We start from the raw sequence: 72,089 nt of genomic DNA on the forward strand, positions 1-72,089 counted from the left end.
GGACAGAGCCCTGAACCCTGGGTCCTGCCGGGTCCTGCCATGTCAAGAGGCATGGAACGGAAGATCCACCCGTTCCTAAAATCCCTGCTGGGGCTGCTGCGGGGTAAAGTGAAAATCCCTGGGGCACTGAGGATGGCAATCAGTCCACTGACGATGACGCTTGTGAGGCACGAAGCCCAGGGACACTTTAACCATCATTATGAGGAGATTACAGCTGCCCAAATAGAATATCCAGGAACCTTAGGTAACTTCTCACTCTTTGGAGTAAATAAGAATCACCTGGTGTGCTTGGTAGGCATTCAGGTTTCTCAACCCTGCTCCAGGGGAGGTCGGGCTGGGAGACATGCCAGGTGATTCTGATTCTATGGCTACAGTCCATAGGAGCCATAGACGTTCGGGAGTTTGATGTGTGTGCAAAAGTGAGGATGCAATTTCACTGTGACGAATAAGGGTAAAGGACAGAAAAGAAATGTGATTTTTTTTTTTCTTCTTTGGTATAACTTTCCATAAACTCACAGGTTGGAAATCTTTTGTCACATGAGTATGTCCCATTCACACTAGGAAGTAGAATCTCACTGAAAGGCTGTACAATTGCATTAACATCAGGTGCCCAAGTCCCAGACACTGGCACAGAGATGTCACCCAGGCACCACAAATGGCCAAGTTCTGAGGAAGGAAGGGCAGACTTAGGTCTAACCAAGTCTGAAAATGAACCTGAGATTCTGCACTTCTCTCTGACCCTTGGAAAGAGAGCCGAGTGTAACAGAAGAGACGCCTCCCTCATAACGGCCAGCAAAGCTGTCTGGCCTTGGGATCACATGTGGCCTTCTGGGGACCTCGGGCTCCTCGTCTGTCCAAGGAGGGGGTCGAGTGCAGCCTCTGGAAGTTCAGCTCTCTCACCCTCTTGACATTACACAGCCACGGAGGGCTCTTTCCTTCTTTCTTTTTCAGCACTTGCCTGAGCCGGGCTAAGATATGGTCAGCCTATCCCTGCAAAAATTTTGGACTTTAGCTATTTGAGAAACTGTACAGAAAAAAAGGGTTGAATACATGAAAGTAGTTAACAGTCACACACTGTACGTGTCCAGAGGTGATGCAGTTGACGTGCGATGGGATGAAGAAGCCCCCGCCTCCCCAAAATTGAGATCTACTTTAAACCTCTAGACTTTTATTTACCCGTTTATAGGACTACATATAGAGGCTGGAGACACAGGTGAGATGAAACCACAAATATGCAATAAACCCAAACAAGAAAGTGAGAACTTCTACAGGACAAATAACCCAGTTTCTTCAATAAGTAAAATGTCATGGGTGTGTGTGTGTGTGTGTGTGTATGTGTGTGTGTGTGTGTGTCTGGGGTAGAAGGTTAAGATTAAAATCGGGTTAAGAAACCTATCAACTAAACCAAGTAAGTGGATCTTGTTTGGATCCTGACTGCAACTTACCAGTTGTCAGAAGACGTTTCTGAGACAACCAGGGAATGCAGACAGACATGGAGGTCAGTTATGAGAAATCGTTTTCCGTTTAGTTAGGTGTGATCAGGAAAAGCCCTTATCTGTTAGAGATACTTAGAAGTGTCTGAGGAATGAAATTAAATTATGTCTAAGATTTGCTTTAAAATACTCAGGAAAGGGGTGGGGAATCACAGAGACTGGCAAAGTGTTGCTGAGAGCACATGGGGACTCATAATATTAATCTATTACAGTGTATGTCTAAAATTACATTTATAAAAAGTTAAAACAAAATCAGAAAGCAGGGACACAAAAAAGACCAAAGCCCAAGACTGCAAAACACCAAATCTATATTTACATCCACATATAACAACATAACTTTAAGCTGAAATATATCATAAATAAAACAAGTAATGTCTACGGTTTGACAACTTAAGTATCAACAATTAAAATAAATCAAACTGGAATGAAATAAATACATAAACAAAAATCCAACAGATTGTACCTCTATTATATGTACTGTTGTCTCAAAGAAAAAAAAAAAAAACACAAAACCAGTAGTATCCCAATAGTTAATACTGATGGACAAAAAAAAAAAAAAAAAAAAAAACAAAAAACATATTTTGGAGTACAAGGGCTGTGGAAAGAAAAAAAACTGATATTTTTATGCACTCAGAAATGTGGTTAAAAAGGAGAAATCTGAAAGCCCCCAAAAATTTCAGCATAACACGAACTGACTTGTTTTCAAATAGATTTGGTGATTTTTTTTTTTTAATACAGATTTAAATTTCAGCCCTCTATTATCATGTATCCCCTTTTAGGATTTATATTTATCATCACAGCAAGCTTTCTGTAACACTCATTGGATTAGGTAAGGATCAGGTCAATCATCTTGCAAATGTGTTAATCTTCAAAAGTAGGCTATAAAAGTGCAAAACTATGAAAACAAAAATCTAGATTATGTACATATGGCTCAGCTTGTGAACAGGAAGAAAGGTAAATAGTGTACACTTTCCTGATACAAAGCACTTCATCACGATGCCAGCAGACTGATCTCAAACCAGGTCTCCCTTTCACCTGGGAGTTAAGACTTCTATCGAGTAGGTGTCATGTTGCATAATGAAAACAAACAAAAAAACATCAGGATTCTTTGAGGACATTACCCTTGCTCTAATGGAGAAGGGCAGGGCAAGAAAAATTAACAGTGCAAATTTATTTTTGAAACAGTTTTGTTAATGAAGTATTTTGTGGTCGCTAAACCCAGGTACTGCAGAATACACTCAGCCATGGACAGCGGATTAAGAAAACAGAAGTTTAAAACATCTAGTAAGCCAGCTGGTGGCTAGTCTCTCATTAAAACCCAAATTGCATGTACACTGAGAAAAACGCTGCTGCTTCAAAACAACCAAAAATGGGAAGACAATTGAGGTCTCAAAACAGATTACCTCTCCCCTGAGTACCAGAAAACTCAGCCAGCACGCACTCCTGCAAAATCCACGTGTCTGTAATTAACCTGAGTGTGTCCACAGTTAACCCAAATGCCAGACACACCAAGACTTCCAAATGCAAACCTAAAATTACTCCAAAACTTTCATTTCTTTTAAAATTGTTTCCAATATATATATAATTCACATGTACAATTTAGTGTTTATATTTTTATATATGAATTTAGGCAAATGCCAGAAAAACCCAGGAATTGTCCAACAAAAATGATTAATTTGATAGAAAACAAATTTAAGTAACTCCACATACGATTTGGTATGCTTATTGAATGTGTGGCTGGCCTACAGAGGAAATGTTTCCCTGTAGATACACACACTTAAATATCCCGCAAACCATGCCATTCCCTCAGAAAAGGACTGTGGATCTGGGTCTTTCTCAGATGACATACCGAAATTTGCAGTAAAAGGGCACCAAATTCAGAATGGCTGATCTCCGTACATGCAGCACATATTCATAGGGGGTCAATGCTTCTGTTAACAATTCTGTTAAGACAACAGACTGCGGAGGATTTAACATAATACAGATCATTGAGAAATTCTTTTTTAAAAAACATACATTTTAAATGAAAGAGGACAAGTAGCAGAAACATGCTCCAAGTGATGAGCAACATTAGAGAAAAGAATACACACAGTTTTAAACAAGCAGGTTTACAACATATATTTACAGTTTTACCTGAGGTGCAAGCGTTATATACTTTCTCCCCATCCCGCCCCCCAGCCCAAATGATTTCTTTTCAGCAGCGCTCAAGTATGCAAAAAAACTCCACTTCTTATTTGGTCAATTCTAAAAAAAATATTATTCAGGGCAAAATAGAGATGTCCGGTCTCCATTTGTGTACAACCCAACTGTTCCAACTATAGTTTTTATTGCTATTTGGTACAAAAGTTAACAGAACAACTTTACAAAACCGTAGTGTTCTTTATATATGTACAGTACAATCACAGCTTATTTCAGTAGCTTTCACCATCTGCTTTTTCAAAAGATGAACTAATTCAATTTCATGGAGAGTACACATTTATATCCATCAAGACCTAAGGGGGGGGAGGGGGAAAGGTTTAAAAATGATTAGGATAAAACTAAATACAGTATACAAAAATCTTAAGAAAGAAAAAAAAAGTATAATAAATAAACAGAGCTAAAGGGATCTAGAAATGCAATGGGTTCCATTTAAGCTTAAATTTTGTGACCAAAGTCTCAGGAGTCTAAATAAATAAAAGCTGCACTATTTAGGGGGTGCTAATATATACTTAACAGTGATTTAATGAAGATGATTTAACCAAGAACCAGAATTCATATCTGACAGTTGCCAAAGGCAACTGCCACCTATAAGAAACTCTGGAAGTTTATACCCTATGAAAGGGAAATTCATGGCACAGAGTGTAACAATATTTGTTCAGCCAACACCTATCGACTTGTACGGCTGAAATTCCCAGCGATGGGCCAGCCACTGAATGAAGGAGACCCCTCCTCAGCTTAGCTCGGAGTGGAAGCCCGACGCACAGGTAAGATGGGCACAAATGGGTAAGAACCACAGCTCAGACGGAACACAAACAGGGAAGCCCCAGTTCCCGGCAAACATTCTGCAGAGATGATATGTGAGCTGGCCCTGAAGTCTCAGAACGAGGTTGTTTGGCAAAGAGGGTGCAGGAAGGATGTTCCCGGGGAGAGAGAAATGCAAGCAGAGTAGCCCAGAGGCTGCAGGAAGAGGCCGGAGCTGGATAAACAGGACGGTTCCCATCTGCTGTTACATGCGGTGCAAATAATCTATTGCTTACAACCTATAAATTTTCTGTTTTCAGGTTTTAAGGCAGAGTGGATTTAATCTCATTCCTGTGATGACACCAGTCTCACACCACTGGCATCACCTGAGCGGGAGAGAAGGATGTAGAGCTGCAGAGGCTGACGGGCCCCATGTGTCCCAGTGAAAACAGAAGAAGAAATTCTGCCCTAGTCCATGAGCCTTTATCTCTGTACCTAGATCTAGCAGGCACTCAGTCAAGAGTCTGCTCCATGGGGATATGGTGGTAGTTTGACAGGACAAGAGTTATCTGGGAGGGAACTAGATCGGTCCATGAGCCCCAATCTTGCCATTCAATTTATTTTTAAAAGCGTCCTAGTGTGACTCTCACACAGACATCATGCCCTCTGCCCAAACTTGGAAGTAACTAAACTAACACGTGTACAACTCCAAGAACACTGAGGCTTTGGGGTAGCTACCGTTAGATACATTTGCCATGTGAACCAAAAAGTCGAAATAAACCTACTTGCTCTGTCCCACTCCCCTCCCCCAACAGATAAGGATTTATAAAGGCTTTGAACAAGCTCTTAAACAGGAGGGTTGGGGCACAGGCCTTGGACTGTGCAGACCTACGACCAAAAGTAGGCAGAGTAAGGCGCTGGGCAAGTTACATAATCCAAGTCTCAGTCTCCATATCTGTAAAGTGGGCACAGGACCTCCTAACCCAGGGATCGGCAAACTTGTTCTGTAAAGGGCCAGACAGTTAATATTCTCGGCTTTGCAGGCCATGAAGTCCCTATCACAATTACCCACCTCTGCTGCTGTGGCACCAAGCAGTCACAGACAATACGTAAAGGAATGGATGTGGCTGTGTGCCAATAAAACTTTATTGACAAAAACAGGTGGCAGGCAGTTGGCTAACCCCTAACCTGATGCTGTAAGAAGGATTAAATGAGCTGATGGCGACAAAACACTTCACTCAACGCCTGGCATGAAACAAATGCTTAGTAACTTCCAGTTGCTATTGTTGTTTTTACCATTATCATCGCTGCTGATATGCAGAGACCGGGAGGACTCTGTTTTAAGACACTTCAAAAGTCAAATTCAAAGCAATTTTACTTTTTATTATTATACTGGATAAGCTAGATGGTTTATTTTCAATTAAGTAAAATCAATGCATTATATGTGCTCACCTTTCATCCCCAAAATAGGGAATCAAGTTTTTTTGTCATTTGGTCGATAATGTGCGTTCCCAATAAAATTCTCATAGTTCCTCTTCTGTAGCATGCTGCTAGATAAGTGTTGATAGGACACAGGCCTTTTTCCTGATTGAAAAAAAAAAGCATAAAAGGGCATTTAGAATTAAGTTCAACAGTTAGGTAAAATGTGTGGGATGTTAGAAGTCAATTTTCAAAATTCCTAACTGATAATGTGACCAGAACACATAAGATGCATACATGTTATAAAGTTACTTACAAGGTGAAATGTTTTTAAATGCCATGAGGATATTTCTTAGCACAGAATTTTAAGTCACTAAAGCTAAAATTATCTAAGTGCTAGGTGGTCATCAGTAAAAATTAAAAAGCTAAAAGGAAACAGCAGCATAAGGATTTTAAAGCTTTGTGTATCATGAACCAAAACTGTGTGGAGGAGGAGGGAAAAGAAGACTGATTTACTTGCAACACAGAGCCTTTTCTCTTCAAGTAAAGACACAGTTATGACTCATGTCCATTTTAAGTGCCGAGGAGGGGGAAAAAAAGGGACGCTTCTAATCAAAAGGCTGCAAAAATTATCTCTTCATCAGAATTTTTATAAAAGTCACTGGACTGTATGAAAGCAATTGTTTAATTTGCTGTCCCTACCAGATCAACTGGCATCAAGCCATCCTTGATAGAGCATTGTCACCACACAGAATCTTTAATTTGAAATAAATACAAACTGAGAGGTTCAAAATGGATTTGTCCCTTTGGGACGGACAAACCTGCAGAGTTTATATCCGTCAAAAGAAGGCATGGTGGTTTCATCATGTTTTCCAAGGGGGACAGGTCCCCACGACACTCTGATCTACTTTTTTGCAGGCACAGGTATGTGTCAGACACCTCTATGAAACTGTCATGAGTTAGCAAGGGCGTTAAAGACACCAAAGTATCTATGAGCGTAATGGACAATACGGGGAAAAACTGTGCTTTCTACTATTCACTTAACTATTTAACAAAGGCTAAAGAAGGCAGTACAGTTCTGTAAGTCTGAACATCAAGCTGTTCAAAAGATTGTTTAACCAGCAGTTCTTAGCCTTCTGCTCTGGTGGATCAAGGGTCCTCATGGGTATTTACTGAGCACCCCTGGCACCACCCTGTGCTGGGCACCTGACAGGGCTGCATATCAAAGTTATATAAAACGCATTTTCTGCCCTGAGTGAGTTCACAGTCTAGTAGGGGTGGTGAGACATGGACAGAAGTACCCCACCTCCGGGCTCCCACCTCCCAGGCTGGGCTGGAGCGCTGGACGCAACACACACGCACAAAGGAGAAAACTGAACAGTGACGAAGTCAGGTGAGCGGGCGTAAATGACACCTGACATCAGACTCCTGGGTCCTCAAGCGCTTTTCACCATCCTCCCAACCAGGGAGAAAATTAAAAGAGCGAAATGAAACACTGGGGAATAAGCTTTCATCCTGTAGGGCTGAGTTTGGGGGCCCCGAACCACTGCCCGCTCTCGGAACGTCTCGCCCTCCCGGAAGCCCCCATCTCCAGGACACCCACCTTCCAGCGCCGACCCGGCCGCAGGGCCCGCGGGGCCGCAGGGGAACAGGGCTCCAGCCGCAGCGAAGGGCTTCTGCGCGGGCAGCACGGCCGCGTCCGCCTCGCCGGTGGCCAAGAAGCGGGGCCGCGCAGGCAGCGAAGTGGGCGGAGGGCACGCGCACTCGGGGGGCAGCAGCGACGTGAGGCCGTGCACCACATGGAACTTGGGGAGGTCGAAGGGCCGCCGGTAGTGGGGGCCGGGTTGGTCCCCATCGCGGGCCGGCGCCCCGACCCTTGGCCGCTTGGGGAGCGGCTCGTCCGGCTCGGCGCCGCGGCCGCAGAAGTAGTCCCGGGCCGGTGGCGCCCAGAGGCCGTCATTCCTGGGGGTGTGGTCACTGCAGCCATTGAGGGCGCCGCCTGGGGCGGGCTGCGCCGGGGCCCCGGCAGGAGGCTGAGGCTTGGGCTTGGGCTCCAGCCGCTTGGCTTTATCCGCGGCCGGGGTCGCGCTGGCTTTGGCGAACATCTCGGAAGGCGGCTGCCGGGCCGCGGCCCCCGGCCCCCCGAGGCTCTGCGGCGGCCGGTGGGACTTCAGGTTGCTGGGGGCTAAAGTGCTGGAGTCGATCCCTGAAGTCAGAGGGGCTTTGCCGGGCCCCGGGGGGTTGGGCTTCGCTTTCTCGGACGGCAGGGATCTGGGCTGCGCTGGGAAGGCGGGCCTGGGCTTGGGCTTGTAGGGATTCGACAGGGGAGGCACATCCTTCCCCAGTAAAGCTGGGGGGCATCCGGTCCGTCGACTTCGAAGGAGAGACTTGTTCCGACAGTTTCTGTGGCTGTCTGGGTTGTACTTATGCTCCAGTCTCTGGTGCATCGTTAGAACCTCTGGATAAAATGTCTTGAAGGTGCAGAACGGGCAGGTGGTACTCGTGGTCACACTTTTACCCAAAGAAGCTGCCGGGCAGCAGTGGGAAGCCCCGAGGGATAAGTTTAAGGGCTTCTCCTGACAGTTGGCATCGACCTCCGCTTTCTTCTCTCTGTGGCCGACCTGGACGTGATGGGCCGCCCGGCCGTCTGGGTGAGGGGCCACGTCCACTTCTGTTCTGCAGGTGAGGTTGTGTGCCTGAGGTTCAACTGACGACCTCTTTTTTAACACGTCCAAATAAGCAGGGGCAGGACTTTTGCTGTGTTTATCGGCACTGTCGTCAGCTGCGTTTTTACTGAAATCCTGAGTATCTTTGTGTTCTGCTAAGAGGACAGCACTGCCCAGAATGTTCTGAAAGGCAGGGGCCATCCCCTTCAGTTGCTTTGCAGGTGAGCTGCCTTTAACATCTTTGGCACCATCAAAACATCTTTTCTGATTTTTGGTTTGCGCACTGTCAGCGGTTAGAAGTGCATCTTCCGTCTCCTGGTTTTTCCCCTCGTTCCTGACTTCAGCAGCAGCATCGGTCTGCTTGTCCTTGTGATGTCTCTCCAGGTGATACCGCAGAGAGGTCTTCTGGGCTGCAGCATAGTCACAAAATTCACATTTGTATGGTTTTTCACCTAAAACAAGAAATGTCACTCTATTACAGAAGTTTATGAAAGGCATCGAAACAAATAAGACAGAGAAAATGGGGTCCTTTCCTTTTCCCTTCTTGTCTATTAATCTTCACATCCAGGATCTGTCATGAGTTGTCTGCTTCATCGCCCTTTCTACCCCAAATATTTGAAGACGTGAACACGTCTTTAATTTAAAAAATTAAAAAGCACACTTTAAAATTATCTCAGAATATCTGAACAACACAACAACAACAACAAAAATCAGACACAGAACTACATCATAATCCTCTCAACTAATACATGCTGTAAACAAATCTAAGAAGTTCCTTACCTGTATGTGTTCTGAGATGAATATTGAGGTAATAATTTGAACGGAAAAACTTTCCACAATAACTACATTCTCTTGAGGATGTAAGATGCTTTATTTTTCCTCCATCATCATTTTTATCTTAAAACAGAAACAAAAATAATTCATGTTAGAAGATGGCTCAAGTATGTGAACAGGGCGAGCTGACTTAAAGATTCTTGATAGAAACATTTTTGGAAAGCATAAAATAATTTTTATATTAGGTATTGGCTAAAAACGTGCCAAATGTTGCTTTGAGGTTGCCTGCAGTATTAAAGCAAGTGTGCATCAGTTTTTTTCTGAGCACAGCAGAGTTCACCGTTAAAGATTCAGTTCTTCATCTACCTCGATCACAGGAGCATTTAATAGACTGAAACCAACGGGCAGCTGTCCGCTCTCCCAACAAGTGTGAGACACGCAGAACCTGGCAAACTCAAGCTGGACCTGCACACAGGCTGGAATATCCAGATTCTTCAGAATAAGTAATTTAGAAAACCGAGCCAATACAAATCACCGACTTTCCCAACCACCAGAGGAAAAGCTTTTTATCTTAAGCTTAAGCAAGTTACCACTAGAGGGCAGTGAGCACATCTTTACAGAAAATAAAAAAGCTTGGCCCTGGGCAAACACCTAGGAAAGTTTGTCAAAATTTAGCAACGTTTTTGGAAAGCAGGTTGTATTACCCACAAGCACTCACACGGGCTAAATGTACCTGACAACTCAAAATCTGTCCCCAAATGACCCGGGGTTGAACTTTAAACTTCACTGTCTGCGGCCTGATCAGAACAGGGGAGTAAATGAAGGTCCTGGGGGGGCCACTAATGAGAGGAGGACACAGCAGCCCTCCCAGACAGCCGTGCTGCAGTTAAAGTACCGGCTTGCCATATATGGGCGTAAGTTCTAGATGAACCTCCTCTTATATTATTAAATTATGTCATATTACATGAATCACAATATGACTACAACATAAGTCGGGTCATCTCTTTAAATTTAGCATAACTTGTCCTTTTGCCTTGAAAAACTGTAATTCCCTACTAAATGGCCTCTTCCTGGCTCCTTCCACATTCCGCAGTCTAGATTATAGATTTCACTGATTTTAAAAAGCAACTTATAAGTAAACCACGGTGAGCCTCCAGGTACAATAAAGACGGGACTATACAGGGAATTCCCCGGCGGTCCAGTAGTTAGGACTCCACATTTTCACTGCCGAGGGCCCAGGTTCAATCCCTAGTCGGGGAACGAGGCACGGCCAAAAAAAAAAAAAGACAGGACTATAAAATCTCTGTCACCCCTAAACTTCCCTGAAGACAATGTAGCCACCTCTAAACCTCCAGACACTCTAAGACAGCAGAGACAACCCTTGATCTAAAAAGGTGTCATGAAGACTTTTAAAAATAATTTACATGAACAACTATTATTAAAGCTATTTATAGCTTAAAGTTGAAAACAATAAAGATAAATTATTTACTCTGCTTTTTGATCTTAAAAGTAAATCTAAAGAAAGCCAGGCTGATAGTACATAATAAAATAAATCTAGACTGGAAGACATCATAATATTAATTCATGAAAGTCCATTCCCTAACGTAGAATGCCCAGCTCTCTTTCTGACAATCACACCCAACTCTGTAGCTGGGCTTGCACCTCACTGCAATTTCCTACTTCCAGCTATGTGTCAGGATTTACGGTATGTTGCATCATATCCCAAACGTTATGAAACGCCTTTATTCTAACACAAAGGGCATGAAACGTCCACATCTACCTGGTTCCTGCTCCTTCAGCACCACCTGTGATTTTGCTTGTGCTGCCCTTTAAAGGACTTTTTATAAATAGGCAGTTGAAATCATCCTTGGGAGGTGGAAGACAAGGGTCAATGAACCAATTTTGTAAACAGGGAAATCAGGGCAAAGAAAGGTTAAGCAACACGAAATGGGTCACAGAACAAGGCAGTGGTAGAACCAGACTCAACGCAAGTCTTGGCGCTCCCAACTATCATGGGCTATTCTATCTGCCTGCCGACTGGGCCCAAGTTTTCCACCCAGTTCTGCCCACACCACCTACTGGCAGAATGTGACCGGCTAGCTCATTTCTTTCAGGGCACCGGGGCATCTATCTCACAGGCCTAATTACCTCCCCATTACTGCAGGCCCACGAACAGCACTGCCACTAAGAGGAATCACTTAGAAAACTGGAGGGTTGGTTTAAAGTCATGTTTATGATGTCATTAAGACACCATAATGTGTTTTCTAGATTTCTGAAAAATGAAGATTGTAAGCATGCTAAGTGCTAGGTTTCCTGTCTCCCAGGAAACTCTAAACATGCTAAATATTTGATATGAAAACTGCTGCTCTCACACCCATCCTGTGATCAGAAAAAGAACTGGGCACCAGCTTCAGAGAAGATGTATTATCTGGTCACATTCACCCTGGATCTCACACACGGGGTTCTTAGAGACATCAACACACAGTCAAGTTACAATGCAAGAGGCCAGCATGTTTAAACCCAAGACCAGTCTGTAAACGATACCGTTTCTCTAAGACTAATTCATGATCTCATCATTCCTGTGTTGATTATGCAGGGGTTTATTCAGTGTTCTCCAGCAGCAGAATCCTCTGTTCAAACAAAATGTTATTAAATGGGTAGAGAAGCTGTGGTTTACGTGAAGACGGGCACGATCTGAACCACAGGTGGAATCCTCTGCCCTAGATGACGCCCACTGGGACTCAAGAGATAGGTCAACAGGACCTCAGCGATGGCTTCCGTTTCCCATAAATGCCATCAGTACATTAGAATTTTGACTGAGCAAGTGAGATCTTTACATCATCTTTGGTGTGTTCACATTCTCTTTACTTTACAAATTGTTTCAGTGAATGAGCTATGAATGAATACTTGCCCCCAGACACAAAGGATAGGGGACCAGGCAGCACCAAATGGCCTAATACTCTTTCTCTGATTGACAACCATTCCCAGTACTGATCTGTGTCCACAGATATCCGTTTGGAATAAACGTGTGAAAGCTGGCCCTTGACAGAAAGGGAAGTGCACTGCATATAAGGATAACTTGTTTTTATAGATTAAGATCAGAAATGCTGGGAAACTGTAAGGGAAGGCCAGCATCTCTCAACTCTGACACTACTGGTACGGGGGTGGGGGTGGGGGGGCCTGCCCTGTGCCTGGGAGGATGTGTAGTGCACCCCAGGCCTCCACTTACTGGGTGCCAGCGGCACACACACCAACACAGTGGTGACGACCAAAACTGTCTCCAGACAGTGCCAGATGTCCACTGCGGGCAAAATTGCCCCAGCGAAGCAGTGCCGATGCACAAGGTAAAATCATGTGTGTCCTGGGACTTCCCTGGTGGCGCAGTGGTTAAGAATCTGCCTGCCAATGCAGGGGACACGGGTTCGAGCCCCAGTTCAGGAAGATCCCACATGCCGTGGAGCAGCTAAGCCCGCGAACCACAACTACTGAGGCTGCGCTCTAGAGCCCGCCAGCCACAACTACTGAGCCCGCGTGCCTAGAGCCCATGCTCCGCAACAAGAGAAGCCACCGTGATGAGAAGCCCGCACACTGCAACCAAGAGTAGCCTCCGCTCGCCCAACTAGAGAAAGCCCGTGCGCAGCAACAAAGACCCAACGAAGATCCAACGCAGCCAAAAATTAATTAAAAAGATTGGTTTAAAAAAAATAAAATGTGTCTCTTGTTAGCGAAGTATGAAATCACATCACTCTTAGAACAGGAAGAAACCTCGATAAGCCTTATAACTCCACCCTACTGTTACAGAAATGAGAAAGTGAAGGCCCCGAGAGGCTAAGAGACTTACAACAGGGGGATGACACCAGAAACTGCCGGCACTCAAACCCACCTCCCCACCCTGATAACCGGCTAGTGTCCTCTGGCACCGAGCAGAGGAGGGACAGTGCACCACCCAGCAGCTTACCCAGGTGGAGCCCTTCTGGAAGCCCATCCTCGGACCCGTCTTCAGAGCCACCTTCTCGATCGATGGCTCCGTTCTCCTCCAGGGTCGGGGGCAGGTCCGGAGAACAGGTGCTCGGCTGCCTGCCGTCCACTGACATGGGTGGCGACTCGGCATCGGCCCTACGGTCCTTCTTGTGCACCCGGGAGTGCAGGACCAGCTGGTGGTAGGTTCTGAAGGCTTTGCCACACTCGGAGCAATGCGTCGGCTTCTCTTTGTTACTGGCTAACTTGGGGTCTGCGTCCACGGAAGGCACTTCACCGGCGGGGTGTCTGGGCTTCTCCTTATCTTGTGAGAGACCTGGACAACCGCTTTTACTTGTCTTGGACTTTCCGGAACCTTCGGGATGGCTCTTATTCGCGTTCCAAATTTCCCCCAGCTCTTCTTTGTCTGAACAGGACTCATCGTTGTCGGTGCTCCCCTCCTGGCCCGGCTGCTCCTTCACCTCTCGGCACACAGCGACCTTCCCTTTGGTGGCCAGCTGCCAGGCTTGGTAGGTGGTGAACGGGTCCAGCTGAGGTATCCATTTGGCCGGCTTCTTCACGACCTCAGGGTGAGACCTGGGTCTTAGGTTTAAGAACTGCAGCAACTCTTCCCCCGGAGACGGCATTCCCTCCTGCTGCGTGTCTGTCTGTGAGCTGCGGGTACCGGAAGCAGTGTCTTTGGTGTGCATCTTCCTGTGATCAATGAGACTTTCTTTATTTGGAAACAGAAAGCCACAAACCATGCAGATCTTGTAAGGAGATGAGACGCTCTCAGCTGCGTGCTCCTGCACCACCTCGTTGATGGTCACCGGGCTCTCCAGGCCTGGCTGTGGTCTGCTCTTGGCCCCCGATTTGCCAGTGTGCGTTCGCATGTGATTCTTCAGAAACCAGGGCTCCTTGAATCTTCTGCCACACACATTACACCCGTAAGTGAAAGAGTCCTTGTGTTTCTTCATGTGGATCTCAACGTCGAAGGCGGCTCGAAACGTCTGCCCACACACTTCACAGCAAAGTTCTTCGTTTTCCTTGCAATTCTTATCCTTTGGAGGTTCTGTTCTCACCTGAACTTTATCAAGAGGACTCAGATACTCTGCTTCAACACGCAGAACGGCGGGCTCACAGAGGATAGGCCGATGTTGCATTAAGACGTGTTTATTGAGGTCTTCCGAATGTGTGAAGGTCTGACTGCAAAACATGCAGTCCAAGGGCATATACCCTTCTATTTGGATTATGTTTTTCTCCTGCGTGGCTCTGAAAGGAACAGCGGCGGTCCCTTTTATTGTCATGGCATCATCAATCTCCATTTGGGTGCCAAGAGAATTGCCAATAACTTCTGGTCCATCCATATACATCAAGAGGGATTGAGTTGGCATGTTTCCTGTCTCTTGAGGATTGTATATAAAATTAGAATCTGGGTGAGGAATCTCTGGAGTTGGAATAAGGCCACTTGTAAAGACTTGTCACTCACACGCCCAGCAGCCCGAGGCTTCAAAACTAGAGCAAGTATGTTATGAAAATTCAAAAGAAAGTGTATATTCCTCTGACTTCTTATCTTCAGAAGTCTCAGGAAGCTTAGTGATAAAAACAATCACTGGATCTTTCCACAAACCAGGCAGACAGACTCCCCAGTGCTTGGATTCAGAGATGAGTCAGCACAAAGCATTAGTTCTCTTTGTCTTCATCAAGTGAGTGATTCAGTTGAGCAAGAAGTCAATTCCAGCAACCTGGAGACAAGGGATTTCCAAAACCTAGAGGAAAAAAAAATAGAAACGGCTATAGCTCCAGTCAGAGAAAAAGAGAAGGCTGGCCGATGACTCACAGTGGTCCTTCCCACGAAGCACAGAATGTACCTAATTCAGCTGCTTCACTTTTAACTAATACAGCGCATCCTGTTAAAGTGCTCGTTAATTAAATCATTAGCATTTTATCCAGTCAGTACCCTTATCAAACTGCCAGAAATTCATGCAGTTAAACTGAAAACCTGGTGCTTTAATGATTTACATCTAAAATGTAAAGTTTCAGGACAGAAATTGTCAACTTCAGCTGAGTATGTTTTAACTGCCATTAAAATGCACATGTGTATCCTTACAAACAACCTGTATAAGTATAGAGACTATAAGAATTGTAAAAAAATAACAATAAAAGCACTTTAGGTAAAATTTCAAAAGCCAGAGTTTCAAACTGTCTTACAGACAAATCATACAAGAAACACAAATGCCTAAAAGCACACTCAAAGATTACCCATACATAAGTCAACAACATAAGCACAAGAAAATGGGACCCTTTCCTAAAATCCCCATTCAAGAAACACACCTCAGAACCGCTGCTCCTCCTGGCAAAGCAGAACCTTGATATTGATGTATTTTGGTTCACTGGATATTCTGGCCTTCATTCCACTGCCCAAATCCCAGTTTGCTTTTAACAGCGTCAGGCAGGGTAGGGCTTCCTTGTCCAAACAACAAATATACACAAAGCTACTCTGTGAATGTACACATTTAAAGTAAAATCCTCAACGTAGCTGGTTCGACATGGCTTAGTGTTTCATCAGAAAATAGATCCTCTAATTTCTAATCCACCTTTCACATATGCACTGGCCAGGTAAAAAACGCATGCGTTGATTTAACTCTACAGGGTCCAATTTAGAAGCTAATTTTCACTCTTGGAGAAGAATTAACCTCTAAAGCCAACACCCTCCACCTTTACAGCAAGCACAGGAATTGTTTTTAAATAGTCCCAACTCCTTTAACTGAAGTCAGTTAATTCTACCCAAGAAAACAAAAAGACATGCAAACTATTCCCACCACAGTCAACGTTATATTAAAAAAACACACACAACTTTCCTTCTCTCCACTTCCTCAAAGAGCAAGGAAGGGCCTGTAGGCTCAGAGGAGGAGGAAACATTTCTTCCACTCTTTACGCTCAGAGAAAGAAAATTCTCATACTCCCTGTTATCTTTAGTTTTGAGTAAACTAGATCTTTAACATTAAGCTTTTCTAAATAAGACTGCAGATCAAAGTTTAGGGTACAGAAAGAGTGGACTAAAGTGTTTTATCTTAATTTCTTAGGCTTTTACTGCAATCACAGTGGAGGATAAACACATGGGCTGGCTACCAGCTGCTGGGTAGGACAGAACAGAACACTCCAGAGACCTGAGTTCCAGTCCTGGCCAAGTCACAACCTTAAAGCTGGCACCACTACATACCTTACCTTTCTCTGTCTACTTAATGAGGGTGGTTAAATTACAGGACCACTTGCCAGGTTCCAAAACTCTGTGGTCCTGGGGTTAGATCTACATTTATGGATAGACATACTCAAAAGAATATTTAATGATTATGCTAATCAAGATGTTAAATGATATTTGGATCTGTGATTGATAATTCGGGTTTCTGTGTAGTCATTTACTCATTCAACAAATATTTACTGAGTGCTAGTGTCCCAGGTAATATTTTAACTGAAGAAAGTAACAGCACACACTCTAGAAAAGCAGTTCTCAAACCCGACAACACTGTTTTCACTGGCCAACAGCTGAATGAGAAAGAGAAAAACTGCTCAATGAGCTCTACAAAGCTATGTGAATTAATTCCAATCTGAATAAAGATTGTCCTTTATTTGAGGTCCTTTCTACTTTTTGATGCCAAAATACCCTTTTCATAAAACAAAAGAGTGGCAATAGCAGGCTTTTTTTTTTTTTTAATGTCCTAATTTGGCAAAATCAAAGTCCCCCAGGTCAGACCTCAACATAATTTTTTTCTTTTTTTTATAAGAAATTTGACTAGTCTGTGACATTTTTAAGTTTGGGGGAACTCCACTTTTCTATAAATAATCTTTCCCCAAAAGACACGAATCCTAAACTCAGTATCTGGATCAAACATGATGTGGGTACATCCCTATTATTTCCCACATGGGGTAACAGCATATACTGGAGATTCCTGTCTTAGAAAGATAGTTTAGTTTCAACCCTATCTCTGAAATGTTAAGTATCTGGGTGAAGTAAGTCATCATCAGCTTCCAACACAAGACCTAAGGGAGTGGTAAAGGAGGGTAGTGGGAAAAACCTTCGGAGAAAGAAGAGCTTCAGTTTTGCCCAAGAGGGTGAACAGGAGGGAGGGAAGGATGTCCCAGGCCAGGGAATCTTGGGGTGCAGTCAGCTGGGGAAGAAGACCCTCCCAGGCAAAACCCAAGGACTTCTTCCTCCAGGGAAGTTTCTGGGACAGATTCTGATGGTCATTAACTGTGCCCAGCTGTCCGCAGCACTAGGGTCACAAGCAATCCTTACTATTCTCTATTCCCCCAAAAGATACGAAAACTATGGGCCACTCCCTTTAAAGTAAGATCCCAGGGGCAGAGATCCTGTCGGCCTGGCTCACTGCTGCCCCCCAGTGCCTAGAAAGGGTCCCTGGCACAGGGTGAGGCTCTCAAGAAACACTACATAATCAGTACAGGTAGAGAAGGAGTACGTGTATTTTTGGCCACAGTCACCAACCGTAACTGACTTGATATTAAAATTAACTTGAATGTTCATCAAGACTTCTACACAGCTATCTGAGGCTGCGACCTAATTGCCATTTTCTGCAATGTTAAGAGTATAATAAAAAATGAATCATATATAATCATACCATAAAGTTAACTAGTAGAAGCAAAACTGCATCACTTGGCTTTATAACCACTCTCCTTATTGACCTACCAAACCCAAAATGCAGGGCCCGCTAGGGACATCTCTCTGAGCAAATACCCTCAACTCGACTTAGAAAACTAAATGCAGACAAAACACTTCCTTAAACTATACATCAATAACTTCACTCAAAATCAGTCTGCTCAATAAAAATCAAAAATCTTTATAGAGTGCCTGTAATAATAAAGACTTTAATAATAACAGAACTTAAGGAAACCAGACATCGTAACCTAATTACTGGTAACAGCCACAGATCACCATTCCAACTGAAGGAAGTGCGCACACACAGGCTCCCCAGCACTTTCGGCGTTTCCATGTATGGAGCACACGGACGCCAACAGGACGCCAATGGCACTGCTGATAAAGTGAATTGTCTGTCTCGACAAAGAACTGGAGATGGAGGGGGTAGGGAAGACGTTATAAACCAACACCTACAGTCTAACTGCTTTTAGTTTGAAGAAAAGTGAGCATTCTCAACACACTCAGCTTATTGAAAGGCGCTCAGCAAAAATGTTTTTCAACGTCTAAAACAAGTTTTCTTAACCTTTACTCAGGTTAATGACAGCACTTGACCATCAGCCAGACACACCTAAGGCACCTAAGGCAAGAGGTTATTCAGTATAACCTAATATTTTGAGCGAATACTAGGGTTTAATTTATATTGTGATCACTGAAGTAGATACTTTTTTTTAATTCACCACAACATAAGCTTTGAAAAGAACAGAAGCCATAACTGCTACAACCACCTGAAATATAAGTCTGGTGTTCTTTAGGTCATTTATCTCTCTTTAAAGCAGATATTCATCTGTGAGTAAATTTACTATGAATTCTGCCAATACCTATCGACCTTGAAATTAGCAAATATTGATACTACCCAGTATACAACACTTAATGAAAAGCACCATAATTTGTGCTTAAGCACAGTAAATTAGAGGTGAATGCCACCTTGCTGACAATGTTAATTTGGAAATACTGTTCTTAATGTACAGCTGTACTCAAACTGTCGCCTTTAGAGACCCCACATCCCTACCTCGGCTGAACAGGTTATCTGACATGTCTTGGCATGGAATATTTATTACCATAGTATGGAGCAATAAGGTATTCAAGGCCCTCAAAACCTGTCAAAAACACTTAAAAATTCTATTTATAGTCAAGTAATTTGCAGTATTCCTACAAATCTACTCCCCCTACCACCACCCAAGTTACCTAAGCGTCCAAATAAATGATCACTAAAACATTCAGTCTAAACAAACTACTAGTCTCCGGCCAATTCATTTGTATCCTTTAAACTTCAAAATTATCTCCAAGATGTGGTTAGGAAACTGCCGGTTTTTCTATAGGTTTCCCTTCTCTATTTTGCACATACTATTTTTTCCTTAATCTGACAAGTGAAGAGAACTCTACAAAGTAATCTACAGTGGCAATCAAAACCTACAACTTTAAATCCTTCAACACTATTGCAAGGAAATCACCAAGGTCACACCCACTGAGCAGATGGCCAACCCAACTTTCCTAACATAGCTGTGGAAAGATGTTTAAAAGTTAAGCGAGAGAGAAAGACTAAAATATTCGAAGTTTACATTCAACATTACAATCTATTCGAAAGCAAATGATTGTTCAAAGGCAAAGCTTGGGAAGATCCGATGGGAAAAAGGCTCATTTTCTTGAAATTCTGTGTAGGTGCTCGGTGCTACATGGGATTAGAGACCAAAGTAGGATAAAAATATATTCCTACTAGCATATTTCAGCATCATGATTAAGAACTCTGCCTGATTCCTCCTAAATTAATTAAGCTTGATAAACAATCTTAATATGAACTTAAAACACCACATATTAAGTTTTAGTTTTATCAATATTAACAGATACTGTGGCCTGTAAACTGGCTTTTAAAAATTCCATCTTGACGTGATAAAAAGAATTATAAGGGAAATTAATTGTTTTAATTTTTACTTAAGCAAGATTAAGCACACTGCTATCGTGAGTTTCTATTATTGCCACTTAACCAGTACTACCTTAAGTATTTTGCAAAGATTTTGGACAGGACTAACTTCAGAGAGATTTCAACAAACTAAAAAAAAAAAAACTACCTGTGTTCTTTAACTCTCTACAAAGAAAACACTGCACACACACACACACGTGTGTATATGTATTTGTATATCTGTGTGTATATAACACACACAGATATACAAATCACTATAACCATCATATTACCCATTACCCTACACAACTACACCTCTTTTTCCACAGTGCCTAATGGTGAGTGTTCTTAATTATAGCCAATTTAACCAACTTCAGATTATATATAAACAAGGGCAATGCCTTTTAAGGCATGAGATCTTTCTCTAGCCACATTTAAATATTCCCCTCCCCATCTCTGTTGAGTAAATACTAAAGCTGTATGTCTGGCTCTTTCAAATCACCTATTTGCTCTCAAAAATAAGAAAAAAAAGTCTCCCTTCAATTAATACAATCACTGCTCAGTAGACTTATATACTGAACTGAAAACAACTTATCCACTAATTTAAAGAACACAAAAACACTTCTTCTGGTATAATTGAACTGTTCTGAGGTTATCCTGATTTGTTACAGGTAGGAAATATAAAAACAAGTGTTCTTCCTAATGCTGACTCAGGAACAATACATATGTGGACTCTCAATTTCCAGTCCATAGAACTATATTTTAAATTCAGAAGGTTCCCCGACACACTAGAAACTAATGAACACCAACACACAAAACATTACACGAACCCGTTGAAAAACTAGCAGCTCACTCCAGGACTGCTCTCCCACAGCAAGTGGAGGGCCATACAGGCCAAGAGCAACTCTGGTAAAGCTCGAGGACAAAGGGTAAAGAATTAAACTAATTCTCTCATACAACTTATTAAGCTGTCTTTTCGGGTTTAGTAATTTTATTTCTCAACTTTATCACAAAATTACCAAACTGGCCCCAAATTTCCAGTAACTCAGTTATGTTGTTACCCTGGGCAGGAAGTTATGGGGATGTTCAGAAGAGTCCGTCAACAAATGTTCACATATCACGTGTTCTAATGAGCATTCCAACCCGAAGCGTAAATGAGCAACGTGTGGTGGCACCTGGCTGACAGGGGCTGCCCCTCTATTTATCGGGAAGATAGATTTATACAAGAATTGAGCTTACTTATCAATAGCTGCCGGTTTCAGGAAAGGATGGTCCCTGTCCTCCCACTTCCTCAAAGTCAGATTTCTATCTGCCCTCATGGTCTCAATTCCCAATCCTTTGCCCTACATACCACTGCAAATTTGCCTAACCATAGTATCAGTTGGAGAAAAATAATCCAGATCACCTTACTGCCAAAAGTCAACATTTCACTAACATTTCAGAAGGTTTTATACTGCCCCCAAATGAGGCCATTCAGCTATGATGATCAAGCTTCCCTCCCGCAGATTTAAGAAATTTCCTGCTGTCTTTGTGTAACTCATTCTTTCTTCCACGTGCATTTAAACTAGTCAGCACCCCTCCCCCAAAGATCTGAAGATGAGGCATACAAATCAAGACTCTTCCACTGTCACGACTTTCATTTACATGCTGTAACTAAACTCTTCACTATTTAGAGTATTTAATATGATTGGATTCCTCTAATTCCACTTCAGTGGCTGTTCTGTAAATACCTTCCAGGTTTTTTTTTTATTCTGCAGCACACCTCAGCAATTTGAAAACTACTCAGTATATTCCAAATAAAGTCATTTAACTTAAAATCTCCTTACATTTATTTTATTCTACAGGAATGAATACTCATCAGTTTATCCAACTGTCTCATGTGTTTCATTCTTACTGTGTAATTCTGAAGCTTGAAAATACATAGCCATTGTTCAGTTCTTTGACTTCACCTTTCCAATTCATCTATTAAACACACTATTACACAATTAAACTGAAATTAGAAATGAACCATTTAAAACAAGTCATACCCAGCAACCTAGAAAACGCTTACAGGCCATAGTGGCATCTGTGAGCTGGAATGATCTGAATTGACTTTTTTTTTTTTTTTTTTTTGAGCAAATGGAAACAAAGCTTCATGTAAAATGTAAAAAAGGTCCAATCATTTATAGTCTTAAGAGAGATAAAAGTCTACCTTTTTTTTAAAGTAGTAGACTGTAAGCAGTAAAGAATCATTAAAACTACTCAAAAGTTCTTATCAACCAATATCATGTTTGCCACAACTGTGAGAAAAGAATGTAATTTTACAAAGTGGGAAAACAGCACATCTTTTGGGACCCCTGAGGCTCTAATCAAGCGTATCAGAATTAAGAGTGCTCTGGGTTGGCAAAGCAACCCTGCTGTGGCAAAAACAGGCCATTTCATCATAAATGTTGTTAAAAGAGAGAGAAGTGATTAGCATTTATCTGAAATGAGGAGACAGAGGGACTCTGTCCTTGCCAGGCCATTATATTCCTTAATTATTTCATCAGTTTGTAAGTGACTTGATGACTGGGTCTTATTTCCAGATTTCCTCTTGAAAAGGACCACTGGAAGGGGTTTTTATTAAAACAGGGGCCGCTATTCCTCCCTGAAGTTCCACTGCCAAAAATGGAGGATTATTAAGAGAACGCAGACCAACCTCCACCTTAAACCTTTACTGGGAAAGTCAAAACCTTCACCCCTCCCTCTTCCTCCCCTACTTGGAAGAAAAAAAAAACAACCAAGCTGTTATCTAAATCGATTCTTCAGGACAAAGGAGCAAAACATTTTCTCCAAGTTTTATCTGAGTGGTGTATTAGTTCCTTTTTTTGATTAAGAAGTGAAAGGGAATAATATGAACCCAAGACAACTACTAAACTTCGATCTCACAAGTTATTAAAAACACACAGCAAAGGTCAAACGGCAGTGTTAGACGGTGTTGTGAAGATAAAAGGACTGAAAGAAGTTGGACACGAAAGAAAAAAGTCTGTGTCCTTTACCTAGAAAAGTCATAATCTTCCCCTACTCCCTCCTCCAGCATGCAAAATCAATGTGCAATTCTAAAGGAGCAGCCTCCCTCGTCTCGCCAAATAATTAAAATTCCAAACAATCGGATTATTAACCCTATTCTACCAAACAAGTCAAATAAATGATAAATTTTGCCTGTAGCTATTGACAACTGAATTTTTAAATAAGTCCCTGCCTCTGGAATTCAGGATTTATATAACTGATTTAAAATGGCAGCAATGTGGGGTGGGGGTCGACTTCCACTAAAACACCAGGATTAAACACACACACACACACACACACACGCACGCACACGCACTACTACAGTCTTCAGAATACTAAACAAAACAGTATCTAAAATAAACAGGACTTCTCAGAAAAAGTCATCTACCATTAAGGACACACCTTAAAAGTTCTTAGCACACATTAACTAAGCAAGCACAAACTAGTGGTTTGACTGTTACACTTTTCAGACAAAAAGCAATTTGGTTATTGCTCTACACTTGTCACTACTGCGCTAAAGGCTTTTTAGAAAATCTAGATCTATTACTCATTCTCAAAGTATTACAAAATTCACTATTTTAAGTCTTATTTGCTATCAATCAATCCCCCCATCCATTCCAGGGGGGAAAAAGTACAGTCGAAAACATTTTAAATGTACTTCTTGACACATACAAAAGAGAAGGTAAAGGCCTCCTAAGGACCCCTACCTAGTGGCCAGGCCTGGCTGGCAGCTGCTGTTACCCTGCCTTTTCTTTTGTTGGGCTTAATCTCATGTCAACTCATTCAACCAACTCAAAAGCGATGAAGACATAATTGAATCAACCTGAACTAAATCAGACCTAGGCTTCTTAAAACATACACCTTAATGATTCCAAACGATCTAGAAAACTAGGAAACCTGCTCGTTTGCACGGTGGTCAATAACATAGGACCCCAGACCGGCCAAAGAACCACTGCACCCGCCTGTCTTTAATACACGTGAAGGAATGTTCAAGCTTAACGCTCCAAGCCCTATAGGCTGATCCAGAAAGATAAATTGAGGCTCAAGGAATTTCAAAGGGGAACAACACAGCAAAGCCTCAAACTCTGAAGTGACTATCCTTTTCTTGGAAAAAGCAACAAAATGAGAGGAAAAAAAAGTTCACACTGCTCCAAGTGTGAACAAGCTGCTTGGGGTCCCAGAAGTGGCCACTGGTGGCCCTCTCCTGCTCTCTTTAATAAGCCCTGGGGGGAAACTGCCTACCCCCACCCACCCCACCCCCACCCACCCGCCCAAGAATGCGGCTTCCCGTCCTCGGTGGCCCTACCCTGAATCCTAAAATGTGGGCTCCAACCCGGGACTTGAACTTCTATTCCGATCCCCGGGGCGCAGGTACCGCGGCCTGCGCACCCCGCAGGCCAGGTCTTGCCCCCTGGGAGCAAGACCGCCCGGGCCATCCCAAATCCAGCCTCCCGGGGCCCCCAGCAGCGCCCTCCTCCCTCCCCATTCCGTGCGGCTCGCATTTTGGGGCCAAATCAAGAGTGAAGAGGGCTCTACATCTGAAACTGAGCGGTCTCGCCACTCAGCGCCTCCTGGCAGAAACTTCCCTTTTAAAAAAAAAGAAGAAACACTTTTAGGCTAACATTTCAATCCCTCCTGCCCTTTAGAGTTCCTAGTTCTGCTTCCAGCTGGCTTTGCGTTTCCCACTAGAATTGAGTGATATATTCTTAAAGCATTTAAGGGTTATTAAAAAAAAAAGTTAAAAAAATATTTTAAAATTAAAGGGGGGAAAACCCCTTATCACACATCCAGGAAACGCAGCCCGGTGCACCGCCTGCTCAGGGGTGGGCAGAGGACCGGGGCTCCCGGGGACGGATTTGGGGGCGCCCGGAGGGCTGGCTGGGGTGCGCGGCCGGGTCCGCGGCGAGGCCAAGCCCCTCCCTTGGCCCCTGTAGACGCGCCCTCCGCCCGGCCCGTGCGGACGGTCCCGGCCATTGTTCGCGGGGGATGCCTGTTAGGACGCATTGTTTTGGCTGTTTCCAACTTGCCCCGGCCCCTCTCGGGCCATAGCAGGGGACCCCGCGCCGGCCCGCTCCCCTCCGCCCGCGCCCCACGGCAGAGTTGGCAAACGGGGAGACCTGCCCGGCGGAGCCACCCAACTTTTCAGAAACAGCCCCCCACGCAGCCCCCGAGCTCCCTCCGGCGGGCCCCTGGCTCCCGACCCAGGGAACGGGGCACTTCTCCGCCCCCAAGCCATCTAGACTGTTTCCCAGAGTAAGTGTGATGGTCAAACACAGTCTGTGCACACCGGGGGCTCGCCCGACACCTTCTCGCCAGTGGAATCGCTCAGAAGCCAGGAGGGGAGGGGGCGCCCTAGAGGAGCGAAATAGAGAGTAGGAATGGTGGGGCGGGGGGGCCGGCGGGGCGGGGGAACCGTCCGGGGAGGGGACGAGATAACGAGCACGGGAAACTCGAGGGCGGGCTCGGGGGACGCCGGAGGGGCGAGACGAGGAGCCCCCTGGGGCCCCGCGGGGGCGGGGGGCGCGCCCCCTTTACCTGCGGCTCCGGCTCCTCGGCCATTTCCTCGCTCGGCGGCGGCCGGGACTGAACTGACACCACACGAGCGAGCCGAGGTTTGAATGAGGAGGGAGCAGGCTAGGAGGGGAGGGGGCGGGGAAGGCAAGAGGGAGGGGAGGCGACGGGGAGTTTCTCTCGGCCTTTTGTGCGGACACCTCCCGGATTCCGCGCCCGCACCGGCCCCCCAAAAGAGACTGGGGGCCACTGCGCGAGAGGCGAGGCCATCCCCCAGGGCGCCTCGGGGCTTCGCGCCTTAAAGACCCCCCCAAAAGGAGCGTCCCCCACCCCCACCCCCGCCTGGAGGATTTGGGGGCCGGGCTCACCTCAGGCGCGGGGCTAAGGTGAGCGGGGCGGGGGTGCTCACGGGGGTCAAAGGCGCGGGCGCCCCCTACTCGTCTGCGCGAGGACAGTGCAGGCGCGGGGGGTCCCTAGAGCCGCCGGGGCGCGGCGCGTCAGGCGCAGGGGGACTGTTCGGTCAGAAAGTGCTCAGGGAGCAGCTGTTGCGCCCTCCCTCGGCCCGGCCGCTCGGAGACGCCCCGCCTCCTGCCTTCACCGGCCGCCCGGCCACGCCCTCTGCCACGCCCCCACATCCACGTGATCTGCGCAGGCGCGCCCCTGCCCCGCCCACCGCCACGGACCCCCGCCTCCCGGACGCGAGCGAGCGGCCGAGCGCGCGCACTCCCTGTTCTCGCCCTGCCACTCCCGCGCACGCGCGCGCCTTTCACCACCCCCACACCCCCCGCCTCCCGCCATCCGGCTTCACGTGGCCCGCGCGCGCCCCGGCGGTTCCAGTGACAGGTACGCGGGGAGGGGGCCACGAGGGCAGCGCGCAAGCGCAGTTCCAGGCCTCTGCCTCGCCGCTTCCCCCTCCCATGCAAGGTGTGCCCAGGCGAGGGGAGGGGCTGGTCGCCCGAACTCCTGGGTCATCCTGCATTACCAACAAACGAAAAGCCTTTACCCCCATTTGGGTAGGTTAGAAGGCAACTGTGCACAAACAACATTTTTTCAGATTTTCTTCAAGCATGAGAAAGGTCGATAAGATAAGATGATTAAAATATTTTTTAAATTAGTATCTCCGTAAAGCTACTTTTAGTTGTTCCTATTTTTCTGAAAGGGCTGAGCTTGCGCTGCTATAACTTGAGGTTTCTAAACTTGGCCTAGATGCCAAGAATCCACTTGGCTTTGATAGAAATCCACGTGGATGAAACCAGGCTTAAAACTGGAGGAAAAAACAAAAAAAACTAGCCTTCCCCCTCCCCTTAATTGAAAGCGTTTCGCAACTATTCTTTTTATTTGCTCACTAAAAAAGAAAAGGTTATGATTCCGAAGGCCAGTGATATTCCCCCATTTTAAGTAAGCCCCAAGGAGGAACCAAAGAAGCAACAATCATATCCACCAAGTTCTCTGCCCCAAGATGCAAACGAATGCAAAAGTAAAGGGTGCTACGTTGTCACCACAAAATAGCCAAGTTTGTTTTGTTGTGTTTTTTCATTGGCCTTTGGTGTGTCCAAAATGGAAAAACTTAAAACATATCAAGAAAGGCCCTTAAAGTATATTTTTAATAAATCAGGACAAAAAAAGCCCTACATAAATGCTCTGCTGGTGAGCAGTGCAATCCTTAATAAGTAGGAAATGGAACTTGAGAGACAGTTTCTCAGCAAAGGGGAAGAATTTGCCAAGTGTGATGTTTTGCTGTCATTTTATATATAACTACTAACCCCACATATGGTCTGGTTAGTCTTTTTTAAAAAGGAAGTGAACCAATTACTTACTCACACTTAATTAATTAGCAGTTCCAGAAGTAGATTCTTAAGCCAGAACTCTTTTTTTTTTCCTCACTCAAGTACACTGATATTGATCACTTCTAGTACTAGAGTTCCTTTTCTCAGGGAAGATGAAAATCTTTGTTTAAAATATTTTTTAAAGTCTTACAGTCACATACCAAAATACAGTCCATAGACACACTCTTCCTAAACAAGAAACTTCATTTAACTTACCAAAACAAATGACTTCGGGCACTGCTACAAAACAAAGAAACTATGAACAAGTGAAACCAAATTGAGTCTTCACATAAGTGTAGCCTCACTCTACATGTTAATAGATAACCTTTGAACTCTGAAACCTTGAAAGCTGTAAACACAATAGCACTGATAGTTAAAAATCCTAGTGTCAAAATTGAGCAAAATAAAAGTCCAAACTTTTCAGTAGGAATAGGGAAACAATCAAATGTTTTGACAAATAATCGTTTCACTAAGAACAATGAGGCTCCTGGCCCTCAGACCTTGTTGCTACTGAATTATTTTCTGAGCAAAAAATGGTACTTTTCCCTATGCCCTCACAAAACTACCACTTTGTGAGCATAATAGCATCATATGGTTTGTTAGTTACTGTTTCTCTCTCCTCCCCCCCCACCCCGGCCCGGCAAAAAATAAAAAATAGAACAACAACAAAAAAACCATATTACCTTGTAGATTTTCAAATTGAAAGTAATTTTATTAACTGATCTATCCGCTAAGCGTTTTATAGGCGATCTTACGTTTGAGCAAAGAATTACAAAGAACCTTATTCCTGGAGACGTGCCAACAAAACTGGGAAGTCGTTGAAAAATTCTGCCAATGGCTGAGTGCTGGGTTGCAAACACATACTGTTTTTTTAAATGGACATAGAGTGATCTGAATGCGCTGTAAGGGCGTCTGTGGGACACATTCCGGCCCCTTAGAAGGTGGAGACTCACACTTAAGATTTACTTGGAAAGCGTGTATAGTTAAAACAATTAAGAATGAAAACTCCAAAAGCAACAGGAGGACGCCAGGAACATTTCGGTTTTGTAGTAAAGCCAGGAACTCATTATTATCGTATGAAATGAAAATCGAAAATCGAACGTTGGTCTCCATATACTTAGCTCCGCCCACGCATAATCCTGTTTCGCCCCCCCCCGCCCCCCCCACCCCAGCTAGACTATCTCTAAAGGAGTCAGGTGCTGCAGAGACGCAGGCGACACAAACAATGGAACCAGAAATGTCCCTTCAAATGTGAGCTGATGCTCGGCACACGTTATTCGGGGAGAGAGCGAAAGACCCCACTTCACCTCTTTTTAATGCGACGCACATCACCTACACCTCATTTTTCACAATTATCCAAACAGACCAGCCCTCCTTAAGATCTATTTCCCAGTGTATGCTTATAAAATCGCACCATTATCTCTGATCTAATCCCAGTGATAGGAGCCCTCTGGCTTTAGTTAACTTCTGATTTTCTCTCCAGCTCCTGCCTGCCACCGCATTCTCAGATCTAACAACAAAAAACCCTTCTAATTTGCTATATTTAACATTCATTGGAATCATCTTTTGAGAGTTAGCCTTCATTAGCAGAGGAGGATGCCGTTATGATCTTCTTATTTTCGCAAGTATTTATTTTACTGTGGAACTATTATAGAGAAACGATTTGGAAACTGTATGTAAATCCCTGGAGCTGAAACGGAGCCAACACAGACTTAAAAGAATTCAGTGTTCAGAGCAGGAAAACCTGAAAAACTGCAGTGAGGAGTTAGCAGGAAAAGAAAATGAAAAAGTTAGGCAAACCTGCCAGCTCTGCAAACTACAAGGGACATTTGAGAAGGAAATGAAGAAGGGCAGCTCTTTTAACAGGACAGAATGCACTAAATGAAGTAGGGATCACCAGCGACTCCAGGGAACACCAAACTTCTCTCTTTCCTGTTAAGTTTATTCATCCCATTCAAGTCATCTCACAATTTTAAACGCCCTACAAAACATCATAATAATACATGATAAAAATAAGCAGCAGAAATTACCTTGCAGAAGTGGAGGCAGGGTCTGGAACCAGGAGGCTTTCTCTCCCTGAGTTGGCCGGTCCACCTGACTCGGAACAATACTGGAAGAGATGTGATTGCTGGTTTTTATAAGCAAACCAAAAAAGGGAGGGGCCAAGAATAAGGCTCAGTATAAATAGAGGTTTAGATGCAATCCCAGCTTGACTAACCAATCATGGCTGTGTCTGTCCCATTGGCAAGTTTGGTGAGTACCCTGCCCCACTTTACAAACACAACTTCTATGCATCTTCTCCAATATCCTGGATGGTTTTCCAAGGCTGACTCCACTCAAACTGTCACTGTAAACTTTCTTTAAAAAGTACACGGGTCACAAATAAAACAAACTAGAGAATATTAACAAAAAAGAAACTCAGATATAGAGAACAAACTAGTGGTTACCAGTAGGCAAAGGGAAGAGGGGGAGGGGCAAGATAGGGGGAGGGGATTAAGAGATACAAACTACTATGTATAAAATAAATAAGCTACAAGGATATATTGTAAACACAGGGAATAGAGCCAGTATTTTATAGTAACTGTAAATGGACCTTTAAATTTTTTGAATCACTATGTTGTACACCTGAAACTTACATAACACTGTACATCAACTATACCTCAATTAAAAATATATATAAAGTACTAGGGATGCAATATGCAACATGATTAGTATAATCAACACCACTGTATGTTATATATGAAAGCTGAGAGTAAATCCTGAGTACTCATCACAAGGAGAAAAAGTTGTTCTTTTTTTGTGTGTGTCTATATGAGATGATGGATGTTCACTAAACTTACTATGGTCATCATTTCGTGATTGTGAAAAGTCAATCATTATGCCGTACGCCCTAACCTTACGCAATGGCTTATGTTGAATATATCGCAATAAAACTAGAAGAAAAATAAATTACATGGGTCATGTAACTTTTGGAGCACCTCTTTAAAGCTTTTGTACTCATCTAATATTCCAAATGGGCAGCTGTGGGGTGAGCGGGAGGTGACAGAAGAGGAAAGTAACTAACATCTATTGAAATGCAATTTTCATCATCATCTCAATAAATGGAACCATCTTCCAGCCACCCACGTAAGCCAAAACCTGGAAGTCAAACTATGATATTTCATCTCCAGCCCCACCTCCCGTATCTCTCTCTCACACACACACACACACACACACACACCTTTAATCCATCAGCAGGGCCTATAATTTCTATCTTAATATATCTCAAATCTCTAACACAAGGCTACTGCACAGGACCACGATCTCTCACTCCTCCAAATATACCAAGGTGTCTCCAAGTTTCTTCCTTTCTAGGTTTGCCTTAGTTATGTTCTTCACCCATAGCCCAAGAGATCTTTTACAGTGTAAATCAGATCGTGTCACCACCCTGCTTAATGGCTTCCTATTGCCTCAGGAAAAAGAACAAACTCCAGAGCCTGCCTGCCAACCCTGTAGATCTGGCCCCTGCCTAAGTCTCCAGCCTCAAGTCTTGGCAAGCCCTCTGCTTAGAGCTCTAAGCTCCAGCCACAAGGCCTTCTCTCTGACCCAGAGGCTCCAGCCCTGTGTTTCCCTTTGCCTAGTTCTATCTCTCCAGTCTTTCAGGAAATCAGCTTCTATTCCCCCTGAGAGGTTTAAACTCTGGGCTCTCTGGGGGGAGGCCCTCTGACAAGGTGTTGGAAGGTCTTCTCTCCAATAATCCAATCTTGGGCTCAAACATTCCTGCTCCAACCTCTTGACAGCTGCATTAATCCTAGAATACTATTTAATCTTCATGGGTTTCAATTCCTGATCCATAAAATGTGTGATAAAGAAGAAAAAGAAGAAGAAGATGGGGGCTTCCCTGGTGGAGCAGTGGTTGAAAATCTGCCTGCCGATGCAGAGGACACGGGTTCGAGCCTTGGTCTGGGAAGATCCCACATGCCGCGGAGCAACTAGGCCCGTGAGCAACAACTACTGAGCCTGCGCGTCTGGAGCCTGTGCTCTGCAACAAGAGAGGCCACGACAGTGTGAGGCCCGCGCACCACGATGAAAAGTGGCCCCCGCTTGCCGCAACTAGAGAAAGCCTGCGCACAGAAATGAAGACCCAACGCACAGAAACGAAGACCCAACACAGCCAAAAATAAATTTAAAAGAAGAAGAAGATGGAGGAGGCGGGTAAGGGTGAGGTAAATTTTTTTTTTTAAATTTTTAAAATTATAGTTGATTTAGGGACTTCCCTGGCGGTCCAGTGGTTATGACTCAGCACTTTCACTAAGGTGGCCTGGGTTCAATCCCTGGTCAGGGAACTATGATCCTGCAAGCCTCTTGGTGTGGCCCCCCCCAAAAAAAGTATAGTTGATTTACAGTATTATAATATATTAGTTTCAGGTATATGACATAGTGATTCAAAATTTTTGTAGATTATACTCTATTTAAGGTTATTATAGGGACTTCCCTGGTGGTCCAGTGGTTAAGACTCTGTGCTTCCAATGCAGTGGGCACGGGTTCCATCCCTGGTCAGGGAACTAAGATCCCATGCCATGTGGCGTGGCCAAAAAATTTTTTTTAATTTTTAAATTAAAAAAAAATTTATTATATTGTTGGCTATATTCCCTGTGCTGTATAATATCAATATATTCTAGTAGAAGAAAGTAGATCTTAAAAGTTCTCATCACAAGGAAAAAAAATATTTGTAACTATGTGAAATGATTCATGTTAACTAAATGTATTGTGGTCACCATTTCAAAATGTATACATATACCAAATTACTCCATTGTATACCTTAAACTTATACAGTGCTATATGTAAATCATATCTCAATAAAACTGGAAGAACTATATAATAATATAATTATATTATTTATATAAATAGTATTTCTGTTTTCATAAGACTCTTGGGAAAATTGAGGCACACTGTGTAAAGCTTGTTAAGCCCAGAGTTTTGCAGGCCTGGCACTGTTCTAGGCACTGGAGCTGGAGCTTACAGTAAGCAAAGCAAACGCAGTTCTTTCCGTTTTGGAGCTTACCTTCTAGAGGGAGGCAGACAACACACAGGCTCAGCGGAGAGGGGAAGGTGCCTGCTGTTTTTTGGACTGGGGCTCCCTGAGGAGCAGAGACCTCCAGGAAGTCCGGTGGCAAAGCATACTAAGGCAGGAAGCAGAAGGTGAGAAGGCTAAGGGCAGAAGACAGGCTGACCTGGGGAAAGCACTGCAAGGAGGCCAGTGCATCGGGGCCCAGCGGGTGAGGACAGGGGAGCAAGGAAATAATAAGGCAGGACCTTGTAAAGACAGAGGGAAGGACTGGGTTTTTTTGTTTGTTTTTTTTGGCCGCATCACAAGGCATGTGGTGTCTCAGTTCCCAGACCAGGGATAGAATCCATGCCCCCTGCAGTGGAAGTGCAGCGTCTTAACCACTGGACCGTCAGGGAAGTCCCAAGGACTGGTTTTTGACCCTGGTAGCAGTAGGATATCAAAGATGGTCAGGGACTTCCCTGGTGGCGCAGTGGTTAAGAATCTGCCTGCCAATGCAGGGCACCCGGGTTCGAGCCCTGGTCCAGGAGGATCCCACATGCCATGGAGCAACTAAGCCCATGTGTCACAACTACTGAGCCTGCAGTCTAGAGACACAACTACTGAGCCCGCGTGCCACACTAAAGCCCACGCGACTAGAGCCCGTGCTCTGCAACAAAGAGAAGCCACTGCAATGAGAAGCCCGTGCACCACAGCGAGGAGTAGCCCCCGCTCGCCGCAACTAGAGAAAGCCCGTGTGCACAGCAACAAAGACCCAACACAGCCAAAAATAAATAAATTAATTAATTAATTAAAAAAAAAAAAAAAAAGATGGTCAATTCTCTGCTCTCATTTTATTTGCTGTATCTGCAGCCCTCGATAGAGTCAACCCTGTCCTCTTCCTTGAAACACGTTTCCCCTGATTTGGGACGCCGCGCTTTCCTGATTTCCACCAGTCCTCACTGGCTGCTCCTTCATCCCCTCTGCTGGTTCTTTTCCCCGGACTTCCAGGCTCTGAAGTGCCCCAGGGCCCAGTGCTGGAGCCTAGTCTTTTTCCTACTCATTCCCTAAGCATTTCATCCAGTCCAATGGCTCAAAATACCATCTATCTATAAGGCTCCTAAATTTATATATTTCCCACCCAGACCTCTCCCCTCAAATCCCAAAATATATTTCCAGCTGTCTACTCCAGCTCCATTTAGATGTCCAGAAATTATTTCTAGATTTCAACCTCAGACCTTCTCCCACAGTCCTCCACCACTAATGAATACATAAGATCATAGAATTGCATGAGACTCTCCAGGAAGGGAATGTAGATGGAGAAGAAAGCGTGGGTAGAGAGTTGGGTCAGCCACCGATATTGGATCATGCATCCCTGCCAGGTACCCCCCGAGCTCAAACCAATGCAATTATACTCATCACACATTATAGTAATTATTTCTGCCTGTCCTCCTCCCACTAGAGTCTAAACTCCATAGAAATACATGATACTGTGATTTGTTCTCTGCCGTATCTCCAAGTCTTAGTATGATGCCTATCTATAGCAGGGATCAACAAATGTGTTCAAGACAAATGAATATAGAAATAATACTAATGCATAGAACTCAGCCGCAGTGAGATCCAGCCAAAAGGGACCTGAAGTTTGGGTGTTCAGGCCAGTCACTGGGGTCTTGGCTCAGTTTTCTCATCTGTAAAATGGGGCTTCTTAACCTCTGTTCGACCTGCCTCATTGGATAGTGGGGTTGCCCCCGTCATACCACGGGGAAGCTCTGTGCTGTATAACAGCAAAGGGTTGTTTTTACCATGACTCTTGTCTTCAGTGTCAACTCGGCAGGGGGCTCCACTTGTGTCTGGATTCATCTTTGGGTACACCTGGAACTCAGATCCCCTGATGACCTTTACATCAGACCTGAAACCCAAGAGGTCCCGCACTTTGCTAAAAGCGCATTCAGAGTCTTTCAACTCACTTTTCTCTCCCTTTTGGATGAGATAACTGGTGTAGTGAATGGTTTATATAGTTGGTTGATTAGGAATTTTATTTTCTTTCATTTTTTGGTCTGAATCAGACTGTTAACTCCATCAAGAGTGGGGACTTGTCCAAACTCACACCCGGCAGAGCCTCCTGCATTTCTCTGCCTTGGGATGGGTTGGGTGGACTAAACCACTGACAGTTCAAAAAACTTCTATGCCAGAAACAGGGCCAGCTTGCCGAGAGGCTTAGCTGATAAGCTCTAACATTGACTGAGTTCATGTGTGCTTTTCATTTGGTAACTCATTTAATCCACCTAACGACCCTGTGAGGCAGGGCCTATATTTTTCCATTTTTATAGACAAAGAACGTGAGCACAAAGAGATTAAGTAGCTGGCAATAAGCAGCAGAGCCAGGAGTCTAAATCCAGCACTTGCCTCTAGGGCCTCTGTCCTTACCTACAGATACACGACCTTCCTCATACCCGGGTCCCCTGCCTAGGTCTCCACCTCAGCTCCTCTCCCACCCTTTCCCCCTCCCTCACTGTCTTTCATCACAATGGCCTCCTTTCCTGTGCAGACACCGGCCAAGCCTCACCCCAACACCTCATGGTGTATCCCCAGGACCTTGAACCATGTCTGGCACATAATAGCTGCTCATTAAAATACCAGATGCAAAATGAGGGTGAATGCTGTGCGCCAGGTGCCTGCCATCTACTATCACATTACATTCTCCTAGTAATGGGCCCAGCATTTTTCCCACATACCAGGGATACAGCTGTGAGGAAAGTGGACTCTGAGCTTGCAGAGCTGCCAGTCCAGCAGAGATGCAGACGATCACATCTCTGTCACACTGAGCTCTTCACAATCTGCACTGATCTTTTCAAAAGTCAAATCTGATCACATCAGGGCCCTGCCCCAAACTCCCAACGTGTCTTAAAATAAAGACAAAATTTCTGGCAGGATCTGGTGGGCCCTGTGAAGACTTTGGACTTTATTCCAAAAGCGCTGGGATGCCAACGGGAACAAAAATAGTAGTAAAACCGAAAGAACCATTGAATTTCAAGTGTTTCTTCCTTGAGAGATTATCTCCTGAAGGATCTCATCCTGGTTAAACAAAGAAGCCATAGCAAACATGAAGAAGTTACAGTCCTCTTGCTTCAAGCCCCCATTTTCCTCTCCTTCTGCCAAGGGTAGGATCACAGAATCACAGCAGTCACTGATCGCCGTGCCTGGCACCAGCTGTAATCTGATCAATCGTCACCCCTTGAGTTATTACTGCCTTTCCTTAAAAAAGAGGAAACTGAGGCTTAGAAGAGTTAAGTAGGCTGACTGAGGTCACACAGCTAACAGTTTGATTCCCTATCTTACAGACTAAAGCCAATGGGCCATTTGAACCCAACGTCAAACCTCAACTCTGTCACCTCTAAAAATCAACACGGGGGCTTCCCTGGTGGCGCAGGGGTTAAGAATCCGCCTGCCAATGCAGGGGACACGGGTTCGAGCTCTGGTCCGGGAAGATCCCACATGCAGCCGAGCAACTAAGCCCGCGAGCCACAACTACTGAGCCTGTGCACCTAGAGCCCGTGCTCTGCAACAAAAGAAGCCACCGCAGTGAGAAGCCCGCGCACCGCAACAAAGAGTAGACCCTGCCCACCGCCACTAGAGAAAGCCCCCGCGCAGCAACGAAGACCCAATGCAGCCAAAAATAAATTAAATAAATAAATAAAAATCAGCACTGATACACATTGCCTGACACCCTATTTCCTGAATATTCACCAGTCAGCCGTGTGTGGCTCCGGGGCAAAGTTGAAACCTCCTCACCCAATGTGCCTCCCCTCCCCCGCATTCTGGACCAGCCATATTTTACTCCATTGCCCTGGGGCTAGTCCCCTCCCATCTCAGTCACTCCCTGGCGTTCCTGGTGTCCCTGTGAACTCGGCCTGTCTTCCCCAACAGTCTGCAAATCTCCTTTGAAGGTAGGGGAGAAAGGTCATGCAAAGTATATCCCAACAGCAATTAGCAGAGTGCTTTTCACAGAGCTGGGAAGCAATATAGGTTTGTAAGATGAAAATATCCTAGACTAGGTCTCAAACATCCATGCCTTCCTTCACATTGCCTGTCAGAGCTCAGCAGCTAGCAAATCTTACAGATGCTATCCTCTCAAAATCTCTCAATACACCCTTTCCTTCTTATTTCCACAGGCCTTGTTTCTTGTTTCATTCTGATCTGTGTAGTAATCTCTTAACCGGTCCCCCTGTACCTGTCTTCTTCCTAACCCAGAATACTTTTCCCCGAACCCCACAAATAACCATCCTGCCACTGTCCCGTGCAAAAATCTCTAATTTTACCAAAAGAAGCCATACCTCCCTCTCTTAGGATGCAAAACTACGGCCACAGCCAAGCTTTCAGCCAGATTCATTCCACAAATATTTATTTGGGAGCACTCCTCTGTCCCAGGCGCTTGGCTAGATAGTAACTAAAGAATGAGATACAAAACAAATTGGATTCCTACCTTCATGGAGCTTACATTTTAATAGGAGAAATAGACATTTAACAAATTAAAACATAAATAAACAGAAAAGCATATAATTACAGTACCTACCCTGGAGAAATAATCACTCGGGTACTTAAAGAAGCATACACAAGGATGTTCATTGCAGCATTTTAAAACAGTGAAAAATTAGAAACAACCTATGTGTTCACAAAAAGGAAAATGGCCACATAAACTACAGTATATCCGAACTGAAGAATATAGACAGCAGTTGGAAAGAATGAAGTTGTGTGGCTAGATCACCAAGACATTGTGGAGTAAGAAAACAAGGCTGCAAAAACGTATGCCATTTTTGTTTAAAAAGACATACACAGGGGCTTCCCTGGTGGCGCAGTGGTTGAGAGTCCGCCTGCTGATGCAGGGGACACGGGTTCGTGCCCCGGTCCGGGAAGATCCCACATGCCGCGGAGCAGCTGGGCCCGTGAGCCATGGCCGCTGAGCCTGCGCGTCCGGAGCCTGTGCTCCGCAACGGGAGAGGCCACAACAGTGAGAGGCCCGCGTACGGCAAAAAAAAAAAAAAGACACGCACAATAATATATCTTCCAAAGTAAATACATGTATATGTATATAATATTTATGTGTGTATTATATAAATATGCTTACATATACAGTATACATGTACACCTATATTTACATTAATATGCACATGCATGTTTATGTATACATATGTGTATGTATACATATGTATATATGTATGTGTATATTAATGTTAATAAATGTATTTCCAAAGGAAATACATGTATATAATATTTATGTGTGTGTATTATATATAAATATATTTACATATACATATATACATATACATGTACACCTATATTTACATTAATATACATATACATGTTTATGTATACGTATGTATATATGTATGCGTATATTAATGTAAATATATATGTACACACACATCATACGAAACATATATATGCTGATCATTTCTCAATATATACAAATACTGAATCATTATACTGTACCACCTGAAACTAATATAATGTTATATGTCAGTTATATCTCAATAAATAAATAAGAAATATATATATGGAAATACACAAATAAAAGCTGGTTAATTCTCAAGTGTGGGCAAGGATCCAGGACAGTTTGGTGATAGCTAAATATTTTAATTTCTTTACATGTAAAGCATACTCATATGCCTACTAAAAAGAAATTCCAAACTGTGTTGAATACACTGGGAAATAAAAAAAAAAACAGAGAATAAAATGTTTAGTATCTCCATCTACTGCCTTCTGATAAACATTTGATAAACCATTCTCTGCTTACCTGTCTCCTTGCTCTGCGACGGCTTCCTGTCCCACTGTCACTTTGAATCTCTCCAAATACATGTGCCATGTATGTGCAAAAGTCAATCTGTAGCCATCCTGCCCACTCCCCAAGGACCACTCCAAATGCCACCACCCTCTCTTTGTTCAGTCACTGTTTGTTCACCCCTGCTTTGTGACATCTGCTGGATTATGCTTAGCCCACCTGAATGAATCACACGCTCCTTGAAGGGAAGGCCAGTTTCCCCACGTCACAGTTGCTGGCACACAGGAAGTGTCTCAATATTTAGCTGTTCTATTTAATTAAATAAATATGCTCCCTGAATTCTTTCATTCACTCATGCATTTACTCTCTTACTCAACATTTATTAAGCACCTACTGTGTACCACGCACTGTTCTAGGTGCTGGGAATGCCGCAGGAAAGCAAACCGATCAAAACGCCTATCCTCACAAAGTGAACATTTAATATTCTAGTGTGTTAAGTAAGTACTATGGAGAAAAATAAGGGGAGCGAAGGGGTCAGGAAATGGAACGGGTAGGTGTGGGAGGCGGGGGGATGTTAAATAAGCTAGTCCAGGCCTTCCCTGGCAGACCAGTGGTTAAGACCGCACTTCCTCTGCAGGGGCTGAGGGTTCGATACCTGGTCAGGGAAGTTCCGCATGCCAAGAAGTGGCCAAAAAAAAAAAAAAAAAAAGTCTACTGCCTACTGCAGGTTGACTTCATAGGTGGAGACGTCTGAGTAAAGATCTGAATAGGGCTGCAGTGGGAGCCATGTGGGGTTCTGGGGAAACAGGCTAAAAGGTTGGCCTGCAAAGACCTTGAAGTGTGTATCCAGTGACTCAAGGAAGTACCAGGCAGCTAGCATGGTGGCCGAGTGGCTGGAGTGAAGTAAGAAGAGACAACTCAGAAAACGAGAATGGAGGGGATGCATATAAATTGCCTGGGGCCTTTGGGACTTTGTAAAGATAGGATTTTATCTGAATGAGCCTGAGGGCCACTGAGTGGTTTGAGCAGAGGAATGATGACCTGGCTGGGGTATTAAGAGGCTTATTAAACAGATGATAAAATTAAGAGCACTTCTAAAGTAGTAAAGCAGACAGTCTCCTTTGCTGAAATCACTCAGATATTTAAGTGTGTTCATATTTTCAGGCTACTTTTACAATAACAACAACAATAACGAGGACAATAGCAATAGAAAAGAAGGATAAGAAGAAGGGAGAAATAAAATAATTTATTGAGCCCCTGCTATGTGCCAGAGTCTTGACTCCACATCTAATGTATCCAATCAAGCTGTTACTTAGTTCTCCTGATAACCTATCTATATTTATGTAAATATATAGAAATGTAAATGTATATATAAGTTAAGTATATTTAAATTCATTTGCCAGATGAGGAAACTATAGCCATCAGAGGTTAACTTGCTTTCTGACTTACTAACTTCTCTGACTTCCTTGAGGTGCTACAACAAAAATAAAGTGGGGCTTCCCTGGTGGCGCAGTGGTTGAGAGTCCACCTGCCGATGCAGGGGACACGGGTTCGTGCCCCGGTCCGGGAAGATCCCACATGCCACGGAGCAGCTGGGCCCGTGAGCCATGGCCGCTGAGCCTGCGCGTCTGGAGCCTGTGCTCCGCAACGGGAGAGGCCACAACAGTGAGAGGCCCGCGTACGGCAAAAAAAAAAAAAAGAGACACACAATAATATATTTTCCAAAGGAAATACATGTATAATATGTATATAATATTTATGTGTGTGTATTATATATAAATATATTTACATATACATATATACGTACACATGTACACCTATATTTACATTAATATACACATGCATATGTTTATGTATTCATATGTATATATGTATGCGTATATTAATGTAAATATATATGTACACACACATCATACGAAACATATATATGCTGATCATTTCTCAATATACACAAATACTGAATCATTATACTGTACCACCTGAAATTAATATAATGTTATATGTCAGTTATATCTCAATAAATAAATAAGAAATATATATATGGAAATACACAAATAAAAGCTGGTTAATTCTCAAGTGTGGGCAAGGATCCAGGACAGTTTGGTGATAGCTAAATATTTTAATTTCTTTACATGTAAAGCATACTCATATGCCTACTAAAAAGAAATTCCAAACTGTGTTGAATACACTGGGAAATAAAAAAAAAAACAGAGAATAAAATGTTTAGTATCTCCATCTACTGCCTTCTGATAAACATTTGATAAACCATTCTCTGCTTACCTGTCTCCTTGCTCTGCGACGGCTTCCTGTCCCACTGTCACTTTGAATCTCTCCAAATACATGTGCCATGTATGTGCAAAAGTCAATCTGTAGCCATCCTGCCCACTCCCCAAGGACCACTCCAAATGCCACCACCCTCTCTTTGTTCAGTCACTGTTTGTTCACCCCTGCTTTGTGACATCTGCTGGATTATGCTTAGCCCACCTGAATGAATCACACGCTCCTTGAAGGGAAGGCCAGTTTCCCCATGTCACAGTTGCTGGCACACAGGAAGTGTCTCAATATTTAGCTGTTCTATTTAATTAAATAAATATGCTCCCTGAATTCTTTCATTCACTCATGCATTTACTCTCTTACTCAACATTTATTAAGCACCTACTGTGTACCACGCACTGTTCTAGGTGCTGGGAATGCCGCAGGAAAGCAAACCGATCAAAACGCCTATCCTCACAAAGTGAACATTTAATATTCTAGTGTGTTAAGTAAGTACTATGGAGAAAAATAAGGGGAGCGAAGGGGTCAGGAAATGGAACGGGTAGGTGTGGGAGGCGGGGGGATGTTAAATAAGCTAGTCCAGGCCTTCCCTGGCAGACCAGTGGTTAAGACCGCACTTCCTCTGCAGGGGCTGAGGGTTCGATACCTGGTCAGGGAAGTTTCGCATGCCAAGAAGTGGCCAAAAAAAAAAAAAAAAAAAAGTCTACTGCAGGTTGACTTCATAGGTGGAGACGTCTGAGTAAAGATCTGAATAGGGCTGCAGTGGGAGCCATGTGGGGTTCTGGGGAAACAGGCTAAAAGGTTGGCCTGCAAAGACCTTGAAGTGTGTATTCAGTGACTCAAGGAAGTACCAGGCAGCTAGCATGGTGGCCGAGTGGCTGGAGTGAAGTAAGAAGAGACAACTCAGAAAACGAGAATGGAGGGGATGCATATAAATTGCCTGGGGCCTTTGGGACTTTGTAAAGATAGGATTTTATCTGAATGAGCCTGAGGGCCACTGAGTGGTTTGAGCAGAGGAATGATGACCTGGCTGGGGTATTAAGAGGCTTATTAAACAGATGATAAAATTAAGAGCACTTCTAAAGTAGTAAAGCAGACAGTCTCCTTTGCTGAAATCACTCAGATATTTAAGTGTGTTCATATTTTCAGGCTACTTTTACAATAACAACAACAATAACGAGGACAATAGCAATAGAAAAGAAGGATAAGAAGAAGGGAGAAATAAAATAATTTATTGAGCCCCTGCTATGTGCCAGAGTCTTGACTCCACATCTAATGTATCCAATCAAGCTGTTACTTAGTTCTCCTGATAACCTATCTATATTTATGTAAATATATAGAAATGTAAATGTATATATAAATTAAGTATATTTAAATTCATTTGCCAGATGAGGAAACTATAGCCATCAGAGGTTAACTTGCTTTCTGACTTACTAACTTCTCTGACTTCCTTGAGGTGCTACAACAAAAATAAAGTGGGGCTTCCCTGGTGGCGAAGTGGTTGAGAGTCCGCCTGCCGATGCAGGGGACAGGGGTTCGTGCCCCGGTCCGGGAAGATCCCACATGCCGCGGAGCGGCTGGGCCCGTGAACCGTGGCCGCTGAGCCTGCGCATCCGGAGCCTGTGCTCCGCAACACGAGAGGCCACAACAGCGAGAGGGCTGCGTATCACAAAAAATAAAAAATAAAAAAAATAAAGTGAAATTCTCGCCCCGTCTAATTCCAAACCCCATGCTGCCACATGCCATTCTTTTTCACCCTAAGTTGTTTACCTTGGCCTTAGGAGACTAGAGGGTAATAATAGGGATCATTGATTAAGTATTTATTATAGGCCAAGCACACTGTATGCACCATTACTGGATACCCAGGCAGAGTCAGTACCCTCTTCGCCCAGATTAGAAACCTGCAACTCCGAGCAGTCATATGGATAGTGGTTAAAGGGCTGAGCTCATAAAACTGGGTTCAAACCAAGACTCTGGACTACCCAGCTGTGCCGCCTTTGCCACCTCACTTAAGCTCTCTTTGCCTCTGTTCTCCCCATTTTACAGATAGAGGTAAGAATACTCACTGACAAGTGTATTTAAGAGGAATAAATAAATCCTCACCTGTAAAATGTTTTGCAGAGAATTTGGCACGTGGTAAACATTTAATTAAGACACACTATTATTATGAAGATTATTGACCACGGTCACAGAAGCTCACCCACTGCAGGACCCTGCCAGGGTACTTATTCATGGGTTGGAGAAGAGAAGTGTGTTTATAGAGGTGAGGGATTTGTCCTCTCCAGAACTGAGTCACTTTCAATCATCTGAGCGCCCACCCAATGTAGACTAAGTACGTGGAATTCCCTGGAAAAAAAGATACATACCTCAATCTGGGTGATCCTCCAGGAAGTTCGGAGACAACCCACCTTTCAGTGTTCCTTGGGCATCTTCTCCAAACTGAAGGTCAAGCAAGGCCTGAGCGACCCCTGAAGGAGGAGGTCAGAGGTGAGTGGCAGCAGGAAAGGATGTGGAACAGAAGAATCTCCTGACTTTAGGTGTGCCCTCTCAAGCCACGCCCTCCAATAGGATATTGGGATTTGGGAGAAGTGCTGGAGAGGAGATTAAGGTCTGAACCATACCCTTGACAGGCACAGAGTGACCAAAAAAATCCCTGGGTCTAGACTAAAGATCAGACAGTTGCCCTAAATTTCTGGAGCATAGTTAATCCCAAACCAGCTACTTCACCACTTCACTTGCAGCAGCTCCCAACACTAACACAGCAAGTTTTCCCAGAAACCGGAACTGAATAAAATACAGTCTCCAGAGGCTTCCTGGATCCAAATCCTGACTCCACTGCTCAGCTGCTGGGGGACCTCAGCCCGATGATTTAGCCTCTCTACCTCACCTGTAAAATGGGAATAATAGTCCCCAATGCATCAGGCGCCTTTAAGGGTTAAATGGGCTGATGGTGATGAGACCTTAAAAACCTTAAAACTGACTCAGTAAATGTCAGCCAAAACGACATTAGCCATCCGTCTCCCTGTCCTAAATCAGCCCTTCTACTTAACTAATCTCCTTGGCCTCTTTGACAACTTTTTTTCAAACGTCGTTAGCACATTTTGTTGACATATTTTTACAAATACCAAGCCTGCATGTCCTCTTAAAAATATTTTAAGAGATTATGTTTTGTTCCCACTTGCTTTGAGGAACAGCTTCAGCGCCGTTGAGTGGGATGAAAACAGTATAAAAGTAAATGAGGATAATAGGACCATCTTTCCTGAACTTTAAAAAAAAGAAAAAGAAAAAGAAAAGAAAAAGCAAAGAATTAAAGATTCAGATCCTGGGCTTTTAAAGACCATCTTGCTAAGTATTTTCTTACCAAGTTCCTTCTTTTTTTTTTTTTTCCTCACCCATAAACACAACAGTAACGAGATAGTTTTTCTTTCTCTCTACTTTCAAAAAAAAAAAAAAAACCAAAAACTCTGTCACATAAATTTCTCCAAACAGATACAATTGAATTTGCTATAATGATTTGTAACTATGTCCTTTAAAGAAGTCTATGAACAGAAATAAACAGTTTCTGAAGCAGTTGTATCTGAAGTCAAGGAATTAGAACAACAACGTGTCCCCAAGGAAACAAAATAGAATTTGGACTCCAAGCTAAAATGGCTCTGCCTTAATCCTCTGTTACCCGGTACCATGGGGCTGCGTTTACAGGAAACGCCTGCCACCAGAAGTTTTCTGCTAGTTTTCAACCCGCTTTCAATCGTATTTTTGCATCATCAACTCAGCCATATGGAAACAAATAAAACACTCAGCTTAAAAAAAAAAAATCGTAGAGGGAAGAGATTGCTGACCTGTTCATTTCTACCTTCTCCAGGATGGGTAGAGAGGCAAGAAGAAATGCAGGCTCCCCTCCCCCTCCACGACTGGGCTTCCCGGCTGGGTGGAAACTATCTCATTACCACATTTTCAACAAGCAGACCGGTTTCCTTGTTTAATCAAAGTTAGTTTGTGGTTGTTTGGCAGTCTGCGCTTGCCAGGTTTTTATGGCTATAGAAAATGTGTATTTATTTATTTTGAGATGGCTATGACCATATGACACATGAGCTAGCCTTAGCCAATGATTTATAAGAGCTCTGAAAAGCACTGCCTTTAAACATTTTAATAGAGGTTCTCTCATCCTTTGTAAGTGGAAGTGTAAATTGGTACAGTCCTTTTGTAAACAACTCAGTGAGACAAGTCAAGGGCCTTACAAATGTTCATACATTTAGGTGCAGCAATAACACTTCTGAAATCAATCCCAAGGAAATAACTCTAATCAAGGAAAAGGTGTTATGAACAAAGACATTCATGGCAACAAGACTTAATATAAGGGGAAGAAAAACACACACACACCCTCTCTCTCCACATACATGTGGAAACACACAGAGGAATAGCTAATCATCCAAATTATGCCCCACTTTTGCACGTAGCCATTTTGAAATTAGAAAGTTTTAAAAAAATAATGCCATTGGGAAATAGTTAAAATAGCAAATGGAAAAAAATCATATTTTTAATAAACTATGTCTTTTTATTAGTAAGCAAAAAGAGAGCATATAAGAATATGTAAAACTGTTGAAATTGGTTTTCTTATCGCGGAAATTTTAGTACGGACTGCGCATCATGTGATACCGAGGGCTTATTCATTCATTTGCTGTGATAATGGCATTTTGAGTCACTAGAAAAAAATCGACATATTTTTTAGAGATATATATTGTAGAGTATAGGAGATGAATGGCCTGGTATGTTGGAGTTTATAATATTTAGCAAACTTTAAAAAGGAGAGAATTGAAGCAAATGTGTTTTACATCTTGAAACTGCAGAACTGAGGTTGGGCATGGGGGCTTCACTATTCTCTCTATTCTTATGTTCATTTCAAAATTTCTATTGAAATTTTTTAAATGGTTGTTTTTTGATCATGGGATATGCATGACCTTTTTCTACCTCCTATTTTTCTTGAAATATTCTCTTATATGCCTGTATTACCTTTGAAATAAAACAAATTAACATTTATTTTACCAAAAAGAAATTTAAGAGTTGACAGTCCCATGAGATGTCTTTATTGCTGTGTAATAGTAATGAATCCTCAGAATGCTCTGATAAGCCTAGGTACCTTAAAATGCGAGCTCATAAATGGTCCAAATCCTCTCTGTGGGTTGCACCACTGTCAGAGGCTATGCTGTAAATATGATCAGCTGATAACAAGGCCAGCTGCAGCAAACCATTTTAAAGATTAGGAACCATTTAAACACACACACACACACATACCACCTCCTGCCTCTTAAGTGTTAAGTGGTGAGATACTCTGGTTTTATTTCCAAAGTTTCATGCAATAATCATGTAAGCAGCAAGCAGCGCAGAGATCCACATACCGCCAAGCTGACTCAGAAGGAAGGGTTCCACATTCCTTAATTAGCAGCATCAGAAAAGCACCACTTCCTGCAGTGGAGTTTCCCATTTCGCCAAGCTACTCTTGGCTCAACACACCCCACAAGTTCACGGGGAGGATTTCCATAAAGTCTGGAAACATAGATAGTGTTATTTAATTTATTTTATTTATTTATTTATTTTTATTTTTTATTTTTTGCAGTATGCAGGCCTCTCACCGTTGTGTCCTCTCCCGTTGTGGAGCACAGGCTCCGGACGCGCAGGCTCGGCGGCCATGGCTCACGGGCCCAGCCGCTCCGCGGCATGTGGGATCTTCCCGGTCCGGGGCACGAACCCGTGTCCCCTGCATCGGCAGGTGGACTCTCAACCACTGCGCCACCAGGGAAGCCCTCATTTACTTTATTAATTTACTTTACTCTGTTTTTTTGTTTTGTTTTATTCGATTATACCATTCTATTAGTCTATTCTGTTGTATTCTAATTTTTTGCAGATTGAAGAGGTTCATGATGATATTATGCATTTCCTTCTTTGTTTCCAGACTTCACAGACACCCTGTAAATATTGAGATCAAAGTTGGGAGCAGAATAGATGAACAATACACCAACTTGAAAATACAGTTCTCTTGGTTATTAATAGTCCAAAGATTCGAAGTACTGGGCCAGAAGTTTCTTTTTTAGTACCATTTACTTAAATTAAGTTTCTGGTTTGTATTAAAATTCTCTAGCAGGTCTCTTATAGGGAGCAAGAGTCTGAGGGAGGCTTCCAAACAAGATTACACGGTTTTCCAAGGTGATATATTTGATCATCTTCGAAAAGGCAGGGGCATCACTGTTGCAACCTTAATTGAAATGTCAAATTCTCTGGAAACAGTCTCCTTGTAAATGCTGGACTTAACCATTGTCACCATTATTTGCTTTGAACTTCAGAGGTTTTGAAAAAATGTAAAATAACCCAAATAATTGACAGATAATTGACAGATTTGACAGGCACTTAAAAACTATTTGGAAAACATTATTTTGCAGTTTGAGGGATCCTAAATCTGCTCTATGACACAATATTCCATTTTTCTACTTCAGACTTCTCTTCCTTAATCTATGTCTTTTCAAAGACTCCTTCTTTTAGCCCATCAGGTTGATAGATTTATATTTAGTTTTTAATTAAGTATCTTAGCTGTAAATAAGAAGACAGATAAGAAAAGCTCATAGCCTTAGACTACAAGATAAAGCAGGTGTTTGCCTTAGTGGCAAACCTGCCTTCTTAGGGGTCTAAGAGGGAGCAAAGAAGGCCTACTTAGGAATTTTATTTCTTCTGAAGACATCCTCTGGCATTTGAGAATGTCTGAGGCTGTTTAGTGGGTAAACTAACCTTTGATTGGGTCTCTTAAGAATGAAAGCCTTTCCTTCTGACCCCAGAGAGTAATGAATTACTTCTAATACTACATGATAAATTATGATGAAAACTATTTTTTTTAATTCATGTGCTTTAAATAACAATGATGTCAAGTAGAGTTGAGAGCCAAGGGCACTGGATTAAATTAAACAGACTTTGGGCTTTTGCTGTTCTTGGATCATATAAGAGCTACAGTTTGAATCTATCCCTGACTCAGTTTCCCTGCTTATATCACAAGACACTAGGAGGGTGCAGGAAAAGTGCCCCATGACCATGATACTGTCTTTTTTTGGCCGTACTATGCAGCACGCGTAACTTCCCCCAACAGGGATCGAACCTGTGCCCCCTGTAGTGGAAGTGCGAAGTCTTAACCACTGGACCACCAGGGAAGTCCAATATTGCCTTTTTGGAGACATCAAGATGTCATAGATATTTCATCTTGAAAATAACCATTTATAAACATAGTACTTGGACTTCCCTGGTGGTGCAGTGGTTAAGAATCCGCCTGCCAATGCAGGGGGCACGGGTTCAAGCCCTGGTCCAGGAAGATCCCACATGCTGCAGAGCAACTAAGCCCGTGCGCCACAACTACTGAGCCTATGCTCTAGAGCCTGCGAGCCACAACTACTGAGCCCTCATGCCACAACTACTGAAGCCTGCGCGCCTAGAGCCCGCGCTCCGTGACAAGAGAAGCCACCGCAATGAGAAGCCCACGCACCACAACAAAGAGTAGCCCCCGCTTGCCACAACTAGAGAAAAGCCCGCGCACAGCAACGAAGACCCAACGCAGCGAAAGATAAAAATAAATACATAAATAATTTTTTTAAAATAAATAAATAAATAAAATAAACATAGTACTTTGGGGACTTCCCTGGTGATCCAGTGGTTGAGATTCTGCACTTCCAATGCAGGGGGCACAGGTTCAATCCCCGGTCGGGGAACTAGGATTCCCGCATGCTGTAAGGCGCAGCCAAAAACAAAACCAAACAAAGAAAACAGTATTTTGTAAGAGAATCCTGAACCCAAGAAGCTGTCTCCTTTCACCCTCAAAGAAATCAAGACTGAAATAGAACTGTTCTTATAAACATTTTAGGGATATTATTTATATCTGAGTTTTTGCTTGTGGAAAAAGATATCTGAATTCACTCTCAAGTTTTGTCTCTTTCCATCTCTGTGTGTGCCCTCCTCTTTACTTCTCCAAGTTATGAAAGATTTTATGTGTTTCTGAGTTTTCAAGTATGCAGCTAAATACTGTAAATTCATCAGAGAAATACTGGAATTTCAACCTGTAATAATTCAAAACTTCTTTGAACAACAGGCACCCACCATTCATGTATATTCTATTGTATTCTGGTCACACAGAATCCAGTGTGACTGGTGCCCACCTGGAGTTGTTCGATGGGCTGAAATAATCTTAGCAAACTTGCAATGTGTTTGGGTACAACCACTGCTCCTTGTCATTTAGCTGGGCCTGCTGCTGGTGCCACCATCTGTTAGATAGCGACTCAAGAGACCTCCTGGACTTGTTGATATTTCTTCGCCTTATCGGTGCATCATAAGTTGGAATATTTCCTTAGTCATAGAGACTGGCCGTTTATTGGGATGTTTGCAGTAGGAACTACAGTTGAAGATAACAAAATTAAACATGAATGTGAAAAAATTATATATTCTTTCTTCTTGAGGGCTTAAGATTGGTTTTGCTATTTTCTGATTCTTACTATTAGTTGTTTTTAGGAGTAGAGATCTGATTTTTTTTTTTTTTACTCTTTCCTATGACGTTTGAATGTTTAAGTTTTTTGAAAGTATTTACATTTTCTGACCAGCCAGCATAATATCTTCTATGGTTCCTAAGATGAAGAAAATAAGAGAAAACTAGAGAGATTTGGCAAGCAAGTACGTAATAATCTGGCAAAGAAATTCTTGAGCGAGAGTATATGGGTTTGAATTTACTGGAACATTTGAAAGCAATTAAAATGTATTTTCCCCCTCAAACTTATTTTTGTCCTTTTTACTTTAAGCACACACAGGCATACAACTGAAAAATAACATTGCAATATAAATGAATCATTAAGCTGATCAAGCCAAGAAGCTACCGCCAGGGATCTTTATAGACTATTAGATGGAGTGTCTGTAATCCATTCTCAGGCTTGTTGTAGGTGTCAAGACCAACTCTTTAAGAAAAGCTGACCAGATCCTCAATGTTCAAGTTGAATTTCTATTTACTGACCTGATACAGAATATCCTGCATAGTGTTAAAAATACCAACTTCCAAACTGTAGGGATAGTTGCTGAAATGTTATCTATATGGTTAAAGTATACATAATATATGTTGAACAAATGTAAATAGGATACAGTAGAGGCCACAGTAGATGAATCAGAATTATTCAGGATAAGTCCACAGTAAGCAGAAGAATACTGTTATTAGGTCTGTGCACCTGCCATATTTTAATTATAAGAGTTTACACATTTTACAGTATCACTGAGGAAAGACCAGAGGATACATTCTAGATACAATATAGAATGCTTAAGAGACACTTTTTAATGTTTATGATTAGAAGGACTTACTGTTCACTACAGAAAATTTGAAAACTGAAAAAAACACCCATAAACCCAACACATGACCCTCAGAAACAACCATGGTTCCAAAACTGGTATGTTTCCTGGCAGCTTTTTAAAAATGACATAGTACTTGGTTTTATTCTGCTTTTCTTCACCTGATCCTTTACAACGATGATTTTTCTCATGTGTTAAAAACGTTAGCTTCTTAAATCATGCCTTGTTTTCTTTCTCATATAAATATTTATAAAACACAAATGCTGTACACAATCCTCCACCACACCCTTGCCCCCAGCTCCTTTTGGTCTTTCGGTCAGCAGAATGGTGCAGAATATCTCCGAAAAGCGAAACAGAAAAGAAAGAAAAAAGAAAAAGGTTTCACTGACAGCTGAATTAAAACCATAATACGTAAAGACCATCATACCACTGAAACTCTTTTTTCCCTTTGTATCTTAAGATATTTCAGAGCAAACTATCCAGGCATAAAGACCACAAAAGAGGTATTCACATTGTAAAGGAGAACCAAATTGACAGGGTAATTATCTCCTTTAAAAAATCTTCACCCTGGTCATAGTGGAGACCTCTAGGGAGGGGACCTGGGAAGGGTTGGGGGTGGGGGGGAGCATAGTGGGCAGGGGATAGGCTTTTTCTCTGTGTCCCCTTTGTACCTCTGGAATTTGATATGAGAGGCAGGTATTAGCATGGTAGAAAAATACGACCGTAGGTTTTTTTTAAAGTCCAGTAAAACATATGGCTGTATTACAATCTTAAGGGACCAAGCTCCTTAAATAAAAGCACACCATCTCTGCTTCTCAGTACCTAAGGTTCTTAACCACTGCTCCCTTTTCTCACTTTCCACCTCGGAATCAAACTTCATTTGGGGAGGGGTGGTGCACAGTAACTACAAATAGGACACCTGTTCCATCCTGTCCGCGAGTAAATTGTCAGAGCAGCCTTGACAACGCCCCCAAAGCTAGATTATCTAATTATATAAAATACAAACACGTAAAGATGGTTATAAAATGAATCTTTAGAGCATTTGTATTTGTTTCTACTCTAAGCGTTTTCAGCATTTCTCCAGCACGTCGCACCTGGAAGACGGTGAATCCCTTCCTGGAAGGCAAACGGATGTCGGATTTGCTGGCGTCCACAGTGTGAGATGCTGTCTGTCGTGGGCGCCTCGCGCCAGCAGGGCACCTGCCTGTGATGCGCTTTCCCTGTTCCCGCCTGCTCCTCCACCGGGGGTATGAGTAATTTAGACAAGTTTTGAAGCTTTAAATCCATTCCCTTCCTGAGTCAGTGTGGACTTTGCCCAGTCTATTTCCTTGAAATACTTCCACCACACATGGACGAGCAATCGCATGGGAGAGCAGTTTCTTCTGGAGCCCAAAGTGGATCAGATGTGCTCACACGGAGGTACAAAGATGCGCAGTTCGGGCTTCCCTGGTGGCGCGGTGGTTAAGAATCTGCCTGCGAATGCAGGGGACACGGGTTCGATCCCTGGTCCGGGAAGATGCCACATGCGGCGGAGCAACTAAGCCCCTGCGAGCCACAGCGACTGAGCCCACGGGCCTAGAGCCCATGCTCCGCAGCAAGAGAAGCCACCGCATTGGGAAACCCGCGCACCACAACGAAGAGTAGCCCCCGCTCTCCCCAACTAGAGAAAGCCCATGCGCAGCGCAGCAACAAAGACCCAACGCAGCCAAAAATAAAAATTAATTTGAAAAAAATGTACAGTTTGAGCTTTTCTTGCAAAATGAGGACGAGTGATTCCAGCTTAATTCACAGTATTAAACGAGGCAAGATTTGTGATTTGATATATAGCGTGAGAATCCGCTATGGGGCCCCTCTCCTTTTTTTTTTTTCTATTCTATTTCAACGTGAGCCTCTGTCTGGCTTGGAGCGCTAGCCAGGGACACACGTAGTGATGAGCCCGCAGCCTGAGCAGAGCAGACTCCTGAGACCAGAGTAGTCACGGAATCAGCCCCGATCTAACACAGACGTGAGTGACAAAAAGTTTGATTGTGTAATTTTCTCGGTAAGATGACCTGAGGCTAGTGTCTTGTTTGCCTTCTACATTCTAGAAAATGTTTCTAATGGGTTTTAGATTCTTCCACACTAAGCATTTTTTTTTTCTTTCTTCTGCTTGTTAATGGGGCCTGAACTGTGGTGCCTTATAAGATTGTATTTTGAGAACCTGCGGTGAAAGTTGGGATTTTTCTCTCCCTCCTCTTTTTTTCCCCCACTGCTTTAAAAACAAGATAAGCCTGTATGCAAATAGAGTCCACGGTAACCACAGTAACATTCTCAACCTTATTTATTGAATTGCAGAGTCTTCCTTCGCCGATTAAGCTCTATTTGCATACCTTCAACATTAGAAACATTTATTCCAGTAATGAGTCATTGGAGACATCCTCAGGGTTTATATAGCTCTTTAGCTGGATTCTACAGTACTAATGCCGGAAAAATGGGTGTCTTCTGCGTTACAACTTCAGGATGTTTTTTGTACAGAGAGAGACAGAAAGAGAGTTTTTTGTTGTTTGGTTTTTTTAATTCTAAAACTGAAATATGCCCAAATGAATTAAAGATAATATTTGAAACATACTTCGTTATTTATTTCATACACTAAAGAAATATACTGTATAACCTTCTCATTCTGTATGAGATAAAGAAGTTGCTATTCTCTTCTTGTCTGAATAGAACTAGTCTTGTAAAGAAGGGTAATAGCTTTATATTTTGAATATTTTTTCCAGCTCGATTGAGGTATAATTGACACATAACATTATGTAAGTTTAAACTGTACGTGTTAATTTGATACATTATATTTTGCATTTTCAAATCAAAAAAAAAAAAGGAAAGAAAGAGAGAAAAAGACAACCTCAATGCTTTTCTCAGAAAGAACAGGAAGCCTGAAGAAGGAAGTATGTGACAGTTTATTTTTCAACAAGTACACGTTATCAAGTGAATGAGATTCCTCTGGAAGCTATAAAAATGAAGATTGGAGGATGGCTGTGTTCAGATAGCCCAAAAGGCTCCTCAGTATTTAGAACTATATTTTTTGTAGCTAACTTACTAATGAACGTCAATTATTGCACTTTTCCAAAAGGAAACACTGAGTCATTCATGAAATGATCTAAGATTTCGAAACTTGCTTACACCATTTTTTTTCTCCTCTTTTCCCACCTTGCCAAAAGCAGGCTCAGAAAAGCCAACCAGTAACCATGGCCTAAATCCAGAGAGCCGGCACCCAATTAGCTCAACACTGCAGTAATTTCACAAAGGCTCCTGCTGCCTGGAAGGGTTACTGTCCCACCAGAATGGCAGGCTCGGAAGTGCCTCCCCAGCCCGCCTGGGTCCAGCGTGGAGGGGTCTCTGTCCGCCCTGCTCTGGAGGGCCTGTGATTAACACATTCTGGCACAGTCATTATTTGGCCATACCCTGGCCTGTTTCCAAGTTTCACGTGGAACAGCAGATGGGCGTGGGCCCACAGAAAGGCAGGCCCGTGTTCCTAGGAGGCATTACATATTTATGGCCAGAGCCCTAAGAATTTGGCCAGAGATGGGGTACAGGATGAGAATGTGTTTGGCGAGGAAATACTGACTTCTCGATCCATTCATCAAGACTGCTTAAGCTTAGGCCATTAACCGGTGCCCAGAAACAGTCAGCAAATGTTCCGAGTCAGGAATAAACTGTGAGCGAGGCGGCTTTAACCTCGGGACAGCTGAGGAAGCGTATTTCTAGGTACCTGGTTTTTTTGTTGTTGTTGTTGTTTTTATATATTTATTTATTTTTGGCCGCATTGGGTCTTTGTTACTGTGCACAGGTTTTCTCTAGTTGCGGGGAGAGGGGGCTACTCTTCGTTGCGGTGCGCGGGCTTCTCATTGCGGTGGTTTCTCTTGTTGTGGAGCACGGGCTCTAGGTGCACAGGCTTCAGTAGCTGTGGCACGCGGGCTCAGCAGTTGTGGTTCGCAGGCTCAGTAGTTGTGGCGCACGGGCTTACTTGCTCTGCGGCATGTGGGATCTTCCCAGACCAGGGCTTGAACCCAGAACCCCTGCATTGGCAGGCGGATTCTCAACCATTGCGCCACCAGGGGAGCCCTAGGCACCTATTTTTAAAAACATGACTTTAGATAAATTTGCAAAGAATTCAACCACCCAGGTTTCTGAACAGGCTCTGGGAAAGCAGCTCATTTCATCTTTACAAACAACTGTAAGTCCATGTAGGTAAGTAATGCAGACAAGAAAATAATGTTTTGATCCAAACAATACAGAAAAGCTTGGAATTGTGCCTCAGGAACAGCATGTTTGCATTGTACTACTGAAAGGATCTCACAGACACATTATCTTAATATGACTCGGCAAGGGAGAAAGAGGAAGTGTGTGGTCCCATTTCACAGATTAGGAAACCATGGTTCCGAGAGACCTTGACCTTCCTAAGGTCACAAAGTTAGTCAGTTGCACAGCTCAAACTTAAATCCAGGACTTCTGGCAAAGAGTACTGGCCTTCCCACAGCACACCCTGTCCCTTGTAACCTGAGTCTGCATGTTCCTTCTGTATATCCAGACTCTGTCAGCTCCTGTGCTTGTTGCTTTTACATTAAGCCTGTGCTTTTCAACTCCTAGAATTCCCAAGGGATATTCTTGTTTCTCCTCCCTACTTTGAAGATCCTGGTCCTTTTTCACAAAGGGGGATGAACCTATTTGAGAAGGAAGTGGTCTCCATTCTGGTATTCATGTAGAATGGCTTCCTCTTTTTCTCCTTGAATTTATTTTGGTCTTATTTTATCCCGACGTCTAAAAAAAAATTCCAGATTCTGCACCACATGTGAGGGATTTTTTAAAAACCCGTTCTCATCCACTAAGATGTTATTAATAGTCACCGGTAATTTTTAATTTCCTCTGTGTATGTGTGTTTATTTTTCACATTTTTTTAACAGTGATTTTTTTTGTTGTTGTTGTTATTTAGGGAAAAAAATTAGTTTTAAAAACTATCTTATCGTTTTTGTGTAACTCACATGTTGTAATTCTCATAATGGATGTTTATTGCTAACACCAGTAGAAAAAACAATTGCAGAGTTTCATGACAAACCATTAAATAGTTGTTTGGGTATCACTTATTTCGAATATGCCCGGTAAGCACTGGTTAAAAATTGATGGTTCAGGAGCAATCTTTCTCAAGTGATTTTTGTAAAATACCTAGAAGACCTTGAACATTCTGTTACAGAGTTTTACAATCACCGGGAGAAGGACGAGGGTGGTGTTCCTGAGGAATATTGCTTTATTACTCAGCTAAAAGTCCCTTTGGCTCTAAAAGTCCCTCCTCCCTGGTGCCACAGGCTGGGAGAAATCAGCATTTTCTCTTCTTCACTGGCATTTTTACTATGCAGAAGAGCTGTCTTCTGTGAAGGATTCCATTTTCAAAATAGATAAAAGAAAACTTTGTTCTTTCAGTAAATGACTTTCCCCCAGTGGCTCCAGCCCCCTCCCTCCTGAGCAGACTCTTATTTGCTGAGCTGTAGCCGTTGGGGGGAGGGGGGTTATCACCAACGCACAACGCAATAATGGCAAACATTTTTATATCTTGCTCACCACGTCTCAAAGTGCTATTCTAAGCGTTTCATATCTCTTCACTCAGTGAATCCTTACTACAGCTCTGTAGGGCAGATGCCATTTCACAGAGGAGGAAAAAGGCACAGAAATGTTAACTCACCTGCCCGAGATTGCACAGCTAGGCGCCATGCTCAGACCCATTATTCTTTGCTGCCTCCAGACATTAATGCAGCCTGCAAACCTTCAATGAAGCTATAGCTCATTGACCTTTGTCCCAGAGGCAGATTTTTTCCTAAAGTCACAGGAGTGTAGGTGAAAGTCGGGGGAAATCTCACTGCAGAGACTCGAACTCAACAGACAGCTGGGATCCACTGAGAAAGAGAAGGGGTGTGGCATTGATCTGCAGCAACACTTTATTTCTACCCGTTAATGTTTCCTCTAAACCCTTGAGTCAAATCATTTGCTGCAGCACCAACAAAGTGTGGTTCCCTAGCTAAGTCAGTTCAGCTAGAAAGCAAGACATATCTTAAAGAGTAAGTGCTAGATACCTTAGCTTTGAACCAGCAGATGCATTTCAATTCATTTTAAATGCTTATAAAACAAACCATAAAATGTTAAAACATGGAGGATTTTATTCACTAGCTGAAGGACTCTACTATCTTAAACAAAACAAAACAAAACAAAAGCAGTATCAACAAGCAAACTAGAAACAAACCAAAAAGAAAAAACAAATACAACCAAGCAAACAACAAATTTGATCTAGCCATAATGTTTGGGAAAATATATATTTTGCTTAATTATATTTTCTAGTTACTCGGATGTCTACAAATAAAAGTTTTCTTTCAGCTTTTATATATTTTAAATACATATTAGAAACATATGTACATAAATATTTCTTGTACATTTTTAAATATACAAGAAATACTCTTCAATCTTTAAACATGTAATATGGGAAATATGTCATGTTTTATGAAACAAGTTTGGATATCAATAAAATAAACCACAAGTAGAAAACAAGTATCATTTTTCTTGGATAGCTCACAATTCTTCAAAGCCCTCATTCTGAACTGCCTTATCACTCATGATGAAATAGAAGGCATCTTAAGTCAAGTTTTACCTACATGGACTTTACAGCATTTGCTGGAACCTTCTTTTTTTGGACCAAATTCCTAATATCAGTCCTGTTCTCATGATTTATCTCTTCCTCCTTCTAAAGGGGAAGTGAGAAAATAAAAGGCCTCTGTTTTTATACACACACACACACCATTTTTTTTTTTTTTTTTTGGCTGCGCTGCATGGACGTGTGGGATCTTAGTTCCCTGACCAGGGAGGGAACCCGCACCCCCTGCATTGGAAGGGCAATGGACCGCCAGGGAAGTCCGACACACACATGTTTTTAAATGCAACACCCACTCTATAGATACTGCAGTGCAATTTTAACAAGAGGAAGAAAAGCTATCCTTGGGACATGACTGAAATATACAGAACTTATACGGGTCATTAAAACTTGTCATTATTATCAAGTTGCTAACCACTAAAGAACACATACAAATGCTCTGACAAGTATAATTTAATTAAGCTCTTCATTCTGTGGATAATGAAAAGACCTGAAGGCTCTCATCTTAAAGTGAACTCAATGTAAACCCCACGAGAGAAAGTTGAAATGATTTCATTGTATGAAAGAGTTCAGTAAACTTTTAAGTTCTTATTGCATGTAAGAAAGTTACACTGCTAGGGCTTCCCTGGTGGCACAGTGGTTGAGAGTCTGCCTGCTAATGCAGGGGACGCGGGTTCGCGCCCTGGTCTGGGAAGATCCCACGTGCCGCGGAGCAACTAGGCCCGTGAGCCATGGCTGCTGAGCCTGTCCGTTCGGAGCCTGTGCTCCACAACAAGAGAGGCCGCGATGATGAGAGGCCTGCGCACCGCGATGAAGAGTGGCCCCCGCTTGCCACAGCTGGAGGAAGCCCTCGCATAGAAATGAAGACCCAACACAGCCAAAAATAAATAAATAGAAAAGAAAGTTACACTGCTAAAGCCAAACACCGTGAATGCAAAAGGCTATGCCAATCCCTTCTCTATGAAGTAGCCTTCTTTCTCTCCACCTTAGACAGGATGTTTTCCATTCACCCAAACCTCAACTAAAAGAAAATACAGTAAGCAAATGCAGCCAAATGAATCACCTATGTAAAATCCATGGATTTCTTATGTCTTTGGCATTATGAATCTCAAATTCAAATAGATAAAAAAAGAGATTTATGGGACTTCCCTGGCAGTCCAGTGGTTAAGACTCGGTGCTCCCAATGCAGGGGGCACCAGTTAGATCCCTGGTCGGGGAACTAAGGTCCTGCATGCCACAAGATGCGGCCAAAAAAAAAAAAAAAAAAAGACTTTTATGAAATGACTAATCTGGATAAAATCATGGAAGTGTGCAATATATGAAAAATTTGCACCCATGGACAACCATTCAACAACATACATCTACTGCAGACCTACTCTACCAGGCACTATTTTAGGGAAAAGGGGTACATTGATATATAACATACACAAGGTCCTTGAAAATATAGTTACTTTCCTATGACCATGACAAAATGGGAGGCTTGCGACATACGTCCAGGTGCATTTCTTTTTTTTTTCTTCCCCTTATTCACTGGAAACTTATTGAGCACCTACTATGTGCCTGGACCCATGCTGGTGCAGAAATGCAGAACTGCACACACACAAAATGGTCCTAACTGGAGTCAAAGTTTTAGCCAGGTAAACCGACATTAAACAGTGAATTCTAGTGGATCTCAGCCATTTGTAAGCATTAGAATGATCAGAGGCTTGATTAAAAATGCAGGGTGGCCTTGGCCCATTGGCCAGTCCTTCCCTGGGACACCAGAAGTCTCACACTCTGAGTGTCACTCCAGAGGATTCAGATATAGATGTTCTTTGTTTTGTTTTTGTTTGTTTGTTTTTTGGCTGCACGGCTTGCGGATCTTAGTTCCCCAACCAGGGACCCCAGCAGTAGAAGCACAGAGCCCTAACCACTGGACCACCAGGGAATTCCCCAGATGTAGGTGTTCTTCACCTGCACCTTGCAGAAACTATCTAACAGCAGTTGGAATACGTGCTCAGTAGAAAAATTACACTGTGCCACGAAGGCCAGCTTCTCTATGTGGAAGAGGGGGTACAGTACCCGGGACCCATGATGCTTTTAGGAGCCCACAAAAATGTTTTTATTTTCATTTCTTTTAAAGCCAGAAGAAAAAATGAATATAAAATCATGAATATATCATAATAAATCCAGCCTGGATTATATTCATCTTTATTCATTTATGTATTTGCAGTTGCAAAATACAATCTTTAATATCCTTTTATGGAGGAAGTGGCCCACAAAGACAAAAATACCCTGGGCTCAGAACAGCCATGATTTGGCCCTGGCACTATGGGAATATATATATATATACAGAAGGGACCTGGCCCTGGAGGTGGTGAAAGTTGATTAAGGCTTCCAGGTAGAAGGGACAGTTGAGTTGAGGCCTGTAGGGTAAGTAGAAATCAACTATATTAAAAGCAGTGTAGGGACGAATAAGCAGGGAGAAGTTAGAAAAGGGAAGAGATTCTAAGCGAAGGGATCAGAATATGCAAAGGCCTTGGGGTAGGAAAGAGCACGAAAATGTGAGGAACTAAAAGATGACAATAGGGTTAGAAAAATTCTGGCATGGGGAAGAATAGTGTGAACTGAGGCAGGGGCCAGTGAATGCTGGGCTTACAGACAACAAAGGAAAACATGGGTCTGTTCCTCCCACCCCCTGCCCCACCCTTTGCCTGATTCCCAGTTTGCATTCAAGAGGAGATAAACCTTTCAGATACATTGATTTTTGTCTTATCGATTTGCAAAGTGTACATGAGTACCTACTTTTAATTATTATATTTTTAATGCTAATAAGCATCTAGATTTTTGTTTGTTAGGGATTGGGGGTATCTCTGAAAAAGGGAGAAGAAAACATTCACATCTTCTGCATATAGAATGAACCAACTTCTTTGACTTCCAGAAGTTTCCTTGGTTTCCCTGATGCTGAGATTTGATAGCTAGGCAGGATAGCCAAGTTGTCATTACTAGCGCTACAATTTGGAAAGCTCTCAAAAGCTTTCTGTCAGATTCTAAGAATATTCGAGAAGATTTTAGTTTCAAAATACTGACTCTGTTCTGGCAACTGAGAGGAGAGGGGAGAAGTAAAACTGTGAATACTGTGATTTTCGTCTCTCATCCCACTCCATGCTTGCAGCACAAGGCACATGAAATTGACTGTCACATCATGTCACGCAGGGGCCTCCTGTAACCATTCTCCTCTCATAAAAGGGAGGGATCCGAAGGGGGCGACCCTATTCAGCATCCACCAGATGTCGAGGTGTGGAAATGCTGGTCTAATATTGATAAATATTCCACTTTTCCAAAAGGAAACCAGATACCTGAGTTTTTATGTGAAGTCTCTCAACTCTGTAAATACCACACACCAGGACTTCCCTGGTGGCGCAGTGGTTAAGAATCCACCTGCCAGTGCAGAGGACACGGTTTCAAGCCCTGGTCTGGGAAGACCCCACATGCCGCGGAGCAACGAAGCCTATGCACCACAACTACTGAGCCTGCGCTCTAGAGCCCGCAAGCCACAACTACTAAGGCTGCGTGCCACAACTACTGAAGCCCATGTGCCTAGAGCCCGTGCTCTGCAACAAGAAAAGCCACCGCAATGAGAAGTCCGCACACCCCAGTGAAGAATGGTCCCCGCTTGCTGCAGCTAGAGAAAGCCTGCGCACAGCAAAGAAGACCCAATGCAGCCAAAAATAAACAAATTTAAAATAAATAAATAAATAAATACCACACACCAGCCAAAATGCATCTGTGGCCACATTCAGCCTGTGAGCCTCAAATTCAGGGTCACTGCTGTGGCTTTACACAACTCCAGGGGGCACCATTCATAGAGCAGTGCCTTGGAGTTGTGCAACATGGCAGCCTTGCCTCCAAAACACAACTTACTCATTTTTCACAGCTTCTAGAATTTAGGCACCAGGTCTGCTCCATTCTCAGCCTGAATGGTGTTTGACCAACAGCAAGCACTCGATAAACATTTGTTGAATGAATCAAGATCTTGTCTTCTTTACAAAAATTTGCCAGCTGACTCTAGCCCTTTCTCTCCTTCTGAAAGCTTCCTAATCAATACCATCTGTCCGTCCTATCTCCCAACTTATAGGCTGTCTGACCTTGGACAACTTACTTAACCTCTCTGGGCTTTTGTTTTCTCAACTGTAAATGGGAATGATAAAACCTCTCAATCTTGTTGTGAGGACTAAATTAGCTAATATATGTAACGTGCTTAGAACATAATCAGTACTCAATACACGCTAACTAGTAATTATTATTTAATCATATCTTAATCATCTTATATTTTGTGTATCTTTCTCTCAATTAAATTGAATCTACAGCTTTTAACTTGTTTCTCTCACAGCAATTAACATGATACAACCTATGGAGTAAATACTCAATAAATATTAGGGAACTGAAAAAATAAAATTTAGCAACTATATTAATTAGGATCAGAATTAGTGGTGCATAACAGAAAAAGACAAGAGTTTATTTCTGCTTCATGAAAAGTAAATTTTGAGGTAGTAGGGCTGTGTGGCACTCCATCATGTCAGGAATTGGGCTCTTTCATGTAGCTTCTGACTCAAGATCTACCATGTCTGCTCAAGCTCCAGCCATCAGACCACATTCCAACAAGCAGGAAGAATAGAGGGGAGGTCAGAAAAGGAGACATGCCTCTTTAAAGACACTTCCAGGAAGTCATGTATACCACTTCCCCTTAAAAACCATTGGTCAGAATGCAGTCACACAACTACCCTCAGGTGTAAAGGAGGCTGGGAAACATACTCTTTTATCTGGGTGACCACGTGCCAACTAAAAGTTGGAGATTTTACTGCTGAGGGAGAAGGGGATACAGATATGAAGGCAACTAGGGTCTCTGTCCTGCCAATTCTGTTTGATATGTGAATACCACAAAGAATGGGAGTGATTCCAGGCCCCTTGAAGGAAGCTGGTAACATGGACTTAGCTGTGATTTTTGTAAAAAGCACTGCTTTAGCTTCTACTTAAAACTCCAAAAATAATAATTTTAGAATGGATGGCTTTTCATTTATAAATGTCAGTGTTCACTTAAAGTGGAATTCCCTAAGGAAGAAAGACATACACATACTACTGGCTGATTAAGCGGTTTTTACAAAAGTTTTCTTATTATGGACAATTTCAAGGAAATACCAAAGTAGAGAAAAGAGAATAATGCGCCTCCATCTACCCATTATACGGCTTCCAACTCAGGAACTTCTTGTATCATCTACACATCACTCCCTCGGTCATGTTATGGTGATGAAAATTCTAGATATCATATAATTTCATCTATTGATATTTTAGTATCTCTAAAAGACAAGGACTTCCTTAAAAAGCACAACTGCAATAACATTATCATGCCTTACACAATTGGCAATGTCTTTTAATGTCACCAAAGATGCCTGTCAGCGTTGTAGTGGTGTAATAGATTTCTTTTCTTGAAAGTTCATTTGTTTGACTAAGAATCCAACCTAAGTCTTTGCAATGCAGTTGGCTGACATGCCTTTCAGTCCCTTTCAATCTATAGCTGCACAGCTCAGCGCAGTAGCCACCAGCCACGTGTGGCTATTTAAATTAAAATTAAAAATTCAGTCCTTTGGCCATGCAAGCCATGTTTCAAGTGTGTAATAGCCACATGTGGCTAGTGCCTACCAGTGCAGATACAGAACATTTCCATCATCACAGAAAGTTCTGTTGGACAGCACTGCTCTGTAGAATGCTCCTGACCCATTTTTCCCCCTGCAATTTATTTGTTGAAGAAACTGGGGTGTTTGTTCTGTAGGTATCTCCACAGTTTAAACTCTGCTGATTCCAACCCTCATGTTATTTAACATGTTTCTTTGTTCTCTGAACTCCCCGTAAGCCAGGAGTTAGACTTAGAACCTTGATCAGATTCAGGGTTGATTCTTTGGTGCCGTTTAAGAGGACAGACAACCCAATTCTCGGTATTGTGTTAAAAAGCACACAGAGAGATCAAAATCTGGAAGGATGTTCACCAGGAAATCTTACCAGTAGTTAGTTTGGGGAAGTAGAATGACCTTATTTTCTGCCTTCTTTTTACTCATCTATATTTCATTATTTATTCCCCCATGAGGACGCCTTTCTCACACAAAGTAAATAATAGCTGCTGTTTATTGCAAGCGGTGTGCCAAGCACCGTGCTGACCGATTCACTTACATAAGCTCATGGAATCCTCGTGACAATTCCATGAGGTAATTATGATCCCCGTGTTGCAGTAAACACTCAGGAAGTTGAAGTAACTCATCCAAGGTCATTTGGTCAGTATTTGGTGGAGTCTGGATTTAATCTCTCAAGTGGTGAGTGTAGCGTGTGGCCCGAGAGACTCAATTTCTGGAAAACTCTGTCAGTTTATTCTAAGGCAGACCCAGGTCTGGGAACCAAAGTCCATCCCTGCCCACTGCCCTGCATCATCGTCCACAAACATCTGGTCTCCCCCGCCAAACCCTACCCTCAGCTGGAAGGTATTCCACATCTGGCCCAGAGGAAGCCTGCAGCCCGATGCCTGCGCAGAGCCCGTGCTTAACAAATGCAGCCTTGCTCCCTCTGCTCCTGGAGGTGAGGCTTGAGAGCCCAAACCGACCACTTCCCTGCAGTCTTTGCAGCCAGTGGCCACTCACTCAGCAAACGGCTTCATGCTGAGCTCCCTGTACATGCCAGGGATGTTAGGGACGTCGGGACACATCAGTGCACAAAACAAAGACCCCTGTCCTCATAGAGCTTATGGGTGGAAGTTTGGGAGGAGAGATTAAAAAATAATAATAATAAACAAGATAGTAAGTTAAATATAGAGAAAGTCAGATGGTGATAAGCTAGTAAGAGAGAAGGGTATGAAAAAAAGGGAGAGAGGGAGAGAGAGAGAGAGAGAGAGAGAGAGAGAGAGAGAGAGAGTGTGTGTGTGTGTGTGTGTGTGTGTGTGTGTGTGTGTGTGTGTGTGCTCATATCATTTTGGGGAGGATGGCCAGGGAAGTAATCTCTAAGGCAGGGGTCAATGCACCATGAACTGAGGGCCAAATCCAGCCCACTGCCTGTTTTTGTACAGCTGTGAGCTAAGAACGGCTCTTCCATTTTTAACTTGTTGGAATAAAAATCAAAAGAAAAACAACATTTGGGAACACATGAAAATCATAGGAAATTCCATTTCAGTGTCCATAAATAAAGTTTTATTGGCTCACAGCTCTGCTCGTTTGTTTATTGTCTATGGCTGCTGCTGCATGACAAAGGGTTGAGTATTGCCAAAGAGCCCATGTGGCCCACAGGGCCCAAATATTGACTCTCTGGCTTTTTACAGAAAAGGAGAAAGACCTGAAGCAGGTGAAGGAGCAACATTTTTCCCTCACATATTTTTCTGAAGGAATAGCCAAGTAGATGCCACAGCACATGCAAAGGCCCTGAGGTAGTGTCATGGCTGATGTGCTCTTGGCAGGACAAGGGACTCATTGTGACTGGAGCAGAGTGGATGAGGTCAGAAATCATGGGTCCACATCACGTGCAGTCCACTGTAAGGACTGTCTCCAGGCCTGAGCGATATGGGAGCTACGGCAGTTCTGTGGTGAGGGGTGATATGGTCTGCTGTATTTTAACAGATTTCCCTATTTTAAGAATAAAGTGGAATGGGGTGGGGCAAGAATGGAAACAGTGAAAACAGTTACGAGGTCATTTTAATAACCCACGAAAGAGATGATGAGGGGCTGAACCAAGGAAGTGAGAGAATTGCTGAGATTTATCTAGTGGATCCTTAATAAATTTTGGAGGTAGAGTCGACAGGATTTGCTCTGGGTTAGAAACAGTAGCTGAGTGAAAGGAGCAGTCAGGGATAACACTCGGGTTTTTGGCCTGAGCCAACAGAAGCCTGGAATTTTCTTTAACAGAGCTGGGTAAGACTGTGGGAGAAGTAGGTTAAGTGGGGAAAGATGAAGGGCTCCACTTGGGTGATGCTAAATTTGAGACGGTTTTGTTCGTTTGTATCTTGTATTTATTTATTTACTTACTGGCCTCATCTCTTGGCTTGCAGGATCTTAGTTCCCGGACCAGGGATCAAACCCAGGCCCTCGGCAGTGAAATCGCAGAGTCCCAACCACTGAACCGCCAGGGAACTCCCTGAGATGGTTTTAGACATTCAAGGGGAGTTGTCAAGCAAAGAGCTGGATCTGGGAGGCGGGAGGCAGGGGGAAGGCTCGGGTTCGAGATACCTATTTGGGTGTCATCATGGTACGGATACAGTGAGATCTGGATGAGATCACTGAGGCAACGGGGAAAGACAGAAGAGATAAAATAGAACTTGCTGGATGCCCCCCATCCCCACCCCACAGACAGCCTCCCCCGTGGGCTCTCACGTTTTTCATAATAAAATCCTAAGTTCCTATAGTGTCAATGAAACCTTTCTGACTGCTACTCCTATCAGCTTTCTCCTCCTCCTGTCCTATCAGCTCTAACGGCATCGTTCTTCTAGGCCTCCTATCTGCTCCCCCTTGTGCCTGGAACACTCTATTTGCAGACTTTTGCATGCTTGCTAGCCCACTTCATTTACAGCTGCATTAAATACCAGCTCTGCACAGGAACCTTCCCTGACTCACCTAACCAAATAGCTCCCTACTCATCACCCCACCACCCTGTCTTGTCTTTCTGTCTGTAAATTCCTATATTCAGTATTTGTCTTCTCCTATGAGGCTGTAAGCTCCCTGAGGGCAGGAACTGCATCTTGTCCTTGGGCAGAGCCTGACACATGGTAGGCACTCAAAGATTTGTTGAATACTAAATAAAGGAATGGATAAGGAATGATAATTTCTACCTTTTATATTCTGCATACTCTACCCAAACACCCAGCAATATACCACGTAATCTTTCAGTTTAGAAGTCAAGCTCGACACTCGACATGCACGCAGTAACAGAAGGGGTTGGGAGCAAGATGCCACACCTTCAGGAGACGGGCAGGAAACAATCTTGTGTTTGAGCAGCTTAATATATAAGATAATCAGTATGTGCAGATATAAAATAAGGTGAGTTCAGGGGAGGGGCAGGACCCCTTTCCAGCTCCTTGTTTGTTTGTTCTACTATTTCGGGGAAAGGGGCTTCCTCTTGGGTACCTGGCAAGGCAGGAGTTGGTATTTTGGTATTTTCCTGCATGGGCAAAAACACCAACACCAGGAGAGGAGATTTTCCAGGGAAATGCAAGTTGCAGCCAAACAAAATGACTTTCTGTGGGTCTCTCAAAAAGGAGAATCAGCTCTCTTCTATGTCCCTTGGAGAAGGAAAAAAAGAGAAAAAATAGCAGTTACGTTTAAAGTACAAAATTTAGAAGGCTGCTTGCTGGAACAGAAAGGGGGATTTTTATGGCAGTGAAACTGTTCGTATGATGCTGTGACAGTGGATACAGGTCACTATGCATTTTTCAAAATGCACAGAACTGCACAACATAAAGAATGAACCTTAATGTAAGCAATGGACTTCAGTTAATAATCAGATGTCAATATTGGTTCATCAATTGTACCAAATGTAGCACCCTAAGGCAAGATGTTAATAATAGGGAAATTGTATGGGGGATAGGAGGAGAGTATACGGAAACTTTCTGTTCTATCAGTTCAGTTTTTCTGTATACTTACAACTACTCTGAAAAATAGTCTATTAATTGAAAAATTATAACAAAAGCTTAAAAGGCACACTTTTAATGAGTGCAAAGCTTGTGAAGATAACTTTTCATTTCATTACCGTATAGATGGGAAAGAGAAACATTTTTAAGCATTCGTATCTCTTAAGATAGTGCAGTGGAAAACAATGCCAGCCACTAGTCATTAACTTGGAGTCTGTCCACTGTCGTTGAATTTGAACAGTGTGTGTGTGATTTTGCTGTTGTTGTTGCTTTTAAATGTCAGTATTTTGTCATCCAAAGAAAGCCCTCAGAGCTCTGTGACTCTTAAAAGACAATATGAAATGTTTCAACAACTGACAAACCTCAGACTTCCTGTATTTCTGTAACTTGTAGTTTTCCCTTCCTTCTTCTTTTAATTTGTTAATGATCTCTCAGGCTCTCCCTGTCACACATCCCTAAATAGATCACTAGATCAAAGGTGAAGCTTTGTGAAGTAATCAGTGTAATTTCACCCAGGTAGCAAGCTATTAAAAACAGACCTACAGGGCTTTTCAAGGACAACCAAGGTATTGATCTGGCAACCAAAAACTCCTGTAGTGCAAGCAGTAATAGACAAGGACCAGTGTTTTCACACCATCCCTATTCCTGACTCACTCTGTCCCCAGTGAAATCCTGCAGACACAGCAAAGGAAAACATACCCAGCACCGCCCCGGTTCCTGACTTCAGAAAGGAATGTCACTGCTATAAATTAGACAAGGAAAAAGAAACCTCTTTTCTTTGACAAGCTTTTTTTTTTTTTTTTGAGATTTGTTTTCCCGTACATAATTTCTCCCAGTCATTACACCTTTATGTGGATTTGTTTTTTTTTAAAGAACGTTTATTTCTTGCTATATTTAAAATAGATAACCAACAAGGACCTACTATATAGCACAGGGAGCTCTGCTCAATATTCTGTAATAAGCTAAATGGGAAAAGAATTTGAAAGAGAATAGATACATGTATATGTATAACTGAATCACTTTGCTGTACACCTGAAACTAACACAACATTGTTAATCAACTATACTCCAATATAAAATAAAAATTTAAAAAAAAAGAAAAAGAGAAAAAGAAAGAACATGTTTCTTTTGTAATTTGTTTTGCATTTCTGGAACGAGAAACTTTTCTGCTCCTATGTGTTAAAATCTAGTGAAGGTGCTAGGGTGATAGATTACCCTGAGCCTTGGAAGGAAATGATTCACCACAATACTGGAACCGAAAGTGTTCTAACACCCGGGAAGAAGGCAGGTCATTAAGCAAGCTCAGCTCTGCCTTCAGATGTTCCTACTCCCAGCTCAGCCTCCTCCCAGCAGCTCTGTTCCCTTTCGCTTTTTCCTCTGTCCAACTACAAATAATTGATCCTGGGAACTCATCCTCATATTTAATTTTTAAAAGAAACCTGCAAATTTATGATTTTTCGTCATCCTCATCTGTCCATCTCCTTCCAAATGGTCCTTCCCAGGCTGCTGTCTTCTCGTTCTGCACTGAAACTTTTTGCACTTAAAATGTGCTTGCACTTAAATTTGTTGGATAAATGAATGGATAAAATCCAAAATGTTCAGAATAAATCCAAAACTGTTAAAATAAAATAAAATACACCTTAAAATTTTTTTAATGAAATAAATTTTTAAACAAAAAACATCGCATTAAAGCAATGTGTGGGAGAGGTGAACACGGAACACACGTATTACCTACAAAAAGATGCCAAACAATGAAAATAAGACAAAGGGGAATGTAAAAAATGGAAAGTATGTTTTATTTCCCTCTCAATATTTTGGTGAAGGCCGATGATGGACAGACCCAGAAGTTCATCATTCTTTACAAAAAGTGATGTGAACTATTTCTCATCTTCCTTTATTAGGTTACACTTCAAAATTGAAAATTGGTCATTATTAATGGAAAACTATCTGAACATTTTACACACTGAGATTCAAGTTGCTACTTTTATGCCACGTATTCTGCACAGAAGCAACCAGATTTGATCCATGTGGTTTTTTGGGAGTTTCAAAATTTTTTAATTGAAGTATAGTTTATTTACAGTGTTTCAGGTGTACAGCAAAGGGATTCAGATTGTTTTCCATTATAGGTTATTATAAGATACTGAACACAGTTCCCTGTGCTATACAGTAGGTCCTTGTTGTTTATCTATTTTATATATAGTAGTGTGTATCTGTTAATCCCAAATTCCTAATTTATCCCTCCTCCCCACTTTCCCCTGTGGTAACCGTAAGTTTGTTTTCTATGTCTGTGAGTCTATTTCTGTTTTGTAAATAAGTTCATTTGTATCATTTTTTTAAATTTTAGATTCCAGATATAAGTGATATCATATGATATTTGTCTTTGTCTGACTTACTTAGTATGATAATCTCTAGTTCCAACCATGTTGCTGCTAATGGCATTATGTCATTCTTTTTGATCCACATGTTTTGAACAAATACGCTAAAACTAGGCAGGGCCACAGTATGACTTTCGTGGGTTCTTTCCTCCATAAGAAAATAAATTAGGGACTTCCGTGATGGTCCACTGGTTAAGACTCCGAGCTTCCACTGCAAGGGGCACGGGTTTGATCCCTGGTTGGGGAACCAAGATCCTACATGCCGCGTGGCGTGGCCAATAAAAATAAAAATTATATTTTATGACTGCTTTGATATAAAAATAAGCATACTAATATTAAATATTAAAATATTTTCTTCAACCTAAAAGGTCATTTGTTTCTTCTGATTTTAAAAGACATTAAAACTTTTTTCATGGGCCTAGTGTCTAGTGAAGAAGTCTGCTCTGGAGGAAGGTCACTTTATAGAAACACAGATTAAATAATCATAAAATCTAATGACAGATGACAGATAGTTTTTAATATTAAAAAAAAAAAAACCTCGGACTTCACTGGTGGCACAGTGGTTAAGAATCTGCCTGCCAATGCAGGGGACACGGGTTCGAGCTCTGGTCCGGGAAGATCCCACATGCCACGGAGCAACTAAGCCCGTGCGCCACAACTACTGAGCCTGCGCTCTAGAGCCCACGAGTCACAACTACTGAGCCCGCGCATCTAGAGCCCATGCTCCGCAACAAGAGAAGCCACGGCAATGAGAAGCCCGTGCACCGCAACGAAGAGTAAGAATAGCCCTTGCTCACCACAACTAGAGAAAGCCCACGCACAGCAACTAAGACCGATGCAGCCAAAAATAAATAAGTAAATAAATAAATTTATAAAATGGGACAGCCTGGTTAAAAAAAATCTGTCAGTGATTTGTCACAATTATGAAAAATATTTGTACTCATTGAAAAAAAAAACTTCAGTACAAAGTAAAAATCAACTGAGTATTCAAATCTGGAGAATATAAATAAATTGCACCTCCATTCAATGGAACATTATTCCATCACTAAGAAAATCAGTTTTCTTTTATATTTATTTATTTATGGCTGTATCGGGTCCTCATTGCTACGTGTGGGCTTTCTCTAGTTGCAGCGAGCAGGCTTCTCATTGTCGTGGCTTCTCTTGTTGCGGAGCATGGGCTCTAAGCACACAGGCTTCAGTAGTTGTGGCACACAGGCTCAGTAGTTGTGGCTCGCAGGCTCTAGAGTGCAGGCTCAGTAGTTGTGGCGCACGGGTTTAGTTGCGCTGTGGCATGTGGGATCTTCCCAGACCAGGGATTGAACCTGTGTCCCCTGCATTGGCAGGTGGATTCTTAACCACTGTGCCACCAGGGAAGTCCCAAAAAGACCACAGTTTTCAACGATCATATAAACCTTTTTTAATGTGTTGAAGTGCAAAACGTATTTTTAAATGGATTGTCTCCCTAGAGTTAGTGGAAATGGACACATACATTTAGTGGGTAAACTAGCGTTGACTTTTTGGAACTTTTTGGAAGGCATATGGGTGATATCTATTGAAATGTAAACTGTGCATACTCTTTAATTCACAAATTCCACTTCTAGGCATATAATTTGTAAATTAATTCCAACATGTGTACAAATATACAAAGGCAAAGATATTCATGGTAACATTATAACAGCAGAAAATTTAAAAAGAAATTAATATCCATCATTAGTGGACTGGTTATATAAATGATGGTCTATTTCCACTATGGAATACTATACAGTCATTAAGGGGAGGAAAAGAATTTTTCAGGGATTTTAATTTTCTTTTTTACACTGCTTCATATTTTTACAATTTTCTATAATGATCATGTCTTAATTTTATTAACAGAAGAAAAGTTATAAAAATATTTCAGCAAAATTTAGGCATAAATCCAGCAAGAATATAGTTCTTGAGTTTTTTCATCATGTAGCCATTTTCTAAAGTTGATGGATGAAATTTAAAAGTTGAAGTGAATGTGTCTATGAAACCTGAATAAATCTGACATTTTCTGACAAAAGCTTTATTTCCCAGATTCCAGTAGAAACTGAGTTAAGCTGATACAAATATTCAGACTGTTTAAAAGTTTTTTAACTTTTCATGTAAAAGTTTTTACATGAATGGGCTAACGCTTGGGGGCCAGAAATGTTCTGTGATCCGGGACTCACTGCTGCAGGACAGGGAATTTACCATAGATCTTCGTACCAAGAGCACCAGCAGAGCCACCACCTTCAATACCACTGTCACCCTGACTGCCAAGACGCTAGTCCTGCTGATGGGCAAAGAAAGTGTCCACGGTGTTTTGATCAACAAGAAATGTTATGAAATGGCCTCCCACCTGCGGTGTTCCCAGTACTGACCTTGTCAGTAATCTTATTTGAGTAATCTTATTTTCCATATATATAATCTTATTTTCCATATATATAGCATTGAATACAAAGAGAAATGAAACAGGAGTTAGAAAACCTGGCTTCTAGAACACAGTCTGTTAGGCATGAGAAACTGGGCACATTTTTCATCTATCACAATACCAATAGCACCCAAAGGAAATGAAACCATTATCGCAAAGAGCTATCTGCACTCCCATGTTCACTGCAGCATTACTCACAGTAGACAAGATATGCAAACAATCTTAGTGTCCATCAAGGGATAAGTGGATAAAGAAAATATATTTAATATATAGTAGAAATTTTATAGATAGATAAAGATATAGATAGATATAGATAGCTAGCTATACAGTGAAATATTATCCAGCCACAAAAAAGAAGGAAGACTGCCATTTTCAACAACATGGATGAAACCAGAGGGCATAATGCTAAGTGAAATAAGCCAGACAGAGAGAGACAAATGCTATATGGCACTACTTATACACTACTTATACAGAATTAAAAAATAAAAAGTTGAACTCATAGAGACAGAGAGTAGAATGGTGGTTGTCAGGCCCTGGGGGATGGGGGAAGTGGGAAAATGTCAGTCAAAAGGTATAAACTTTCAGTTATAAGATGAGTAAGTTCTGAGGATCTAATGTACAGCGTGGTGACTATAGTTATAACATTGTATTACATACTTGAAATTTGCTAAGGGAGTAAATCTTAAAAGTTCTCACACACGTACAAAAGGTAACTGGGAGGTCATGGATGTGTCAGTTAATTGATTATGGGACTCTGGGACTTCCCTGGCAGTCCAGTGGTTAAGACTCTGCACTTCCACTGCAGGGGGCACAGGTCTGATCCCTTGTCAGGGAACTAAGATCCCACGGGCCTTGAGGTGTGGCCAACAAATAAATAAAATTGATTATGGGACCCATTTGACAAGGTATACAATAGAAAGTAATCACTTTGTACACTTTGAATATATTACAATTTTATTTGTCAATTATACCTCAGTAAAGCTGGGAGGAAATAACAGCAAACACCTAAATAGAACCTACTGTGCGCTGGGCACGATTCTATGTAGTTTAGCGCCATTAGCTCACTGTGTGCTACCATCATCCCCATTTCACACAGGTGGGCCCAGAGCCCCACACCTTTCCCATGGTTACAGCACTAAGAGGTGAGCTGGGGGTCTGAACTTAGGAGTCCTGGGCCCAGAGTTCATGTCACTATGTCATCAGGTTATGCTGGGTTACTACACTGGCCTCCTATCTCGTCACCAACTCAGAACCTTGATCCCCACCAATCCATCCCATGCTCTTCTTGCCATAAGAGTTATTTTTCTAAAACAAAATTCCTAG

The 72,089-nt window shown here is 42.7% G+C and overlaps 1 protein-coding gene across 1 annotated transcript; it reads right to left on the minus strand.

Moving 5' to 3' along the window:
- Nucleotides 1–1,784: 1,784 nt before the first annotated feature.
- On the minus strand, nucleotides 1,785–42,771 carry ZNF217 (zinc finger protein 217). The gene is made up of 7 exons (XM_022597447.3): nucleotides 42,670–42,771; nucleotides 29,255–29,334; nucleotides 13,251–15,018; nucleotides 9,299–9,415; nucleotides 7,456–8,970; nucleotides 5,886–6,017; nucleotides 1,785–3,985 (listed from the first exon to the last, which is right to left on the minus strand). Exons 3-6 carry the CDS (start codon nucleotides 14,641–14,643, stop codon nucleotides 5,908–5,910), a joined length of 3,135 nt encoding a protein of 1,044 aa, XP_022453155.1. The 5' UTR covers nucleotides 14,644–15,018; nucleotides 29,255–29,334; nucleotides 42,670–42,771; the 3' UTR covers nucleotides 1,785–3,985; nucleotides 5,886–5,907.
- Nucleotides 42,772–72,089: the final 29,318 nt, after the last annotated feature.

Source organism: Delphinapterus leucas, chromosome 15, assembly GCF_059928025.1.
Source record: "Delphinapterus leucas isolate spDelLeu-1000000601 "Yukka" chromosome 15, BTC_Dleu_Yukka2, whole genome shotgun sequence".
Taxonomy (NCBI): Eukaryota; Metazoa; Chordata; class Mammalia; order Artiodactyla; family Monodontidae; genus Delphinapterus; species Delphinapterus leucas.

What these genes read in the sequence shown, in the direction of transcription:
- ZNF217 (XM_022597447.3), bottom strand. Translation starts at nt 14,643, where the DNA reads ATGCCAACTCAATCCCTCTTGATGTATATGGATGGACCAGAAGTTATT. An exon ending in TCCAGAAGGGCTCCACCTGG is followed by an intron (nt 9,416 to 13,250) that starts GTAAGCTGCTGG and finishes TTCTGTTTTAAG; the next exon opens with ATAAAAATGATGATGGAGGA. An exon ending in GGCCGGGTCGGCGCTGGAAG is followed by an intron (nt 6,018 to 7,455) that starts GTGGGTGTCCTG and finishes TTTTTCAATCAG; the next exon opens with GAAAAAGGCCTGTGTCCTAT.